Source organism: Phaenicophaeus curvirostris, chromosome 1 (genome assembly GCF_032191515.1).
Source record: "Phaenicophaeus curvirostris isolate KB17595 chromosome 1, BPBGC_Pcur_1.0, whole genome shotgun sequence".
Taxonomy (NCBI): Eukaryota; Metazoa; Chordata; class Aves; order Cuculiformes; family Cuculidae; genus Phaenicophaeus; species Phaenicophaeus curvirostris.
In genome coordinates this window covers 10,813,003-10,885,091 of record NC_091392.1, presented here as the reverse complement: position 1 = coordinate 10,885,091, position 72,089 = coordinate 10,813,003, and the positions used below count along the sequence as shown (strand labels likewise).

Sequence of the window (72,089 nt, the reverse complement as noted above, 5' to 3'; positions counted from 1 at the left end):
ATATTGTATTCATTTTGAATGTAAGACAAAACATTAGGAAAGGCCTGGAGGGTAGTCTAGCACACAAGTAATGAGTAACACTCTAATCCCCCTTTACTATTGGAAGAAAATATGTTTTGGTTTCTTTCTTCTTAGTCAAATAAACAAACAAATATATTTCCCCTGGCTTCCATTACAGCAAGTTGGCAGTTACAGAAGAGTCCTTTCAGTTCTGATTTCCTCAGCTTTACTAACAAATGACCGCAGAGCACAGAACTCCCTTGGTGCGGTTTTTATAGACTCCGTGTCTTAAAAGGAGTATTTCTGAATGAAGCCACTATATGTTCACACTTGGAGGGGTTGGTTTGTTGATATTGCCCCTTTTAACGAATGTGTGAGATTTGGAAAATAATAGGAAGGATGTGGCCTGAAAGAGAACATTTTTTTTAAAAGAGCTTCTTTTCCCTTGATATCCACTGACTATATTCATATACAGACATAAACCGGCTCAGGCCACTATTTCAATCTGCCCATAACAGGCAGAAGAAACCAGACCAAACTAAACCAGCTTCATGTGCAAAGGGCTGATCTTAGGGAAGTTACTGGCACATTGCTTAATGATTTCAGTTGAGCTTGCTGAAATTTCTCTCTTGAAGTTGAATTTCTTCTCATAGGTCAAACTTCCAAAGAGAGAAACCTGACAATAACAGGGGTCATGAGCTGTGGTTAGAAGCTCTGTAGTTTCTAAGCTCCTCAGTGGCCATTCCTATGGGCTAGGACCTGAAATTATTGGCCGATTTTCTGATCTCTGTATTCCTGAGGGTAGCCCCTAGCCTTTACATTTGCATTTTGCCTCTACTGAACTTCTCTATTTGAAGCCAGGTATCAATTCACAACTCCTGTGCAGGCAGTGGTCAGTCTTGATAAGTAATAAATAACCTACTGCATGAGCAAAAGCCTTCTCTACTTTTTTTTTCTCTTTTCCACAGTGAGTTTTCTTTTTCTGCTCTCTCACACACCACAGAGCTCTGACTTTATAGGCATGGACTCTGGAGTGAGTAAAGGAAATATCGTAGAAATGCCACTCAACTTGGTTTGTTTGCTACATTTTGTTTTTCAGCATATGTATGCCCAAGTAGCCCTTTGCTCTGTATTTTGCAGAAAGAAAATGTCCTGCAGTGGAGTGCTCAGTACTGTCTCTGAACCTGTGCTGAGTGACATAGACAGCAGTTTGGGATCGGGTAGGGAGGAAGAGAGACAAAGTGACTTCATCACTTCTGCTCTTACAGAAAAGATAATGAAAGCACTTTCCAAATAGAGAAAGTGAAGTGTCTTCAGACAGCTAAGGAGGCCAAGAAAACTGCCAAGAGAGGAATGAAGAGAATAACATTCCAAAAAGCTGTCCTTAGCAGACTATAAATCTTATCCAGTAGACTGTTCAAACACATCACTTGCACCAGCCCTACTCTTCCCTGTTTATTTTCTTCCTGTCAGCATTAAAATAGAATAATAGAGTACCAAACGAACCAACACAACAAACAAGAAAATAAGCAAGAAAACCCAGTAGAGAAGAAAAAGAACTGGAGTCCTTGTCTGTCAGCAGTGTTGAGGAATCCCTTGAAACACACTGTGCTGCAGTCTGTGCAAACACCACTGCCTCACCACATCCGATGCAAGAATGGAATTCACAAATTCTTCTGAACTGTCTGAAATAACCATTCAGAGGAATATGGGAATGACAAAACTACAATTACATATTTAAAAAGGAAATGCATCCAAAACCTTGGTGTCTTCCTTTAAGTTTTGGCTGCCCAGGCTCACATCAGCTTCACAGACTACTTAAACTGCTTTAAAAGTAAGGAGCATTTTATACCCCTGAAGAATTTGTCAGAGAAATGGGAAGAAAAATCCAACCTCCTTAATGTGGAAGGGGAAAGACGGGAAACTCTGCTGCCAATTTGGCACGATCAGTACCCAAATAGGCAGGGAAATACCTCTCTGGAAGAAGCCACACAGAATGGGAGCCTGGGGAGGTAAGCAAGCACACTGGAGGGAAAACAAATGGATTTCAGCTGGAAACCAGCCTGGTCTCTGTCAAAAATACCAATAAAACTGACATGTTCCTGCAAACTGAATTGGTAAGATCTGCATGTCATGATGGGAAAAAGTACCAATAAGAAAATTTAGTAGTTTTAACACAAAGACCTGCTAAAGAAAACTGAAAAGTGCTTTTTTTTTTACCAAGCATGTGTATAAACCAGGCAAGAAGGTAGGACTAAGCAAAAAACTTGAGTAGAAAGTTAAAGGAATTAATTCTCAGGGATTAGTGCTAAGGAATTACGTGACCTAAAAAAATTGTTAACACTAGGTGACATCATAAAGGATTAAAGACCACACTTATAAATACAGCCCAGCCTGTCTGCTAAGATACAGTAAGAAGTCAGCCTAGAAAACCCATCCAAAACGTTACAAGACTCCTAACCAAAGGAGCAAAGAAAATAGCACAATAAGAGCTTCAGTATACAAACTAGGTTTCTACAGGAAAAATACTAGGTTTTAATCACAGAATCAGAATGGTTTGGGTTGGACGGGACCTTAAAGATCAATAATTGCTTAAAAAGCAATTACTTAAAGCCCCATCCAGCTTGGACGTGAACACCGCCAGGGATGGGGCATCCACACCTTCCTCCCTGGGCAACCTGTTCCAATGCCTCACCACGCTTAGAGTAAAAAAATGTCTTCCTTATGTCTGTTCTAAATCAACCCTCTTACAACTTAAAGTCATCACTCTTTGACCTATTACTACATTACCTTATAAAAAGTACTTTCCAGCTTTCTTGTAGGCCCTCCTTTAGACACTGGAAGGCAACTATAAGGTCTCCCTGGAGCCTTTTCTTTTCCAGGCTGAACAAACCAAAATCTCTGAGCCTATCTTCATAGGACAGGTGCTTCAGCCTTCTGATCACCTTCATGCACCTCCACTGGACTCTGTCTAACAGGTGCATGTCCTTCTTATGTTTGGGGCCCCAGAGCTGGACACGGTACTCCAGTTTGGGTCTCATGAGAGCAGAGCCATCTCATCAGGTCCCATGTTTTTCATAGAATCGCAAGGTTGGAAAAGACCTTTGAGATCATCAAGCCAAATCATATCTGTCCACTACTAATCATGGAATCATAGAATCATAGATTATTTTGGGTTGGAAGGGACCTTAAAGACCATCTAGTTCCAATGCTTCTGCCATAAACAGGGACACATCCCACTAGATCAGGCTGCCCAAGGCCCCACCCAACCCGGACTTGAACACCTCCAGGGATGGGGCAGCCACAACTTCCCTGGGCAATCTATTCCAGTGCCTCACCACTCTCATCGTGAAGTAATTCCTCCTTACGTCTAGTCTAAATCTGCCCCTCTCCTGTTTATGCCCATTGCACCGAGTCTCATTATTACAAGCCTTTGTAAACAGTCCCTCCCCAGCTTTCTTGTAGGTCTCTTTTATGTACTGGAAGGACACTATAAGATCTCCTCCAAGCCTTCTCTTCTCCAGGCTGAACAAGCCCAATTCTCTTAGCCTGTCCTCATATGGAAGGTGCTCCAGCCCTCTGATCACTTTTGTAGCCTCCTCTGGACCTGTTCCAACAGCTTCCTATCCTTCTTATGTTGAGGATTCCAGAACTGGACACAGTACTCCAGATGAGGTCTCACAAGAGAGGAATAGAGTGGCTGAATCCCCTCCCTCAACCTGCTGGCCACACTTCTTTTTGATGCAGCTAAGGATACGGTTGGCCTTCTGGGCTGTGAGTGCACATTGATGGCTCATATCGAGCTTCTCATCAACCAGCACCCTCAAATCTTTCCCTGCAGGGCTGCTCTCAATCATGTCATCCCCCATCCCATATTGAAATCTGGGATTGCCTGAACCCAGGTGTAGGACCTTGCACTTGGCCTTGCACCTTGGAACCTCCTGAGGTTTTCACAGGCCCACTTCTCCAGCCTGTCTGGGTCCCTCTGGATTTCATCCCATCCTTCTCGTGTGGCAACTGCACCACTCAGCTTGGTGTCATCTGCAAACTTCCTGAGGGTGCACTCAATCTCATTGTCTATATCGTTGATGAAGATATTAAACAGCGCTGGTCCTAGTGTGTATCCCTGAGGGACACTGCTTGTTATGGATTTCCATCTGGACTTTGAGCCATTGACCACTACTCTCTGAATATGACCATCCAATCAATTTATCTACCAAACAGTCCACCCGTCAAATCTGTACCTCTCCAATTTAGAGAGAAGGATATTGTGGGGAATCCACGTATCTCTAAATACTTCCTCTACTCATCTTCTAAATACCTCCAGGGATGGTGACTCAACCACATCCCTGGGCAGCCAGCTTGATAACCCTTCTGGTGAAGAAATTTTTCCTAATGTCCAATCTGAATCTCACCTGACACAGCTTGAGGCCATTCCCTCTTGTCCTATCACCTATCACTTGGGCGAAGAGATCAACATTCACAACCTCCTTTCAAGTAGTTGTAGACAGTCTCCCCTCTGCCTCCTCTTCTTTAGCCCAAACAACCCCAGCTCCCTCCGCTGCTCCTTATAAAACTTGTTCTCCAGCCCCTTCACCAGCTTCTATGCTCTTTTATCGACACACTTCAGGACCTCAAAGTCCTTCCTGTAGTGAGGGACCCAAAACTGAACACAGTATTTGAGATGTGGCTTCACCAGTGCTGAGTACAGAGGCAGAATCACTTCCCTGGTCCTGATAGCCACACTGTTTCTGATACAGGCCAAGATGCTATTGGCTTTCTTGGCCACCTGGGCACACTGCTGGCTCATGTTCAGTCAGCTGTCAACCAACACCCCTGGGGCCTTCTCTGCCAGGCAGCTTTCCTGCAATTCTTCCCCAAGCCTGTAGTGCTGCATGGGGTTATTTTGTCCCAAGTACAGGACTCTCTTATTGGCCTTGTTAAACCTCATCCCACTGGCCTCAGCCCATTGATCCAGCCTGTTCAGATTCCTTTGTAGAGCCTCTCAACCCCCAAGCAGATCAACACTTTGCCTCAACTTAGTGTCATCTGCAAACTTAGTAAGGGTATACTCAATCCCTTCATTCAGGTCACTGATAAAGATATTTAACAGACCTTGACCCAGCACTGAGCCCTGGGGGCACCATTCATGATCACCCTCCAACTCGATTTAACTCCATTTACAACAATTCTTTGGGCCCTGCCATCCATCCAGTTTTTTACCCAGCAGAAAGTGAGCCTGTCTAGACCGTTAGTAGTCAATTTCTCAAGCAGAATACTCTGAGAAACAGTGTTAAAGGTACTGCTAAAGTCCAAGTACTTAACATCCACAACCTTTCCCTTATCCGTTAAGTGGATCACCTTGTCATAAAAGGAGATCAGGTTAGTTTGGCAGAACTTGCCTTTCATAAACCCATTCTGGCAGGCCTTGATCTCCAAGTTGTCTTGTGTGTGCTGTGTGATAGCACTCAAGATGACCTATTCCATGACTTTCCCCAGCACTGCATTCAGATTGACAGGCCTGTAGTTCCCTGGATAATCCCTCTGGCCCTTCTTGTAAATGGGTGTAACATCTGCCAGCCTCCAGTCAAGTGCAACTTCCCCAGTCAACCAGAACAGCTAGTAGATCATGGGAAGGGGTTTAGCAGGCACCTCTGCCATCTCCCTCAATACTGTCGGGTGGATCTCATCCAGCCCCATAGACTTGTGAATGTCTAATTGGCCAAGCAGGTCTCTAATAATTTCCTCTTGGATTGTGGGTACTTTATTTTTGCTCTTCCTCTTTGTTTTCTGGCTCATGAGTACCCAGTGAACATCTTACGTTACCATTAAAGACCGAGACAAAGAAGGCATTAAGTATCTCAGCCTCATCCTTGGTTACCATTGTCCCCTCTGCGTGCAGTAAGGGATGGAGATTTTCCTTGGCCCTCCTTTTGTTGTTTATGCATTTGTAAAATGATTTTTTCATTGTCTTTCACAGTTGAACTTTAACCCTTCTGATTTTCTCTCTACATGATCTCACTTCATCCCTGTAGTCCTTCAAGATGCCTGTTGCTTCATCCAAATCTCACATACTTTCCTCTTTTTTTCTGAGATCCACGCAGATCTTTCTGCTCAGACATCTGGTTTTATCCCCCACCAGCTAATTTTCTGGCACATGGAGATGGCCTGTTCTTCTGCCACCAGGATTTCCTTTTTAAAGAGCATCAAGCCCTCTTGGGCACCTTTGCCCTTAAGGACTATCTTTATCTACCAGCCTTCTGAAGAGTCCAAGGTCTGCCCTCTACAAGTCCAAGGTGACTGTTCTGCTGACCCCCCTCCCTCTCCTACAACTGAAAATTCTATCATCTCATGATTGCTGTGCCCCAGGTGTCCTCCAACCTTCACATCTCCCACAAAGCGTTCTCTGTTCACAAACACCAGGTCCACCTGGGCACCTTCCCTAGTCTGCTCACTCACCAGTTGCCTCAGGAAGTTGTGTTCCATACACTCCAGGAATCTCCTAGACTATTCCCTCTCTGATGTATTATACTTCCAGCAGACATCTAGTAAGTTGAAGTCTCCCACAATGACAAGGGCTTGTGATTATGAGACTTTTCTCAGTTGCTTGCAGAATAACTTGTGAGTCTCTTCTTCCTTGCTGGGTGGTCTACAGCGGACTCCCACCATGATATCTGCCTTATTAGGTGCTCCGTTAATTTTTACTCAGAGACATTCAACCCTGTCACCACCATCATTAAGCTCAAGGCTAACAAAACACTTTCTAACAGAGGGCTACCCCGCCGCTTGTCCTTCCTCACCTATCCAACCTGAAGAGTATATAGCCAGCCATAACAGCACTCCAGTTATGTTAATCATCCCACCATGTTTCCACGACAGCAATTAAATCATAGCCTTCTTGCCTCTATTACTTCTAGGCCCTCTTGTTTTTTGCCCATGATGCATGCATTAGTGTAGATTCACTTCAGCTGGGCTATCGATCCTGCTACACTTTTAAGGAGAATAGTCTTAATTCCTAAGTGACTAATTTGTGCACTTTCATGTTTTTCAGATGATCTCAAATTTGATCTTCTTGCAGTGGACAATTCATTCTCCCAGTCCTTGGCTTTACCTTCTGTCACTTTGGCTCTGTGGCTAGAGCACTTGCCAGTGAATATTTAGGAAAAAAAGTCATTGAGTACCTCAGCCTTTTCCATATCCCATTTTCTTCTGGAAATGGCCCACATTTTCCCTAGTCTTCCTTTTATCAATGAAGTGCCTATAGAAGCTTTTCTTTTTGCCCTATGATGTCCCTGCACAAATTTAATTCTATCTGGACCTCAGCTTTCCTAGCCTGATCCTTGGCTGCTTGGACAATTTCTCTGAATTCTTCCCAGGATTCCTGTCCTTGCTTTCACCCTATGTAGGCTTCCTTTCTGAATTTAAGTTTGTACAGGAGTTCCTTGTTCATCCGTGTGGGCCTCCTGTTTTTTTTCCTTGACTGCCTCTGTCTTGGGATGCATAGCTCCTGAGCTTGGAGGAAATGTTTATTGAATATTAACCAGCTTTCTCTGGACCCTCTTCCCTACCAAGCACATGCCCAAAAAGACCAAAGTTACTCTCCTGAAGTCTAGAGTAGTGAGCTTTTGTGCATCCTCCTCACTGCTCTAACACTTCCATCCTTTCATGGGTATTGGAGCCAAAGTTACATTTGAGCTTAACATTCTTCATCAGCTCCTCCTTGTTAGTGAAAATAAGGTCCAGCATAGTGCCTGTCCTTTTAAGACAACTTTAACATTATAACCAGTCTCTGGTGATAACTAACAGAATTGAAGTGGAACGAAATAAAAAAAAAATCCAGAAGGGTCCCCAAAGGCCCATGCATCACTTTAATTAGCAGTGCAAATGCTTAGTATTATTTCTCTAGAGGGTTTGATCACTTTAAAAGCCAAGGCTAAGCTTTTTAATTCCTAACTTTCGGAGTCTTCACATGTAGATTATAGTTATACTGATGGGCCCAAGCCAGTACACTGCTGGCTGAACACTAATCAGGTCTAATCTTCTTCCAGGACTATATAAACACCAATGTCAGAATTTCTGCATTGTCTCAGACAGAATAGATACATGTGTATAAAGTCACACACAAAGACACACATACAAAGACATATGTGAACACAGTCTCATTGCAGAACTAATAGAATTTATTTGGATTCAGCTAGCCCAGAACACGGGCAAAGAGGCTGAATCACCTAAGACTTTTTCTCAAAATTCAGACTTATACTACAGAAGTTTACCATCACAAATGTGTAACTTCAAGATGTGAAAAATCCCTACTCCTGGCTGCAACAGCTAAGCTTTCTCTTGTTGTTTTTGGTTATTAGGCAAAGTGAGATAAGTGGTCTTGATAGAAAGACCTTTATTCTCATGTTGTCCTATTCCTATATGAAGGCTCAGCACTGGAGGACAGGGCAAGTGCCATGTCATAACATTTTTCCTGAAGTATCTGTGTAGATTGAGAATTTCTGAATTAATCAGATAGATACCATTGTGAAGGCATCTGCATGTATTTGTGCAGGTGTGGTGTGCATTCGTTTGTGTATCCGTATGTAATTTGTGTGATTTTGTGCTCACTCATATCTAACCACTCTCTATGCATGCATGGTTCAGTATAGAGAGAGGGCTACAGAGGCAACCAAATCTCACTGATGTGGGATGTGTAGGAGCCATCTAGGCCACCTGCATATTCCTTTCCCTGTGTTAATTTACTTTGTGGCGCACTAGGAACATCAGTGGAGATAGTTGAAGGCTGGAATATGAATATTTTAGGACTCCAAGGAGTTTTTACCTACTACAGGTATTCTTAGAGATATATTCTGAATATGTTCAGTGGGAAAAATTAAAGCTATGCGTGGACTTTGCCAACAGAAATATAGACTTAAACTACAGGATCAGACAGTAACTGGGTTTCAACTGCTACATGAGGAAGCATAGCAATGCAACACGGGCTTTCAAGTGAATGCTTCATACAAATCTTCTACAACTTACGCTGCTGTGAACAACAATTTTTATGAGCCTTCATGTAATTAAAACAAAAAATATTGAAAGAAAAAGAGAGAAGAATCTATGTGATGGCAGTTTTTCTAACTACTATGTGAAGTTAAAGTTCTGTTAAACGCAGGGCTGAACAGCAGATGGCATATTTACGCCCAAGATATGAGACTATCGTTGACATGGTTTGCAATAGCAATGTTGATGTAAATGCATATTTGCTCAGTCTGTGTATCATGCTGACACAAATCCTCAAGAAAAGAAAACCATCTGGATAATTTTGGTTAGTATAATCTGAACTGAATTAAATACTACACACACATTGCTCAAGGTAGAACTCTCAAGTGGAGAGAAGCACTATACCTTTTTTTGTGTTTTATATTGTCTTCATCTATTCCTATATCTCTAATGCTGTATTTACTACCCATGCTATGAATTGCACTCTCTTGTATATGTTTTCTGCCAGTAGAATATATCATATGATGCAATTGAGAACAATGCTTTTTAAACAGACACAACTTAAGATATCTCAAGAAAAACGTCAAATCCCTTGGGCTCTGAAGTGGTAGAGGCTTTTGCTCAAGTGAAGAGATTTTTCCCTAAGGAATTCTTTATTGTATATAAAACCTACATTCATACTAAAGGCGTCCATCACGTTTTAAAACTTTTATAATTTTTTAAATGAAATGTATTTTAATACTAAGCAAATAAATCAATCCTTATATACAATTAGACTCTAACTGAGCAAATCTGATAGTCTGCAGTGGAACTCTGATGTCCAGATTTGAAGTAAAACATGCTTTTTCTCCTCTGCAACTCAGTACCAGTATGGAAGATGCCCTGAATTCTTGACTAAGTGTGATATAGTAAACTTGCTAGGCCCTGTGGACAGCAAAATACCAAACTCATCATGAGTTTTCAAAGGAGAGCTGGTTTTTAGCAAAAGACTGAGATGGCAAGACAGAGTGATCAGCAATGGACAATTGCATCTTGTAAAACGAATGGATGGGATGCTGGTCTAACACTCATATCAGCTAAGTGGTATTTAGGGTAAAACAGAGGGTTCACAGATTGATGTTGCTTTAGTAAAGAGCAGACCATCCCTTCCCCCCAAAAAGTGTGCACTGAGCTCCCTGCCTCAAAGGCATGGAAAACCATTAAGTCCTTGCTTCTGATGATACAAACAGCCTTGCCAAGGGCCACTCTACACATACTAATTCACTTAGTCCCGCCTTGCCAAGAGGCAACAAAAAACTATGAATGTAGCACTGTAAAACCATTTCTTTAGGGCAGAGAAAAATGACACCTTACCTGACAGATGGGTTGATGGGCCTGGATCTCTCTTCCTCCACCAAGAACGGATACCTTGCTGGTGAGAGTTGCACGTGTCTTACTCTGTCAGATGTTCCTCTCAGGAAAATATACACTAAATTGAGTTTTATAGTTACTTGTTATATGTATGTGTATATATATGTATGTATATATATATATGATATGTGCTAATTGTTCAGGGGCTATAATTGTTTAAATGCTAATGCAGCAAGTGAATTTATAAATGGCAAACCAAATTTGTTTTAATCAGTCACTTGAATTAAAATGCTTCCTCCAGGATTGTGAAATTGTCTCTTTGACAGGCATTGCTGCATGTCACTGCCTGTTGCCCTGATTGAAAAGGAAGCAGCAAGCATAACCCTATGCGTATAAGCCTCTAAGAAGGCTCTCATTGGTAAACTATTTCTGATTTATGGCAAAACACATATAAGCACACACACACACAATACTTTAGTCATAATCTGTCAACGAAGCCTGGAACTAGAGACTGGATCCAGTTGAACCTTGTCTCCTCTCTGAGGGGATGCTTAGAAAGCAAGGGGGTCTATCTTGAACTTCATGACTTGACAGGAGAGTTTCCTCAGCCACCTGTCAGAATCTTACCTGTTTAATATGACACTAATTCAGGGTCTGAAAAACTCCCATGATGAGGTCCAGAGGTTTCAGGAGGATTTAAGGCCTATCCATCATCCCTAAAAGGAGTTTTCACAGTGACTTCAGTGCAGCTAGGATCAGGTTCTCAGACACAGAAGAATGACTTGCACTACATCTTCTGTGTCCATATGGAGAAGTCATTGCTCCTTCCCTAGTGTTTTGAACTGAAATGAAACAGCTTTAGGAAAGCTAAGGTTATTAAGCTATACAACTGTAGCTTTTCACACCATATATCCTATGTTATGAAAACTGAAACAACATGAGAAAAAAAATATCTGTTCATTTTAGGGCTCATTTTGGTATTAAACTATTTATGATTTGCCTTTTTTCTCCCAGCTGGTTCCTTTCCTATTTATTGCACTTGTTTTTTTATTGGAACATAGCTTTTGAAGGCAGAGTAGATGATACACAACTGAACTCTACTAAATGTCCTTCTCTGTTTACATGATGGCTGTTTAATAACAAAGAGCAGAAAGGAAGTGCTGAGCATCGATGTGGGTTTTTGCCATTTATCATCTGCAGATTATAGGGTTCTTGCAACTACAAAAGATAAAATCATAACAGAATTTAATATGAAGGCAATATCCCTTTATAGATCTTTGTGGTGCAAATTGCTGCACAAGCAGTTAATTCTCATGGGTCCTAGGAGGTAGACCGGTCGCCTGAATATCCTTAACACTTTGAATGTAAAATTATAGTAAGGTATGGTTTTGATGTATGGATTATTTCTAGATTTTCATAACTTTGGAAGCATTCCTGTATGGTTGAAGTTACTGGCAAGTCTCCCATTGATTTCAGGAGTTTCTAATAAAATCAAAGAATTTTATTAATCAATTAGGAAATCCCTTTTTTTGGATTACAAACAAAAAGAAAGTCATGTTTATCACAGAAAATTCAGAATCAGACTTCAAACACTTTGAACATGAGTTTATTTAAAGAATGATGCACTCTTGTCATTGTTGGAGTTGTTACCAAATAGATTTATAAATCATCAAAACTTCAGCAAAACCAGAAATACTTAGAACTTTGACACTTCAGCTGGATCATGAAAACAATGCAATGAACTTACTGACCCTTATGTAAATTTACCGATCCAGAATGTCATGATGCTACAGGGGTTTGATACTTGGCTGGACAGAGGCACTAATCTGGTGCGGCTAGTAAGGTTGTTGATTGTTTCCTTTTCTGCCAGCTGTTGCTGTTGGCTGTGCTTTGATATTAAGTGCAGCAGCGACTAGGTTTGTGCAAATTATTGGTCTCCTTTATGTTATGTTATCTACCACCAGTAGTATTAAATAACACAGTGAGAGGAGCCCTTCCTGAAGTGTGACGTATTTTAAAAGGAGTACTTAAAACTCCAAGTCTCTCATACTGCAATTGTAAGGAACGACAAATACTCACATTTAGGTTAAGCACATCCTTTCCCCTGCAAATATACTGTCTCCCTAATATGCTTAGGCCATTCTCCATATAGAATTCCAGTAGAAAGCTCCTGGGGAGACTCATCAGGTTCACAACACGGATTTGGCTGTATCTTTCATTTTATGTGTAATTTTGTTGTTGGACACGTGAAGATCTTTGAATTACCAATCCCCCTTACTCTGTACACTAAAATCCTTCACTGCAATTCGAATTGCAATGAGGGATTTTTCTAAGTCTTTGTCTAGCAATGAGGTTCCAAAACTTCTTATTTGAGTAAGAAACATAATGCTAACTAAGCTGTTGTTTCTTATAAAATACTTTATTAACAATAATAAGAGTAAACAAGGTTACAAAAATACCAACTTTATTAACTAATGAAGATGCTGTTAATTACATAAGATTCCTAATACAGGTTATAACCACAGTGTTCCCTTTCCCTAGGCATTCAGTCAGTTGTATTTAATGGGAGCATTATTTTTCCTATTTAAATATGAAAAAATACTCTTATCATACACTGAAGTCCACGGGTTGCTCCCTGAAGTAAGATCCCATGCAAGGAAACACCCTATAAAAATGCCCAAGAGTATGTTTTAAAAGGAACACTAAAATTTTAGGGTGAAAAGCCATGTTAGTTCCTGCCAGCAGTCCCAATATTTATAAAACAATAATATACCAGCATACGTGAGGGAGGAAGAAAATAGTTGACAAGAAAACAAGGCTGAAGAACCAATCTAATAAATTTTATAACAGGTTCCATGGGGGTCAACTGCTTTACAATCAGCCTTCCAGAAATACGGCTATAAAGGCGCACTTACTGTTGCAGCTGCTGTGGGGTTAAAAATCTGTCTGCTTTTCAGTGTACAAGGATGCAGTTCACAGCGTGGCCACAGCGAAAAGCACTGAGCAACTTTCAGTCCCTTCTCTTTTGACAATCACATTCAGTGATTTTAAGGGACATTTTGCCTGAGTAGATTTTGACCCTCAGAGACATATTTGGACTTTTTTCTGAAAAGCTCTGCTTCAAGTGAGTAGCTCTGTCAAGTACATTGGCGCTACCTGCAGCAACGGTTTGCAGAATGCCTCAGTGAATTTTAATTTTAAGCTACAGAAGAAGATTTCAGCAGCAGTAGCAAAAATCTAGACCAGTACAAACCCAATGAAAGCTATCGTTTCTCTGAGGGTCACAAGGTTTATGACAGAAAAAAAGAGATGGGGAAAATCCCTTTTTTAAAGGGAAAAATGTTTTCATTAATGAAAGGAAGAATCATCAGCCAGTTCCAATGTCCAAAGAAAATCAGTAATTAAGTCCAACTAACTTCAGTAACACAAATCAGCTCTCATGTTCTACTTCTCAAGTTGCATATCCAGTTGTCACGTTTTTCAGAAACCAAGGGTTAGTTACAACAAGAATGAAGATGAAATTCAATTGACTTTAACAATATCCTTACTTAAAATTTTAAGTTCTGTACCCTATAATTCTAATATGAACAAAATCACACCTACAAATTAAAGTCCAGCTACCACTGAAGTTAGTAAGAGGCTTTCTAGCAATTTAGATGGCCACTAGTTCAGTTTCCTTTGTTATCACAGAGAGAAAAATGTTAGAACAGATTAAAAATATATACACAGTGCCCTTTCTTAAGAGAATCCTGTAGATATAACAGTTGCCTGGTACGGTACCATTGGTACCAACAAGAAATATTCACAGGAATAAATGAAGTACAAATACATTACTACATATCATCATTCTTCCCTTGCTCTTCAGAGTCTCACATGCCCTCCATACTGTGATAGGGAGAGCAAGAGCACCTGATAAGCAAGTGCATACAAGCATGTTAAGTTCTGGAGCTTCAACTCTGCAGAATCTGTGTTACTGAGGTGCTGCCCAGAACAAACAGGTAAAAATCCTTACATGTTGTCTAACAAAAAACAGTATTTTTATCATCTATATATATATGTGTGTATATATATATAAAAATTACAGCCTTCTGCACAGCAGAAGCTTATAACTAAAATATTTTAGGATTCTTTTTTTTTTAGATAGACATAACAAAATGCCTGCAAATATAATACAATGAGCACATAACAATTCTTAGAATACAAAGAGTGAACATGGAGTTATATATTTTATCCACATTCTATTTGTGACTGAAATCAAAACTCACTTGGAGTTTTTTAAAAGTTAATCCTTTCAAGAAGATATAGTCACTATACACTTAGTAAGAATACACTCTTTACATACATGGCAACAATAAACTGTAAATACAACAGGCTAACTTCTGCCCTCTTTTGATCTGGTAAGTAAGAGAGCCCCATAGGAGCATAAAGCCTTCAGAGGCAGCCAGAATACATGATGACAAACTATCTGTGTAGCATCCACAACCTCAGATATGCTGTACAGAGAAGTCGTGTCTTGTCCAAAGAGACTATTTACATCAGGAGGAATTTCAGAAGCTCTGCTTGCTGAAACACTTCTTCCTATGTGCCAGAAGAACCTGTTGGATACTTGACACAAATCTCAGCAAGCCAAGCCATTCAAGCATGGGCTGAAATTCATCCCAGTTCACCAGGAGATGTAAGCATATTTGAGTCCCACTGGAGTCAAAGTGCACTGCTGAAGAAAACAGTTTGGTAAGTCAACATGAGAGCTGCCTCCAAAGACAGGTCCCCTGATGTGGTTACCTTTTGCCAGGGCAGAATTCAACCCTGTGTCTTCCGAATGAAATGTCCTTGTCTCCATCCTGATGCCAGCTAGGTGGCTATGCAGTTAGATATGACACACATACCCTATGATTTGTTGCTGGAAACATTTACAGTTACATAATCACAAATAAAGTAACAGTGCAGTTACTTATGCAATTACATGTACAGTAGTAAAACTAGCAATTGGATATATGCTGTGTCAATTTTCCAGAAATTACAGGGTAATTGGTGCTACCACTAAGAACGTATTTGTATAATACTTACATACAAATAAACGCCTAAAGGAGAACAAGTGCTTTTTGTAGGTGCTGATTATTTGATCCTTTTCCCCATCAACATAAAAGAAAATGATGGTTCTAGATAGAGGCAGGAAATATAAGGTACTAATCTATTGGTGATGTTTTCCAAGATCTCAAGCTCTGCAATAATTTTATTACCCTGAAAGGAATTGTACAAAGGATATAATTTTGTCCATATCTATGTAAGGTTTTATTAAGATCTTCAGTCTCTGAATGACTATTAATGTACAATTTACTTTCCCCAGTATTAAGTCTCGCTGTCAGGTGACGTAGTCATTAATCATTTTTGCTGCTGTAAATAAAGAGTTACTTTCATTAAAGAGCTAGAATAAACTGAATTTTTAACATTTGTTTCTTGAGAAAGATTTAGACATGTTAAATTGAAATTTCTTTTAATGATCGAAGTCTGCCAGTAGCTAATCAGGATAAATTGTTCAAACTTTATGAAATACTCTCTTCAACATTGTAAATTCACAGTTATTTCTGGCACTAACTTTAAACAAATAATCGAATATTTGCCAGTCAATCCACGTCTATGTCTTTTCCCTTATTCAAAAGTGGTTTTGAGATGTCTTTTAGGGGGCAACGTACACACTGAAGGAACCAAGTGGAGAACTAGAGTCTGTAAGCACTCTGTAAAAGGAAGTTATGTTGACTTCTATGAGAACTCTGTTTATGACAAGCTTGTCAAAGTCCATTGAGAATTACAAGATTCACTTCAAAAGAGTTTTTTTTAATGAAATATTGAAATCTTTGACCTCTTATACAGGTGGAAGAGAAATACGTTCATATATGCTGTCCTTGACAGATGCATGTATCTCTCAGGTCTTTTGTCATAACTGAAGAGAAATATATGGCTCATAGAAAGAATAAGATGTGTTAAATAAAACTATAATTTGTTTCTCCTCCTAAGATAATCCGAAAAGCAGCATAAAAGAGGTAATATGATCTATTTCTACAAAAACATTTAACATCTAGTAATAATATCTTTGCAAAACTGTTTACACGTTCAAGTATCTTCAGGAGATATGTCACCTTACTTGCATATACTGTAAGTCACTCTAACATTTATGAAACAACACTGATAGACAAAAAACACCAAAACCTCCCATAAATATTAAAAGAAGCTCAACAAACTTGACTATCAAGTACTTAAAAAAATGTTGATCTTTACATTACACGTTAGTTCCATGCTGTCCAAAATCTTTCTCTGAATGGAAGTTGTTGAGTTTTTCAGGGTTTTCTGTAGGTCATCATAATCTTATGTATCCATCTGGAGTAATATGAAACCCGAACAAAAATCCCAGGACGATTTTTAATAGCACATCCGCGGCCAGGAACAATGACACCAACTACTATCTTCAGCTTGTTTTGTTCACAAACCAATGGACCACCATAATCTCGCTAGGGGAAAATAAACACAAAGAATAACACTTCTCAAAATGCATCAAGACACAGCTCTCACCTTATCTTGTACTGATGGGATTCTTTTGGGGATGACGTAGCTCAATGAACAGTTAACTGACAAAAATCTTTTTATGATAAGAGTCTTTTTATCAAAGACCACTGGCAAAGCCAAGTTAATATCTTTCTGTCAGTCAATCATCTTGCAAGGCCCTAGGTACACATAGAATCTATGTGTACCAATAGGCAGAGGGGAGGAAGGGAATTCCAAACATAATAAAAGGTAATATTTTGAAGACATAAGTTAGATACACCACTTGTTAAAATGCTCTTTTTCACTATTCTGAGTGAATAAGACCTCTATGAATCAATACAATTGTTCAGTGAAAATTTGGAGTATGGCCAACTCAGATCACGGTCTTAATTAGCACTAAAATGTAACCAGTTAAAATTAGATTGAAACAATAAATTAGATACATTCACATAGATTTTGGACTTGAATATAGATACTGTAGTTTTCACCCAGGCAAAACATATACTAAATCTAGCAAACTAGCTGCAAAACTAGACAGTAGAAGTTCATAGCACACAGTGAAACTTTATTTCAAAAAATAAAAGTTGACAATTAGCATTGCATTTTTTCTAGATCACCAGAGAAAAAGCAATGTTTGACCTTTATTTGGTTTGGGATTTTTTTTCTGGGTGATTGCAGAGTAGTTCACACATGAACGATGAACTATGTCGATACCATCAGAGCAGTTCAAAAATATTTTCAGGACTGGAGTTTCACCTGTCAATCTGGTTTTGTTTCTCTGTCTGTTCTCTGCTAAGAAAAGTAGCTTCAAAGGGGAACTCAGGGAGCAGGAAGCTGTGTGGTGATTAAGACTGATTGCTAATATTAATTCAGTCCATTTCTTCTTGTAGAGGAAAACAAAGTGCAGGATCCTCAGTGGAATTCCATGCAGATGTTTCATTTGTAAACCCTGACATGTCAAAGAGCTTGTTTATGATTAAATGTTTGATTTTGAAGAAAATACTTTGCAATAACAAAATTATTCTTGTGGAATAATAATAATAAATAGAAGAGGCCTCAGCCTGATAAAGACCCCCTTTCCCCATGGTTTTGTAGTACCCTTGGGTAGGGAAAATTTCACTACTTGGTTAACATCTGTATTAGGCAATCATCTATTCTAGTCCAGATATTAAACGGATAATAATGTTCATGACTGCCCTCCTTCTATGCATCATCTCATCAGGCAGATTTCCCACACAAAAAAAGACATCTTCCCCTAATAAATGATTTACAACTTTTCTGTGAGGTCTTTTCTTAATTATCAAAACTAGTCTGAAGCAAAACAACTGTATCAAACCATACTTTAGCTTATGTAGTTCTCCTGTCCTCAACAGTATGTTGCTCAGGCTTGATTAGGAAGAGCAAGGGTTCCAGCCTCCTGACTAATTCTGAATCTTAGTACAGTGCTGGATCTTTCTCCTTCTTTCATGATTCTATCAATGCTTTTGAGCAGCAACTTTTTGTGCATTTTGTATACAAGTAAGTAGTTACCTGTGCTCCACTCTGGTTTCTACTCAGTCAAATTATACTGCTGTGTCTAGCACACAGTCTACTTTAGCCCTTACTATACAAAAATTTGTCTCAGTCTAGCAAAGTGTTTAGTCATATGAATATATTTTACATTAAAGTAAATCCTTTACTGGTGTGACAGTATGGTGAACTTGAAGTAAAGGAGCTTCTTCCTGCAATCTGGCAGAAAGTAGATCACTACAAACATAAACTGTTTTCCAATGCAAAAGCTTAAAATAATGTTTTATGTACAAATTTAATGGAGAAAGAATAATTATAAAAATCTCTAGTAGATTATTTCTGGGACAGAAATATTCAGGCTGATGGCTCCTCAGAGTGTATTACAAAGTGTGATATTTACCTCACAAGGCCCAGCACCAATGGTTTCAGCCACAGCACAGATTTCTGACTCATTCACAGTGATCTTCCCTTTGAGATACTGGTTGCATTTCTCATTTCCCAAAATAAACAGGTTTGCTACCCGGAGAAGGCCATCATAGTTAATTACTAGGATTAAAAAGAGAATTAAAACTTTATTCCATTTTTTGGGGAAAAAAACGATATATGAAGATGCAGTCTGGATAATCTTACTCACATAACTTCCATTATTGTATTTTCTTATCAGTACTCATATTTTTGTCCATCCTTATTGTTTTCATGCACTTGTCATTTGGATTTCTTATATTTTCTACAAATGAGGTTTGCAAGAAATTTGTTTGGTGTGCATGTCTGTTCAGTTCTATGAGAATATATGGAGTGTTTTGTATCAGAAGAAAGGGCTAGGTAACACAGTTTACTCTACAGTTACCATCAGAAATCAGAAAAAGTGAGGCTGAGAATGTTGTAGCCCCCACCAGTGGGGTCAGGATTTTGCTCCCTGCCTTAAAAACAAGTTAACAGGTAACAGAACCTTGAAAAATACTGTAGCAGAGCAGAGGTTTCCCCATTCTGTGCTGGCTCAACTACACTGACTGACTTTGTGCCTGCAAGGGCAGAGCCACAGCTTTGTGCAATCTCCATTCATCAGTATGAAGATCAGGAAGCAGGAGCCCTGTGGGGCTTGCTTTTGTCTATATGTCGAAAGACAAGTCAGCACAACCTGCAAAGATAAATAAAGGGTCTGGACCTGCTCATTCTCCACACAGCCACAAAAACAAAGCACCAAGCTTGCCCTTCACTGCACTGTTATTCTACTTGCTTGAACAGAAAAGGGGATGTAGCCCTTCCTCCTTCCCTGACTAAAAGGCTGTAAGGATTATACTAAGTAATACATAAAATATAGCACAAAGTCCTTGGATGACAGATGCTATGTATCTACTGTATTACATAACTCTGCAACATTGAAAATTCCTTATCAGTTCTCTTAAGCTAAGCTTTCCTACGATGCTGCCCCATGCGCCATCCTGACTTCTCTGCCCCCTAGACAGCCTTTTTCCCCAGAGGATGGCTGATACCCATGCTGAGAACTTCAAAAGCAGTCGTTTGGGAGAGGGCTGGTACAGATTACTTGCCACCCACAAAGAAATGTGCAGTAATGGTCACAAGGAAGAGAGCCTCAAAATTACAGTCTAGCTTCTACTCTGCTTCCAGGACAGAGTGAGTATATTGCTGCTGCTTACTCAGGGTTTGTGGCAAAATGACATTTGAGCACAGTAATTATTGGAGTAATTATTGTCAACTGGCAGCTATTAACTTTATAATAAACACGTAATTAGCCAGATATAGTATTTAGCAGACTAAATAAATGTCTGTTCTCCCACATATTCGTATTTACTTCACACAAAAACTGTGTTTAATAAATATTAGTAAGGTTGCAAAGTCAAGTATTCAAAAGTTAGGAAATGCCAAGCTAAGGGCTGCTTGTGTAGCCTTAGCTCGCTGTCTTTGTGCGTGTTAATTATGTCTTTGATTACATGCTTCTATATTAGTTTTTCCAAGGGCAGCCTTCTTTAGGATACAGAAAGAGACTGCTGAAGTAGATGAATTGGAATTTTTCAGACAAGGGATTGAACTCTGAGAAACAATTCTGCCAGTTTTGTTTACCATGTAGAACAGTATTTTTCTCTAATTCATTCTTTGAAATGTTTGAATTATTTTTGCTGGCACTGAAACAACAGCAAAAATGGATGGAGTGGTAGAAAATACTTTATATTAAATGATCTCACATAATACATTCAAATTTTTACAAAATAAAACCAATGAAACTATATCTTATGACAAAAAGTGTTGGACAACAGTGGCATCAGGCAATAGCATCAGCCTCACCTATAATGACAAGAGGAAATAAGCTGTCAACGTATTCATTTAGTTTTTAAAAATAGTTTCTTACATCCAGTGTATCCCCATCCATAAACACTGCAACTGGTCTTCTCTGGAATGGTACATCCGGAAATAGGCAATCGGATTATTTCTACAAAATTTGTCAATATGGCAGGTCTGAAAACAGAAAACAAATAATAGATATAATGGATTTTACTTAACCTTATACAATGCATTTTAAAAATGACCCTTCCTTTCTTTTCCATCTTTGAAGAATAAGATGGATTCTTCTACCTATTTTTTTGTGCTACAGCTGTTAACTGTCAGAAGATTTCTAGAAATGCTGCCACCATTTGATGCTATTTAGCTTAGGTTTTAATCTTAAAAGTAAGAAATGATGTTGTTTCATTTAAATATATAGTTCCACTAATATAGAAAAAGTTTGAAAGCCCATATATACACACAAGAATCTCTCTTGGAATCTGGTGCTTGTTCTATAAGTTAAGGCCATATACTAGTCAATGGGGGTTGTTTCTTTTTTAAAAACAAAAACAAACCCTCCCAACAAATCTAAACTTGATTATCAGAAAAAAATAATATAGGCACAATTGTTTTCTAAGACAGATGAACCTGTATTTCTGCATGTATCAACTAACATTTCTTACAACAGGAAGTTCGCTCCATGCAGACATCATCTGCGGTATCAGAGATAGTAGAGAACTGAATTTGCAGATCTTATGCAGGAAGAATCTTATTCATCAGTTGAAAATCCTGGAATTGTAATAATAGCTACTAACCTGCTAAGTTTCAATAAGACCAAATCTGACCCTGTGGGGCCATATACCAACTGGGAGATATTCCGAACTTGTCTATGCCTTTCCTCCCCCTTTCCTTTAATATTATGGATTCCAAGCCAGGCTTTGTAGTCTTTCAAATCTTTATACCTAAAACAGGGAAAGGTGGTTAGGATTTTCCTGAGTGTATAACAAGATACCTCAAAAAACTCTGCTTGATATGATTATGCAAGAAGATCTTAACTAATGCTCCACACTAGAAATGAGTTTATGTTGCCAACTGCTATTCCAAAATCAACATACTCAGATGTAAGTGTTTGGTCTGAAGCCAATACATAATATTATCTTTAACTATGACTGAAATCTAATTTTTGTTTCCTGGTAGTATTCAAACATTTAAATCTTTGGTCAGTATGAACCTTTGAACTTTTTGAGATTTACCCAAGTCTTCTGTTTTATTTTGTCCACTTGAGCAGAAACATGAGACAGTTGTTTAACCATTACATTTGGAAAACATATTTATACTTCTATGTAAAATAGCCAGAGCTCTTTTAGGTTAATAACTTTAAAAACAGAAAATACTGAGGTCATACAGGGCTTTTACATCAGAAAAGCAGTGCTAAAGCCAAACAGGAGGGACAAAATACTGCATTTAATTTGAAGAAATCTTGTGCTCGTAAGTTCTCTAAAATAGATATATTTAAATATTGGAAGGCTACAGACTACTGTACCGAGAAGGGAAACACTGCCTTGCTGTTAGAACCCACTCTTCCTTTATCAAAGTACCTCCACAGATATGCTTATTCCTGTGGGGAAAAAAAGGAGAAAAAGAAGAAGAGAAAAAAAAGTAATAGTGTTAGTTTCTACATAATGAAAACTGTAAAGAGTACTGTTGCTCCCCACATAATTTTGCTGGTGAAAGTTGTCTGACTGACAGCCTGTGAAGACACAGATCTGTCCCTTTGCTCTACAGTTTCAACACTTACAGTAATATGACTTTGCAGTGATTTACTCCAGCATATATAAACAAGGAGGAAAGAGAAATTCAGTTACTTTATTTGTTCAGTGGTTTCAAAGCTGAATTTATAGTTGGTTTTTTTTTTTTTTTTTAAAAAAAAAAAAAGGCAAGCTAATTCTTTGTAATAGGAACTAGAATGGAACATTCAAGCAAGTCCCCAACTGCCACCAGATGTAAACAACATTTGGTGATTATTCATGTAGGTATTATTCAAAGCATTGACCTCAAGGTGGATAGTTCCTATTTGATTGCTAGTCCTATGAGATTTCTGTCCCCACATACTTCAGTTGGAAACAATCTGCAATGTATGACATCCTACATGTGATTATGGAAAACCTGCAGCATAATATATCAAGTAAAATTAAAGCAATTAAGCATGACAGTTCTTTCAAAAATAAAGATGGCTGTGGAATGCAGATTAATTAGCTTCCTTCTTCATGCCCCTAAAATCACATTTATTTTCTGCAGCTCTTTGGGAAGTGAATCAGAATTGTCAGCAATTTGGTAAAAGCCTGAACTCTCACAATTTGTAAATTCAAATCTCACAAATGTTCAAAGCTTTGCAAAGAACTGCTGGAAGAAACCCAGACTCTATATGGAGTTCAAAGACAGCAGAATAACACAGATGCTTGCCTTCTTTTTTCTTTTTCTTTTTCTTTACTTTTTTTTTATTTTTTAATTGTATTTTGGTTGAGGAACAAAATATCTGGTCCAAAAAGGATGGATTCTTTTTAAAATATAGGTTCTGCCCTGTTTTGTTATAAAAATGTCCCAATCAGGAGTATAAAAATGTTATTGTATATTATGTTTGAATCATTAATTATCAAAAGAAATTCACAAGACTGCATCACCTGCTTTGAAAGATTGACTAGTATACACAGGAAGGTTTAACCTTATTGAGAACTGGCACAAATCTAAAGCTGATTCCACAAAATAGATGAAATTCATCCAACTATACTTAAATACACCTGATAACAGAATCTGTGTCAGATATATAAGAAAATACATAATTGATTAATTTAACATTTAGAGGTAGGCCTTAGTTGCTAAATATGAACACGAGTTTATAAGTATCACTAAGCCTTTTGCCATTCGTTCACAGCAACTCCATTTAGAGGTGTAGAGTTAGATTTTGCAGAAAGTCCTGAAGTCACGAAGATTATGTTTCAGACAACATTCTATTTGCTTCCTTGGTAACAATACAAAATAAAACTACATTCTTATGCCTACATGTAATACTTAAAAATATATGTTGTTGCAGGAGTATTCCAGGAATCCATATTTCATAAAGGAATCTGTAATCATTTAAGCACTCTTCCGCTTAATAGAATTTTGTTGCATAGCACAAAATCCAGGTACAACTACCTTAACATTGGCTATTTAAATTTTAGGCAACTGGATGCAATTCACCTTACCCATCTAAAATTTCCTTAAATATCAAGGTTGCTTTAAAAATAGTGGAAAGATAAACTTCTCCAGAGAGTCATTCAGCCCATCTATCTGGCTATTTATTCTAGAAATAAAGTGACGTTTCCCTAGAATGTCATTCTGGATCATCTGCTAGTCTTCCAGAAAGGTCTAGTTCTGATTGAAGCTTACAGGATGCAGATTACCAAGGTTGGGAAGGACCTCCAGATTTTTTCTAGCAATGAGACAGTGTAGAAATTAAACTTTGTATCACTGTTTAGTCCAATTTTTCATCTAAAACTTATTTTACAATGTGTCTTAAAAAGAGATGATGAATCACAAGCTAATATAATTATGCTGCTCTTTAGTCTGTATCAGCAGACAAAAAAGACTTTTCAAAACTTTTTTTTTTTTTTGTGTTAGAAGATACAGGACAGATACATGCAATATAACTCCTGTCATACACTAACTAGTCACACCCCCAGCTGATGAGTTATGAACCAGAGTAATGAATGCAGGAAACAGTAATTCTGTATTCTGGCAAAGTAAGGACAGTAAAATCAGCCATAAAATAATACACATTTGCAGCTGTATATGTTAGGGTCTTGTTTTACAGAATTAAAATGGTTTCTTTATAGCTCCCACTTATTTTTTTTAATGCAGATTACATTTTAATTGCAAGCAATGATATGAGCATAAAGCTAGATTTGACATGGGTATAAATCCTGAATCCAACACTGCACGACTACATGCACTGTTGTTTAAGCGAAAATATTGATATGAAAGTGTTTTGGCTTGTTTTCTAACAGTATCTAAAATAAACAGTTTCATTCTGGATGCTAAGCCAATGTTATGTAAAGGTCTGCAATAGCTAATCAAAAAGAGCAGAATGCTTTGAATGCTTTACAGGCTCATGTGTGTAAGTTAGTGATAATGAACACATAAATATTTCACTGACAGAGTGAATAGTATGGAATCACTTGATGTTCCAGCAATGCAGATTTTCTGCCTTTAAAGGATACTGTCTAGAAGTATTCTTATTATGGTCAACATTTTCTAGAGTTCCAATACAAATATACTAGTAGATGTATTTTTTTTCTAATAAAAGTGATAGTTACCTGTATGTCAAACTAACCACCCATCCTTCATTAGTTTGTGTTGGGATTCCATTTACAACTCTCAAATGCTTTGTTGAGGCACAAGGAATGACAGTATCTGAAAGCAGGTCCAGAGATCACATTTTACTAAAAACAGCGGTAGGAAACCTGTACGGTTACACATAAGGACCGCAAGAAGGTCAATATTTATTACAGATTAACTTCCCTGCGCTAATGACATATATTTCTAGATCACCAAAACTACTTCATGAAATTATCTCAGTGTATATAAATATTCATGAGCAATATATAATACATATTTCTAAATAGTTTTATTATGGAGATTTACATAGCAAACACTGAAAATCATTGCCATATCTCACCACTGGTGAGACAAGACAATGAGAACATATAGAGTATAATTCTACATTTTCCTCTTGTAAAAGCAATTTTTCCCAAGCCGTATAACCCTTTATATCTCTAACTGATCTTTCTCTTGTTTCCCATTGGAGAGAAATGGCTAGTCTTAAAGGATATGATATACGCACTGCATAGTACATCTGCCAATTTACTTACCATCCAAGCTGGTTGTAGTAGGAGTTGTATCACCTTCACCTGGACAAATAGACAAGATATCCATAATACAAAAGTAAAACACATGTAAGAATTGAATAGAGGAAAAATAAACAGCAAATAACAAAGTAATAATAATTCACAAAGTTTTAAACTTCAATGATTTCTTCAATACTCTGTGAAAGCACAATTTGGTAAGGATGATCAAGAAGGCAGAATTCCATTTAAATAGTATGAAATAAAAGTTAAGCATTTTGTAACAGGAATTTAAAGTAATTTTATTCTTGGCTGAATCAGGCAATCTACCATGTTAAATTTACATGTTTCATTTGAACAAGCAAATGCCAAAAGATCAAGTCATGACTCTTCTATAGAAATTCAGGAATCATAGAAGTAATGTAATTAAATCCAAATAAGATTTAATTTAAATTTCCAGTTTCCTTAAAAAGATTTGAAATGTCAAAAGTATTTTTATGTTGACATCAGCAAAACCTTATCCTTCTTAAAAGATGTTTCCCCAAATCTGGTTTGGTTCTTCCATCTAGTCCACGTGAAAATACATTTACAACAAAGTTGCTTAAACTTGGTTAAAAATTTTGCCTTCATTGAAGTCTCCAGAGTGACCCAGCATTACGAGCTGGAGGTATGTGTGCAGCTACTGAATATTTCAACAAGCAAAATTTAAACCATCTTGTCCAACTAGATTTCCATAATTAAGTAAATATATATATATATAAAGCAATACATTTAAACACATAGTTAAATTTCCATATGTATGCATATGTATACCTATGTACCAGTAAGCACACTTTGGAAATGCTAGGATTTTGTCTGTACTGGTTAAGCTGGTTATAAGCACTTGAATGAGCAAGTAGTAATTTAATATTAGACCATACAAGTTACAGTTGTAAAACAGATGTATTCCAGCTCTGGAGTTTGATCCCAGAAATGGTAATACTCACCATTGCCTTACAACCTGCAAATATTTGCTGTGAATATTTCCTTATGAATTCATAGATACAGATAATGAACTGAGATTGAATATTTATATTTCTTCAGCTGTTCTATATGTACATTGACACACATAACCTTTTGCACAGTTTTTTCACTCTTCACACAGAAGCCAAAATATCACCTGAGACTTTAAATATCACCTCTTAGAGATGCTGCTGCAGTTCAGACTATGAGGAAAAGCAGCAGATTGCTGCTGGGAATGAATATAACATTATCCTTAACCTCCAGAGAGCCCAGAAAAGCGTTCAAAGCCTGATTTACCATTTAAATATTCTCTCAGGATATACAGTACAGTGATTAAGAAATAAGAGTTTAAGAGAAAATTCCTGAAACTGAAGTGAATTACACATTTTTCCATATAAATCTTGTCCCACTTCAGTTTATTACTGGATTCTCTGTGACTTTTAACTTTTAGCTTTTATTTAAGCTATTTTGATTTTAACATGAAGCTTTTGAAGACTGAAGTTCCTAATTCTCATCAGGACTTAAGTCAGCCCATAAACATCCAAAAAGAGAATCTATGTAGCACATATACACATCAGCATACATATAGTGAGTTATCTTAACTTTACAAATACAGAACACACAATGAGACTATGAAACTTGTAGCACAGAAGATAACTGTCCCTGGGTTTCTTGAGGCCACAGCCAGCATTTTGACCAGTAGAAAATTCTTTGTCTCCATCCAGCCCTCATTTAATAGCTAGATCTGTTGGAAAATGTTTGACCATCTTTAATAGCCCTTTTATGCCCCTGCTGCATAAAAAAAGCCTTGAATTCTCTAAGCTGATCAAGGAAAAGAACCCCACATTCATATATTGCATAAGCAGCTTCTGTCTATCCATTTTCGGTCATGCAGAATTGATTCTTGATAGAATTACACAATTTCTGCTGCCACAAGCAACAACAGAAAGGTATCCCTATGCATGTGGCGCTGTGGCTTCACTGAGACTGCACAGTTGACAGTGCCTGGGGCATACCGAGTACTCACATCGAGAAATAGGGCAGTAATCCCAGGGAAAAAGAGGATCATCTGTGTAACACCAGGGACCATGAAAATCATCATCTGGATTGCGGCAATAGTTTTTCTTCAGTTTACTAACATCTGGTTCTCTGAATATTTGTATATGCCTAGGGGGAAAAAAAATTCAAAGTGCTGAAAAGCTTTATACTATAGCCCAAATTTTCAAAGGTTAAATGTTGCTTTGCTCCACATTGTAATATTAGCTAATTGAGAAGCCTACAGGTCAGGGTTTAGAGCTGGTTAAAATCAAAGGGAAGATGAGACCCAAAGATTTGCTGGATCTAGGTCCAAGTTTCCTCTGGCTGATATTTTAAGCACTGAGTCCACCGGACAGGTTTCTAAAGTGGGAGGTTCCTAAATCTCCCACTCAAGCTAAAATCCCTGGATACTCTGAGGAGGGGTCTAGATACAGTACTGATTAGAAGAGCACTTCTGTTGCCCCCAGCAAATCTATAGGTCTCTCTAGGGGCAAAGGTAGCTTCTCCCTGCAGATTAACAGCACAAGGGAGCACTGACTCTGCAAAGAAAGCAGAATCTCAGGCAAAGGAACGACAAATAGAAGGAAGTTAACAAGACTGAGCAGCAGGCAAGGATGAATGGCTCAGACAACCTGAAATGATCAGTCACCTAAGCTGCAAACCTTTTACCCAAGGCACTTTGAAAGTGAAAGTTTGGAGTGACAATCTGAAGCAAAAAAACCTGTTTACTTCTGGCTTGTCAAAAAAATGAAACCAAAACAAACAAAATCAAAACAAACAAACTTATAGTGTTCCTAAGTTACTGATGCACTGCTTTGTTCATAACTAGCCATGCATGCTGCTTTTAGCACACTCATATCTAGAGTAACTGTTGGAGTGAGACAGACTATTTCCCCAAAAATTTCCCAGATGGAAAATTTGTGGGTACAAGAGAAGAAAGGCTGGTCTGTTCAAGATTATATGAAGCTAATTGCATCAAGCATCCAGTAGGTTCAAGCTGTCCTATTCACAGCTAACTGAGGGCTTATCAGAGTTCCCAGAAGTCACGATCTGAAAACTCTTCCTCCCTTACTTGGACAGGACACCAGAAGATGCACGCTGTCTCTGATCCTGTGTGGAGAAAACTACATATAATCCAGTTGGTTATTCCAGACATTGTCACTGAAGTCTGCCTTTTGAAATGAAGCTTCCCCAAAGGGAAGCTTTCATCTGATTGACTATCAAGTTGGAAGCAGGAATCAGGGGCAGCCAGGTTCCAGAGGACAATGGCTAAGATGAATGTGGTGATCACAAGCACTAACTCAAGCATGAATATGAAAAGTAATATAGGTATAATCACCTTGATTTCAGAAACTAAAGTAAAATGAAGGGAAAACTGTTTTTGTCTGGGCCACTAATGTCTCATACATAGCGAAGATTTTTATGAATCTCTGTCTTTGTGTGGTACCTGGGTGCCATTGCTGTTGTCACTCCTGAGATTTATTAATCTACAGTTCTGAACCAGTGGAGACTGCACTGAGGATCCTGGCATGATTTTTAAAAGTCTTGGAAACTCATAACTTCTTTTATACTTACTGTTGATTCATATTTACTTTAACAAATAAATTAAAGTAACTTGCCATTTTCACTACTTGAATATGAAACCAAAATAATGATAAACAACAGAAATTACAGGCAGCTTTAAAGGTAGTTGGTGTCACTAGATCATACAAACAAGATTCAGTTTCAGGCTGCAAGGGACCATAGGTGGTTTCAAGTCTAATGCCCTGTTTGAAGCAGCATGACTTATGAGATCAGATTGATGAGATAACCATTTCTTGCTTTATTCCTGATATCCTATGATAGAACAAAATTTTCAAGGACAAAGATGGAGTAAATCTGTTCAGTAAATGAAGAAACATCCCAAAGCCTGAAATTAGTGGTTAGCCTGAACAAAGACATGTTGCATAATATATTAAAACACCGAGACAAGGATAAAAAAAAAAGGAAAGAAAAAAGAAAAAAAAAAGATACTAAAGCTTCAGGGCATAAGTGGCTATTTTAGAATCACAGAGGAAGAGAAAGAGATGCCATCTGGAGGCAGTATTTATTCAGGACTCATTGAACCATCTCTTTCTATTTCATCCGTACCTACGTAAGTCTTCAATATTCTTGTCCCATGTGGAGCAAGTTAGCCCAAATCTTGTCTTGGATAGATTCCCCATGTAACTCTTGCCATTGCCACGATAACAATCTGAATAAGAATGTTGAGACAAAAAGAAGCAGAGGGTGATGGTGCACCATTGAAAAGAAAACTCTTCCTTTCCATCAATAACCCAAGAAATTAAAGACAAGTATTATATTAGGCAAACGCTATATAACATAAATCAAACAACAGTATAAATCAAATCAGAAAGAAAATGGGAAAAATTTTTCAAATTTAGATACCTAATCTCCTGCTTGAGGCTTTCATTCTCAACACAGTAGCATTATAAATTTTATCTTATTTAAATAAACTGGGAAAATCTATTTCAGAAATTGTTTAGAGTTAATTTAGAAGGATCATACAGAATCTAAAAGTTATCAGGAGCTGGTTTATACAAAACAAATGTTAAAATTCCCCCTTAAACCACCCTCCCTCTAAAAACGAGACTCTTGGCTTATTTAAAACAACTTACCTTTGCATAGATTCTGAATACTGGCAACAGCATATAATTCTAGATTTAAGTTCTACTTTGGCAAAATCAAAAAATCAACATGACCTTAACGTAATTCAAAAACTTGCCTACTCACTCCAGCAGAAGTTATGTTTAATTCATAAGCCTTTATCACAAGACTTTTTAGGACTTTTCAAGAAGATTGTTTAAAATCATCACTACTATAAACATGTTTTGTATAAAACATTTTGTAGCATATTCATTGGTATTTTTACTTTTTTATAATTGATAATCTACAAAAACACAGAATGGAAGTTGAAGTTTAGTCCTTTTTCTGACAGAACTCTTGCAACAAAAACTTTTTCAAAATTTAAATGAAAAAATGGCTGAAATTTAAAGGTGAAGATCTACATGCAGCCTGGAGTGGGACTGCAGGTCTGAAATCTTAGCCTCAGTGTATGCTATGGCTGACATCAATTCTTAGGATGCAATAATACTCCTTAGCATAATACAAAGGCCTCATGGAAAAAACAATATTTGCCTGAACACTCAGATTGGACTTTACAGGAAGAGATAACAGCTTAAAGCTAAGAGGCTATATGGGAAGACCCACATGTTTTTTTCTGCTCAACTCCTTTTAGGTAAGGGATTATACAGAAAAATCAAAATAAAAGTAATGTTTGATGGCCTTGCATATATGCAGTCATAAAAACGTTGTGAACCAAGGAAATATTCTCAGCTCTGGAAAAAGGCCTTTCAAACTAAGAAAGAGAGTAGAGCAGATCTTTACCTAATATTAAAAGGCACGCAGATTCACCTGGTCTGAAAATCAGATCCAAGAGCAAATCTTTGCTACAGCTTTCCCTGTAGGAATCAAAATGTGAAGTGAGAAATGAATATCATTTACACCATGATGAATCCCAAGTATGCAGATAGAGCCAAAACAGAACTACACAGGTGTAACAAGATGTACTGAGATCAACACTCTCCAGTCCTCAAGCTTGCCTATCTGCCATTTGGATCACTACAGCATTCACTTAAAATCAGGGTATCACCCTTCCTTCTATTACCTTGATCATTTGATACATCACACTTAGGAATCTGGGAGCAATAACCGACACGGATGTTTGGGTCAGTGGTAAAACACCAGGGTGATTCAGATCCATCTGGATTTCGGCAGTAGTTCTCCCTCAAATCCCTATGAAAATAAATACATTAGCTCACAGCAGGGATAACCTAAAGCCGCTGATGTGTTCTATTGTTACTATGAATTAGCAATAATACAGGCTCCTTAAGATCTGTATGTTACTGATCAGTGTCAAGTACAAGGAGATAAGGAGCCAATAAGAACTCAGTGTCCAGAAAAATACGGTAATAGTAATAAGAATAGGGTTATGGGAATTCATTTTCAATGAACTTATGTTTGGACTGGATATAAGATTTCATTTGAAGATTAACAATACTTTCAATATAGCTTATTTTTATTCAGGATTCTCCATCAAAATTTGCATGCAATTTGACATTGAATACGCCTGCTATAAATTATAAACGCTTTTAAATACAAATATTACCAGAGTGCTTAAAATTCCCTCTATTTTGAATGGTTCTGATGAGTTTTAAGAAATAGATTCCTGTAGGCTGTCAGTGATTCATTTAAGAAACTCTGTCTTGGTATATAAAAGAACGTATGTGGAAATTCTATACAGCTGTTACCTTTAAAGTAAAAGTTAGTCACAAGGGAATTTCTTTAAATGTCTCTCACAGCTTGCATGAAATAGCCAAACCTCTTAAATGTAAGTTTTATTTTCCCATCTCCTGACAGTTGTTGCCATGTTCTATGTATCTTCATATTCCGTTATATTTTTCCATCACAGCACTTACTGATAGTAGGCTACGGAAAGAATTTACCAAATACTATAATTCTTACTCATGTGAGAGCAGTCATTCCAGTGGTTCTGTTGATTTTAAACAAGCTATTGGCCTGAATAGACACCACGACATCTTAGGCATCGGTTGAATGAACAATCCTAATGCTGTTAGCCCGTCTATGCTACTAGGAACAGTGTTAAAACTGAACAAGGGCCCAATCTTGCTCCAGCATCTCCAGCATCACACAGGTACAGCTCCAGCTGGTTTCAGTGGTGCTTTGTCTGAGAAAAGCCTGCCAGATAAGGCTCAAGAACTTAACTGATGGGTAAATTCAAGGCTGTCCTGAGATTGAGAAGCTCAGGATCAGTACTACTAAGCTCCAGCGTGAGCCCAGACTAATATTTAGCAGTCACTAAAGAGACTTATAGCAAACTGGGCTTTGGGTCCATGCTAATCAGCTACGTTTCCTCTGTGCTCAGAGAAAAAAGGACTGAAATAACACTACTAAAGTAACTGCCTGAAATAAGAAGATTATTCACATCCTGGAGTTTATGAACAGTACAGGAAGGTTAGATGACCAATGATTCTTCAGGTAAAAGCAAGCCTATTAATGCAGGTACATTTAGATATTAATATTAAAATGATGGCGGATAAAAGAAGTGTTGTCAAATATAAGTGCCAAGGATTTCCAAGGAGATTATATTTAGGTGACCTTTAGGACATATTAAGTTATTCAGTAACAAAACTGCTAACAAGTACTTGCCTCCATGAAAGAAAAACAACAGTAATGTACTGGGATTCAGATCATAGTCTGGAAAACATCCATACACTTCACAATCAATTAAACTGGCAAATATAGTCTTGAAGAAAAATTTATTAAAAAACTCTACACTTTCACACAAGTTCATCTGGAACTAATATTTTGAGACCCCATATTCGAATGGTTTTCAGCATCATCAAGTAGAGTGAATGCATCTGGTCAAAGAGCAGGGACAGGGGTCCTGTGATCTACTTTGACGGTATGAATTTCTAAACATCTGAAAATTAAGCTCTTTTCCCATTGCAGTAATACATACATGCCTCTACTCACTTGCACTTGAAGTTCTCTGGAGTGATGTTGTGCTGGTGAGGAAACTGTGAGTCCCACCGCTGGCACAAGATTCCACTCCATATGGTGTTGACCGTACCACGGTAGCCCTCACCCTGTCCCTGAACACATGTTGATGTCTCAGCTGCCACGTCAGTGCTGTTCACAACGCTCTCATCTGCAAATCCATAGAAGTGTTGTTACATTTTATTAAACCTGAATCTGGTTCAGAATGTAAGGTTTGAAGTCTACATTGCGGTTCAAACCATGGTAATTGGACTTCTTTAGAGAAATTGCCAATCTGATGCCTTCTACAGAATAACTTACATTGCTTCAGATTTAAAAAATCCATGAAATGAAAATAGGTGTTAGAGCTTATGCTAATTTATCCACTTGCAGGCAAAGAATATCAACATTTAAGAGCTTTTGTTTAATGAGACACCTGGCCTATGCTATATCATTGAAGGTCAGGGGATATTCTTGGTTACTCTTTCCAGTTCAGCAAATGTTTTATCATCTGCTTAGCTTTACAAAATTGAGTGACCACCCATGTGCATGCTGTTAAACATTGTAATGCATGTTTGCAGGATTAAAACCCAACTGACTTTCTCCAAAGAATTCCCAGAATATCATCACAGGAAAAAGATGCAGATAAAAAAAAAAAAAGATAAATCCTCCTATAAAGTAATGCTCCAAATGCTCCTTGAAGTTTCTCTTTTTATGCCTCATATATTTAGAGGCAGAAAAAAAAATAAAGCCCAGCTTTTGGCTATCAAAGATCAGTACTGTCTACAGAGAGACAAATGTTTTAATGACTAACAAATTCATCAGACTCAAGATCTTTTACAGATGTTGATATACTCTGCGTTCACCCTGGTGTGGGCTGTCTTGAACTGAATTCAGAAAAACAGTGGTTTTTGAAGTGACTCATTCACATAACTTGAAAGTCTCTTTTTATTTCTTATGCAATTTTCATAATTGCAAATTAATGGCACAGATATTGCATCAGATATATACAAAGTAGTACAAAACTAAATACACTACAGTAAGTGCAACACTACTACAATGTTCCAAAAATCTCCCAACATGATATTTTTGTAAGTAACTGCCGATCTGTTGATAACTGCTACTGTTCAGAAGACTAATTTTATTAATTACCTTAAAAGTACTGGGTGGCAGCTACAAGTATGATGAGAAAGTTTTAAACTTAGTTTTCTTCAAGTGGTCCAGTGATTAGAATAATATTTGTGTGTTACTTGTAATATAGCTCATTCCTGGTAACTTCAGCCAGTTCTATGAACTTGCAAAGAATATGGATCTTAAGGAAACCAAATGTCATAGCAGATGGGTTTGGCTGATTTGCTGTCTAATCTACTATGTTAAAGATCACTTCCCTGTCAGATGATAACATCAAGTTGTGCAGTTGAATTATACATTTATCTATGCTGGAGAAAATTTCCCTTTTTCTCTTCATATGGTTGATGTTTTTACATTGGTGTTTCATGGTCAAATTAATTCCCCTTCTGTCCTTCCCAAGTCACTTTGTTTGGAAATGTTGTCCCATTTCAATGGGACTGTGAGTTTCAAACTCATTCCAAAGTCAAAAGGACACTGCACAGCAAATATCAGAAGAAGGTTTCTGTGGGCTTACAAACACAACATTTCTGGTGGACTTATCAGGCTTGCAGCTAGTAACTATATTTTTAACCATTATTATTCAAAAAGACAAATTTGTGCATGCAATAGAAGTAGATAGCTGCAGTTTCCATCATCACTGATGTATATGAAAACAAATTGAAATTATATTCTAAGATAACTCGTAAGCTGAATAGACTGGACGTTGCTGTGCAGCATTCAAATATATATTAGTCTTTTAGGATATACAAAACTTCTATTAAAAATGAAAGAGATGCTATGTACAACTTGGAAGAAAAGAAGTTACCCATGATGATGAATTTCAGCATACATATGACATCTCAACTGAGTAATACTTCCTAAGTAAATCAATACATTACAACTATATAACTCTAGCAAAAAGACTTCTTCGATAAAAGTAACAACGTATAAAAATTCAACCTAATAGAAGATTTTACAAAGACCTTATTTATACACAAGGAATTACTACTTCAACTGTAATGAACTGTATAGTACATCTACTCTGTACTCAGTCATACTAGGGGAAAAGTAATTAAAAAGTAATTAGCTTGTTTATTATGTATTTTTTTATGTTTTGTGGGTTTTTCTTTAAATCATGACTGAAATGAACTAATGCATCAATTTAAGCAAGGCCATAGAGTAAATTTTCATATCATTCTTCCTTATATACCTACCACAAAGCTCATCACTAAACCTTACACTATGTGTCTAGGTCAGGGATCTTTAGACAGTGATCCGTAGATCAGATTTTACAAATTTGACTTTCTCGAAATTTTCTGTTTAAAGGAACCAGACAAAACTAACTTTCACATTGCCATGAACGTTTCCACAGCAGAGCCTTTACTGGAAAGACTTACAGTATAAAGGCTAAGAGAGAAATGATTTCAAAATCTGTAATGTGTTATAGATTAGCTGCTGCTGCTTCTTTGTGGCAGCCCTGAATAAGAAATCTAGTGAAGGAAAGAGTTGATGAAATATTTTTTGTTTGAGTTAATGAAGCAATTTTATCATTCAAAAAGGTCCACAGAAATCTCTCCAAATTATGAGCACTTGTGCCCTCAGAAACAATCTCTTCTGTTCTGGCTCTTGAGTCAGACAGAGACCTCAAAAATTATCAGAAAAAGCTCAAGAAATCCTTTCAGCGGGTGATTTCCACAATCTGGCACTATGGGAATAGTTTCCCTGTTCACATGAATGAAAGGTGGCCTGGATAGGCAGTGGAACATGGAAAAGTGTGAGGAGCAGTTGTTGCCTAAACAGGCATTACAGAGGTGATCTACGTACTATAGTGCCCAGGCTGTCTAAGCCTACGCTTTAAATAGTCATCTCCTTTCAGTGCTGGTCTTGTTCCTGAGGCTAATTATTCTTGTCACCCACACAGCCAATTATCTTGAAGTTTAATAACTCTGAAGATGAACATCAGATGTGCACAGCACTGGTGAAAGGGTCCTGAGACCACGCTAACCACTTGTCTTACAAGATAGAAACAAGATCAAGCTAAAAATTAGCAAAGTTGAATTCCTATTCTTATGCAAACAATTTCTTTAAAATACAGTTTAAGACCTGCAACTCCAAAGGCTTGTTCCAATGAGAAAGACTTTATGAATTAAGTGTTAGAGGACAAATTTAAATTCAATAAGCAATCCTTACTATGCAGGCAGGTATTTTCGTATTAGGAGTAAGTTGGTTTTTTGTTCAGATTTTAGAGTTCCAAACTGAGATAAAAAGTACCGTTAAAGGAAGATTACAGAAAATATCATCTTATAAAAGACAACTACTTATGACTTCTTAATTAAATCTTACTTCTTAATCCTCTATGAAACTTCATTATGAACAGAAGAATTTGGTAACTGTCTAGCTGCATTTTGCTACTTTTGAACTTTGCTGTAATTTTTTGTGTGTGTTCTGGATAAGCTGAACTAACTATGTTGTTCAGAGAGCTACTTCAGAATTTCCTCTTAGCAGTATTTTCACTCTGAAGTACCCAACTGAAGGGCAATAATGCAAATTTTTTCTTTTTTTCCATAAAAACCTCCCTATATTGGTATTTCAAAATATATAATTTTATTAAAAAGGGTCAGCTCATGCATTCATAGATGCTTAAGTAAAGAGATGACACATTGTCCAGAGCTTCATTTGTAAAGCCACAGATAGCCTTCTCAGTTCTGGTTCTCACAGTAATGCCAGAATGAGGGAATCAGCAGGGGCCTTGAGTCATTCTACAGCTGAAGAACCCAGTTAGAGTACTATTTCTGTCTTTAATCCCAATGACCTAGAAGAAAATTCTGCACAAATTTTAGGTCAATGGTAAAACTCTTATTGACTTAAAGGAAAATAGGGATCTTGCTGGAGTAGTCATGTTCTTTCGTAGTAATGCTAGCTATGTATTTCTGAAGAAAGTATAGCTAAAAAAGAAACAGAGCCCTAAATTACTTTGTTAGGAAAATTCCTTCTTTTGCCTTCATTTTTGCAATGTCTTTCCTAGTGTGTCAATCAACAAAACATAAAAATGCCCCAGCTTGAAACAAAAGATTTTTAAAAGTAGATTTTAAAAGACAAGAGGTGCCTAACCCAGAAAAGACAGCAAAGTTCTCATTAAACTTGGTCCGTGCAATTCTGCAAATGTCTATATAAGATGTGAATGATGGTTATGGAGAGAAGCTGCTCATGCTCAGTTACACTGCCTCCCAGCATCCCTACCTCAAGCAATACAATTTACAGTTCTGGGTGGTATGTTAGTGGTAGTTATTTTCTTTCCACATGCTTCCACCAGTGTACTATCTCACTGTTTATAAGCATGATAAAAAAAACCCAAAAAACATTGATTTCTAGTGTTTTGAGATTGTTTAGTAAAAGTATAGAAGAAACTGAAGAAATAAATTAGATACAAGCTCAAGAATCACAGTACTGAAGAACTCATTATCACCTAAACCCGTCCATTTTTCCTTGAGCACAGAGAGATCTTTCCGGGTTGTTCCAGTGTCTACAACTAAGCTTTAAATTAAAAAAAAAAATTAGTATAAATAGATTTTAAAGATGAAAATAATGAAGAACAGATCCAAATTTTCACCATTATGACTTCTTTGCAGGTTCATAGCTTTTAAATCTAACTTTCAAAACTATCATAAAAATTATGAAAAAGATCTGAGAAGGATCCGTTTAGAGGCAACATAGGCTGTTGCCTACACAGTGAATGTTGGACCCATGCTATGCCTCTCCGTGAAGGGAGGTAAAGGTAATACTTTATCAGCTACTAAACACCAGTCTCTTTTCACTGCCTTCTTTCTATAAGTATCTTCGTCTTATATAAATATTAAGCTGGCACTTCTATTTGCTGCATACTGTGATTCAACAAATAACTATAATCAGAACTTCACATTCAAGTGGGTAGTTGAAATCTCTGCTTTTAAAACATAAGTAATTTAATATTAACCACTATTTGCCTTCCCAAAAGTTGTAGACATGCCGCAACATTTTATTTAACACGTAGATTCTCACTTTTGCAGTTTCATCAATTGCTCTTTCTCATCAAACTCTTACTGAATTCTCTCAGGGCTTTTCATTTCCAGTCACCCCTGCCTATTGCCTATGAATACTGACAGTAAAGGCTAAATCTATGGTAAAATCAACCAGGTTGGTTGGAAATCAGGTAGGCAACAACCACTGTCCTTACCATAATAATTCCTCGTAGACCTACAGCTCTTGAGCAGCTTCCTTATTTCTGGGCCTCAGCACCAGTCTGCCCTATCACTCATCCACAGAAGTGCAGCTATCATTTTTCTTTTTTAGAAAGCTGTATTAGTTTCCCTCTCAGTCTTCCCTGTAGTCCATGTCCTCGTTCCTGTCAAAGTAACAGTAATTTACTTTTTTTATATTTGCTGTCACTGCTTCCATTTCTTCATTTCATCCCCCACTTCTTTATTGCTGTTATTGCTGTCCTTTTATCCTCTCTTCTAACTAAAAATTGTCTCAAGCCAAAACCACAGACACATATGTGAGCAACTTCAAACCAATCCTGGGGTCCCTGAAGTCTTAATCTAGATCCAATTTTTTCAGCTTGAGCCATCTCTAATCCCTAATTGCTCCTGTCATCTCTTTCTCACAGCCCTGGCTGTAAGCCATGATGTTTTATGCTGCCTTCTGTGCCTGGAAATAAAGTTACAATGCCCTCCTGTCTCTTCAGTCTTAAAAACATATTTATTTTCTGAACGCTTCCTTCCACTGACTTTTTTGACGAAAATTTTGTATATGAGCTGTTGTCAGCATTTTGGCTATAGAGTATACTAGCACTCATGACATGTAGCAAAAGCCGCAAGCAGCATGTTGCCTTGTGGTCACTCCCCTGAAGAGAGGACACCTACATTTTTGTATATGGTCCAAGGACTTGGATTTGCAAAGCATTTTTTCCAATTAGTGTTTCTTGTAATATGTATAAACAGTCCTCAACATAAGAATTAAAAATCTGTGTGAGAATCCAAACCACAAAGCTATAAAGACAGATAAGTAACGATGCTCTCTTTTTAGTGTACTGAGATTGGACACAGTCACAGCTTCAGAAAACAGAGAAGCCACTGAAATCCAGAACAGCCTAGTGTTTTGGGCTTCCTGCTAGAAGGTCAAAAAACAGTCTTTCTATGCTTCTCAAGAAAGACAGAAAACTGAAAACAGGGCTCAGATATTTTGTGTTGGTATTCCCATCACTGAGCTGGAGATATAACAGTAAGATCAGTGATATATTCCCTCTCTGGGTTATGAAGGAAAACACTGAGAATCACCTCATGTCATGTAGAGGGCAATCCTATATGCCTGTGTAAACACTCTTTGAAAATATCTGCTGGATTAAGCATTTTCAAGATCACTACTTCTGTTGTAGTTGTAGATATTCTAGTTAATCCTATTAACTTTTGCCTGGAAATGAGACAAGACTTTAGTCACAACATTAAAATAATTACATTGTGAGGGTTTTTTTGTTTGTTTTAATTTCATTCTGGTGATTACCTTATGTTCAAGACTCTAATTGTGACTTGGTTAGACAGAGGTCACATTAAAGTAGTTTGCAGGAGGTGTGCCACCCAACTATCTTACAAAGCTTAGGCCAAACTGAAGATACTGAAAACTGCATGGACTGGAAGCTTACGTGACCAGTGAAGCCAGATGTGAATCCTCAAAACACTGACACATCAGCTCAGGAAATGCCAAAGGATAAAGGTTTATAAAAGCTACATTTGTGAAACAGTCAGTTTTAACTTAGGATTTTTTTTTTCATAATAAAAACACTTCTGTCAGGGAAAAGACTAGATCTAGTATGCTACCTATGATTCATATATTGTCTAATATTTAGAGAAATCTAGGAAGCACAGTTTAGTTACAAAAAAACCCAAAAAAACAAACAAACACAAACGAAAATGACACTAGCACCAAAAAAAACAAACCAAAATCCAACCCTCAAAACAACAACAACCTCCAACTTAATGAATTAACTACGACTTTGATAGAAGACTCAGTTATGGAAGTAAGCAAGACTATGTTCACAGTGGGGAAAAGATTGAACTTTCCCCATTCTCAAAGATTATTAAAAACCACACATGCAATTACAGGAATAGTACTGTAGTTCACAGGCAAGACTTTCAACGTGTGTGTCACTTAATGAGTGCTTGACATGAAATAAGCAGTAATCCTGTTAATTTCCATCTTTCTCTGGAGAACCTTACTAAATATATTGTCCAAAGTAGAACATCAACATTTTTTTTTTTTTTCCAAATACTTTTTCTAATTTTAACTACCAGGGTTTTAAATACTGGATTTACAATGACGTATGTTAGTGCAGAATAAAATCAATTATTCTGCATCAGGAAGTACATTAAAAGTATTCTTACTCAACCTTTGGATTTGAAACTATTGACTAATGGAAAAGAAGTGACTGACACTCCAAGACATTACAATGGCCTAGGCCAAGAACAAGTAAGGAAAGAAAATTGTGAACTATTGGTGGTGGAACCAGAAAATACAGAATAATATGTTTTCATAAGAATCCCAAGTGAAGATGGAGAATCGGATGCTTCTCCGTTTAGGCAGTAACTTCTCACACATAAAGGTTCATGCCAGAGCCATTCCCTCTTCTCTCCCACCCATCCCATTATATATACATGTTAACATAATAGGAAAGAATACAGGATTACATTATGGAAACTTTTAGTAAGATCCACCACCGTATCTATTTCATCTAGATTTGAGAACCCCAAACAATGGTTTATTTTGATTTATATAACAACAACAACAATGAAATACAGAGATCCCTGAAAATTCAAATGATTAAAAATCGCTCCTTTTACGTTTATTATTATTTTTCTCTTTTTTTCTTCTGTTTTGGAATTCTTATGTAAATCCAGTTCCAGGTGAATTTTATTTTTTTTTTTTACATAACCTATTCTCTTAGTCTGTGCTCCTCCCAAGCGAGCCAAATGCAAACTACAATGACATAAACCTATTGAAGCAACACTTAGAGCTAGATGAAAACTGTATCTGGGTTTGAGGACTTATTTATAACACTTAATTTTGGTAAAATTTGAAGTAAGACAACAAAGAAAGTTGCATTTTCCAAACATGCAGATCTAAGAGAAAATGACTTTTTCATGAGCTAACACGACACTGTGAGCTTCACTGGGCAGTTTTTCCCTTTGCCCATATTTATTGGAAAGTACAAAAATACTGTTTTCTTTTTTTTGGGGTCTCTGCCTCAGGGCTAGGGTGCACAAAACTGACAGGCTTCTACAGTATTCAGTCAAAGTCAAGTCTTGTTTTCAGAAATTGCCTTTACTGGCAAGGTTTGGTAAACAAAGTATTTTGAGTAAGGGGGAATAAAGGAAACTACTTGGGTATTATGAAAGCACCTTTGACATCCTGCTTGAACATTGATTATTTCACAGGTTGTCAGTTCACTAAAGGCAATAATTTGCAGGCCAAATCTGGCAATGAGAACCATAGGTAATAAGTGAAGAGACTATCAGCTGCAGATCTCACAAGCTATGATTCTTCCTTGAAACCATGTTTTAAAAGTCAGCGAAGTGCAAAGAATGAACTAGCTGTGGTCTTATATTGCTTGAACTATATATGTTCAGATTTTGGAAAGGAACAGGAAGTAATAAATTTTGCTTGAACTCACCACACGTTTTAATTGCACAGAACTCCCAGGGGGTGTTAGGGTCAAGAGTGTAGCACCATGGTCTCAGCTTGCCATCAGGATTGCGGCAGTAATTATCATCAAAGCCCTTGTCAGGATATCTGCAAACCACAATGAGGAATGTGTCAGGGTAGTCCTTCCTGGGAACACTGCACAAGCCTGTGAAAGGTGCTTAAAGGACAGTCTTCAGAAGAGGCAAATAAGAACCAGTTCCCATCAACCCTGGGTTTGATCCTGTGAGATGGGTGCAGATACTCTTTAACACTTGTAGAAAATTAATAACATAAAATCTCTTTCCAAATATGCAGCAGAATCTGACCTCCACTGAGGGGATTCCCTGCTGTGCTAATGCACAGGATACCGGATGGGGTAACTCCGCTAATTGCTAAAGTCTTGCTCTTGTGTCTGTCAACTGATGACCAGACTCTAAAGCCACTTGTTTTTTTGAAACAACCCAATTAATTGTGGATTACATAAACATTGCCTGTCGTACTGGACTCATTAAGAAAACAGGTTCTCCAGTGCAACATCCCTGGGTTCAAACTGGAAGCTATTTTGAATAGCTGTGTTACTAATGATAGCTCCATTTTTGTAACAGAGCTCATTCTAGGTCATGCCCTCACATCAAGCAGTAGAGCAGAAAAAGAGAATAATAAGGAATTAACTTCCATCTTGCTTTATCTCATTAAGATTTCAAACTGTTGTGCCATTTAATTGTTTCCACGTTCCTAATGCCATCATTGAATGGTCAGGCAGTTATTCATGATAAGGAGGTTCTTTTTGTAAAAATGTAGCATATGAAATTCTATGAACTTAAAGAGAAGGAGATAAAAATATACCTTTTTTCCTCCAGTGAATACAAATTGACTTGGTTTTCCAGTTTTATTGAGACATGTTTGTAAAAGAAACAAAAAGTAGATTTGCCCCTGAGGGAAACTTGAAAGGTATGTAAGAGAACAATAAAGTTAACTACCTGGGAATCTGAACCTATTTACAACTGCAAGCAGATGTGTTTCACACAAGAAGAGGAAAATATGATTTATATGTGCTTTTGCTAGGATGCTTTTTCAGTCAAGTAATCATCCCAATTTTGATTCATATATTTGCGACTTCATATCCCATTCCTTGTGAAAAATCAGGTTACTTCATCTATACAAGTGACAGGGACAGCATTAAAGAAGAATTTAAACAAACAACAAAAAGCCACTAAATGCCAGCAAGGAGAAACCTCACAAAGCTGAAATCCAGGGATGTCAAGAATGTAGTAGCTTCAGATCTAGCAGCAGTACCCTGCTACAGTTAATGGGCTAAGAATATAGCAGAAAACGAGATGGAAAGTGCAGTGATGAGCTTTGAAGTCGGCACAGCATTTCCCATGTCATGTACCAACAGAGAGTCCATGGCACTACCAAAGAACAAAGGTGAGTCCGAGAACGGCAAGGTATCTCCAGTCACAGCTCCAAAAAGTCATTCAAAACAATTAGGGATGCTAAGAATCCACTTTCTAGAAGGCAACTGTTTTTCAAAGCACTGAATGCTCTGTCCTTCCTCATATTGTGTGATATGTTCCCACAGTATACTAAAAGTGTGTTATTTGCTAACTAAAACTTAAGTAGAGATGTAACAGTTCTTCCAGGATCAAGTTTTGAATGCCTTTGTGGGATGGAGCAGTTGTCCCTAAATATATCTTTCCAACTACTGTATCTATGTGCCCTTTTCTAGAGAAACAACAGCCTCCCCAATCTTGTTCTTCCCACAATGTTCAGGCATGCTTCTGCTTTCCTTCATATCCAATAACCAACAGTTCCTCAGTTCCTATAGAAAAGGCCAGCTAACAACTTTAAGACATGAATATTAAGGGTAAGATAAACAACAAGGCTTCAAACCCTTCAACACAACTGAACAATTAGACTGTGGAGGATTTTCTCAGAGCTCATCCCATTGCTCTGCATGCTCTTCCTTCAGCCAGTACACTTGGGAACAGACTTCTTGCTTGGTCCCCCAAAATAACCAAAGGTTTCCAAGATCTACATCTTTCCTTTTCTCCCCCTTGAAACTACAGTAGCTGTACCTCAGTTTTGGGGTAGGTGGGGTGGGGGTAGGGGGTGGTGGCTAGTTTTAGGCGAAGAAATAACAATTATTCTCTTTGGAAAGAGAGATGCTGATATCTAGCTCTGCTGGAACTTCACTATTCACATTACCCATAGATGGTAGAGCATAAGCCTCTCTAGAGATTGCTTTATTTTAATGGGTCATTTGTTCCAGGCCTCATCTCTTATTTTAAACTTAAATGACTGTTAAAAATAACAAATAAACCAAAGCCCACAGCATTTTTAAAAGCTAGTATCATCAAACTCTAGTTGTCACTACTTCTAGTAATGATTCCATGAAATTAATTAACATCAGCATATTTGAAATGTACTGGACCCTAGTTATTCTTCTGAAAGAACAAACAGATCAACTCAGTCTTCATCAGTTGAGTTTTAATGATAAAGTGTTTTTATTACAGTCTGGAAATTCTCAAGAAGATGTTTTCTACAGGAAATCTTTCAAGGAAGAAGATTATAATTCGTAAGACAGCAGATAGACTGAAAAGTCATTTTGCAAACCATCCAAAATTAGCGGAAAAACATGTCCTCCTGACAGTAAAATTACTATTGTTTATACCCAGAAGTTCTATAAATGTTTCACTCCCAAGAAAAAAAATTCTTCCATTGACTTATTCTAGAATGAAAAGCACGTGCATGGCAAAACTCAGAGACAGCTTATCCTCAGTCCCAGCCTGCTAATACAAAATTTTTATTGTAGCAGAACTATGGGACAGACTGCTGTTATTCATGAAACAGATCATCTGAGCCAAGAGGAAAAAGAGATTATATCACCAGAGCTCTGAAACTGCAAAGCCTTAATGTTTTGCTGAATAATCAGGTTTTCTAAAATCTACCAGTACCTGTATTTCTGAGTATAGAAATAATGCTTTATTCAGTGGAAAATTTCAACATATATAAAAAAGCATTCAGTGGAAGATCTCAGTCATTCTGAGACTGTTGATTCTTGAGTTTTTCTCTAGCAGTTTGAGTTTATTCAATCCACTTTATAAATGGAATAAATCAAAAATTCAGAGGTGTAGAACTAAAATGAAACCTTAGTCCACTTTAAGAGTAACACATTGGCCCTCCTTTATGGCCTAAACCCCCTCATAAAGTCCTTCCAAAAGGTTGTATTATAAATGACCCTTTGCAACTGGGTGAATTTTACCCTTTAGGACAAACTCTAACAGGCATGCAAATTGTCTTGCTATTTCTGACTCTTCTTTTGGCATTATGTATCTATGTCTAAATTAAAAAAAAAGTCTAAAATATGAATCCATGTGTTTAAACTACTAAACAGAATGATGAATTCCTTTCATAGGCTGAAAAAAGAAATAGAGCAAAAAAATATTTTGGTCAAATAAATGGCATACTTAGACCTGATTGCAACAGAATACCATCTACAGCTTTAAAGTTGTTCAATATTTTAAAAACGGAGCATAATCTGACTTGAAAATACAGCAAGTTTATATGCATTAACTGTGTTAAGAACTCAAAAAAAAGTATGACTTTTAATTATTATTTAGTTCATGATTAAGGTATTTTAAGCTGACTGTAGTTGCATAACAGCATATACAGAAACATCCAGAGTTAATTTTTTACTGTCAGTCAAGCTAGGGATGAAATTTTGATCAATTAATACTGCATATGTACATCAGTGCACTACACAGCCATGGGACATAGCCACAACTGCATAAAATAGCCTCTGGCCCCCATCTTGCATCTCAGTTGTGACTGCAGCCAGCCTGTGCACACCATGGGCCAGAAGCCCAAGAAACTAAAACTGGTGAATTCCAAAAATTTCAGTTCAGCTAATGCTGATTTTGCCTGCCCAACTGGTTCCAGAACATGTATAATTTTCAAAATAGAACCGCATGGATTTGCTTGAGGGCTGAGGAGGGATTACCTCTCTGGACGAAATTTGTGTTTGTGTGGTCTCTGAAGATCCCAGCGTTGACACTCCTTGCCTGTCTCAGTGTGATCCATTGGCCCTCTGTAACTCTCTCCGTTGCAGGTCATGCATTCAACTAGGAAAAAAAAAAATCATAGCCCAGCTACTATCAGTTGAAAACAATCTGGAGAGGCATGAAAACATGATATCTTTTAGTTAAGCTAGCATGGGAAATGCCCATTGGAATAGGATTGCATCTTTTTCTTAGATCTCATCCAGGTGCTTAAATTTGGTCATCACTTTTTGAGACACTTATTTTTTCAATGCAGGTAAGTGTGGCCAGCTGAGAGTCATGCATGTTCCTAGCATGCATTTTAACTTTACACATGGTTGGTAGCAGAGAGAGACATATGTCTAAGTAAGGAACATTTTCTAGAGGTGATATTTTCTAATTAAGTAACATTCTTCATCTAAATCACTATAAATAATAGTATAGTAACAGCACAAGCTTAAGTCCAGAATGATGGTTGAATCCAAATTTCATGCAGTATAGTTTGTCTCTAAATTCCCAGCACTTTCAGCTACATACGATACTGTTTCTTTTCGATACTAATTCTTTTTGGCAGCTTAAAATATTACACATTTTCAACCCTGTTTTGGGAAAGTGGGGGTTGAGGGAGTGGGCAAAAGTTACCGTAGGGATTCAAAACTACTCTTGAACAAGATGTACTTCACAATTTAGAATGAGATGACTTAAAATATTAAATAAATTCACCATAATTAACTAGCAAGAAATTTCTCAAGTGCCCTTTAATTAGAGTAATTTTAATGAAGGATCACTTAGTAAATACTAATTTATGCCATTACAGATCTCACTCTTCAGTCAAAACATCCGCTACCAAGGTCTCCATCCTGCATTGAGCTCTGAGTCTTATCTCATCTGAAGTTCACTTAAACTGATCTTTAAATGTTAACTTCTAATAGATTTTCAAGCTCCTTGTAAATCATTCTCTTCCTCAGTCCCTCTCCCTTTTCGTTCTCCATCACTGCGTAACTATTGCACATGGCACATTAGCAAGAAAATTAAAGGCAACCTATCTTGATAATTTAATTGGGTTGATTGACTGGAACTGAATTGTTGATTAGCAAGATATAAGAGCTTAGGTTGGAGGCTGACAGAATTTAAAAGTCAAAAAATGCATTGGTGCCAATGAAGCATCTTTGGAATTCTGTGACTTGAAAGCCAAATGGTATTGGATTTCTAAAGGCTACTTAATTACAATATTCATATGAAAAATAAAATACATGCTTACATTGAGCTTTCATACTGTAATTCACTATCCGTATTTTCATCAAAACAAAGAGAAAAGTTGATTTTACTATGGAATGACAACAGATGATTTTGTCACATAGTAAAACCAAAATTGTTAATGGAGTCATTATAGACTAGGCAAGTGAAAAAACAGGGTCACGTTTGTACGATCAGTAGAACTTCACTGTTCCAGCTTCTCTATGGCCTGAAAAATAAAAAAGCTGCTGAGCCTGAAAGCTTCTTCAAGTCTTCCAGAGCACTGGAATATAACAAGATCTCATCTTTTTTTAACAACTGATTCCCTTGCCTTCTAGGTTATTCTTGCTGAGAAAACACCTGTTCTTTCTCCAAAGTCCATGAGTAACTGTGATTGAAAATATTGTTTCATTGTACCTGTTCTGTGTACCTGCTGTCAGCAGAGGAAAGGTAACTTGCTGTGTGAACCAAGCTGAGTTACCTTGTGAGCACAGAGGGATGTCGCAGACCTCATGGCGCACCTCGGGACTGGTAGTGAAACACCACGGCCCGCCCTCTTCCCCTCGGGGGTTTCGACAGTAGTTTTCCCTCAGGTCTTTACCCCGATAGCTCGAAGGCAAAAAGCTAGTTTTAAAATGACAATCATTACAGTATAAGAGCATGCAAACTTTGGCGTTAATCATACTATTTTTCACAAACAATTAGAAAAATAATCACATTTCTTCTTTCTTCTCCCTCTGCCCTGCCTACACAAATGCACACACCCAAATAGCTATCCATACACAAATACACATCTTCAGTCAGTATTACTCAATCACTGCCCTAAATCTGGGACAATTTGTCTAGCCCATAGCTTGCTCTAGCAAGTTTCGCTCCCATCCTTTGGGCATCCGGAGCCAACTATCCGCTGCAGAGCCAGAGGCAGCAGCACATTCACCACTAGCATTCCCTCTGTCTCTTTCCTGAGTTCATAACTTTCCACACAATGTTGGAAGGTCCCTGGACAAAGGGGAAAAACATATTCGGTGCATAAGGGAAAAACTCACTGGATCCATAGCTATGTCAGACCTGTCATCCCTACTCACATTTTGCACTTTCAGCAGGCCCATCTGGGCTGAACATGCATCTACTACATAGAGCCCACAAGCAGAGAAACCTCATCGCATCCTCAGTCAGTCAGCAGCCAGAAGTAAGCATGAGGAGAATGTGAGTGTGACCGAGCAGTGTGACACATTGTGCTGAGAGGCTTCCACTTCCCAAAACCACAGATTGCTTTGCATTTCAGCATCAGAAATTTCCCCAGATCCCACTTTAGCTGTCTCGTTTCATATTCTGTCACAAGCTATGCTGTTGTCACCTTAGTGTCTGCTACTTATAGACCCACTAATCATTGCTATCATGCAAATGAGGTAATTTAAACAGCAACCTAGCTGACATACACTCTACTCTCCATTCCACCATATTTTCTGCTTTTGCTGTAAGGGACTATTAAATAACAATACCCCTCAGATTTTTTCCTTAAACTAGGGGTTCTCAGGCCAATGCTAAGCATTTTGTTTTTCTTTAGTGATTTAATAGAAATGTGAGCTGATGTTATAATTTTTGCCTAACACACATTTTCTGTGTGCGACTTTGCTGCTTATGCTCACTCCAATAAGTATTAACTCTCCAGGGTCAAGGGTTTGTTGTTCTTATACATCTGTAAACTCATATGCTTAACTCACCCATTTACAAATAAACCAAGAGGGATAAATATAGGTGTGTATATACACATCTTTATAGAAAAAAAAAGTAACACTAGTTATATTTCTGCACAAGCTAAGGAATCAGTAACCCCATAGTAAAATGCCCGACCCCAGAGCTGGTTCTGCTCAATGCCACTGCAAAAGCTGATGCCAGCACTCAGGCTGCACATTGCAGACAAACCCAGTGGCACTTCACAGTTTCATTGTAGTGATACTTAAATAGCACCTAAACCTCTGTAGTTAAAAAACACTTTAAATTCAGAGTTATATTGAATTCAATGATTTTTTTTTTCTTAATTGAAAATCCCGACAGAATACATAGGGAATCAGACAAAATTTGTAATTCAACTTAACAAATTGATTTTGAGCTTTCTAAGATTTTTTCCATTTTTCCTTCTTCAGTATATTTGAAATCCGGTGGATATATCAAAAGTAAAATGTATATTTTATTCTGAAAATTCCTAATACTTTATTCTGGGGAGTTGTTGTTTGCTTGTTTGATCTGTCAGGGTTTGGGTTTTTTTTTTTATTTTGTCTTAGTATGGGTCTTTCTACTTACCAAGGGCATTCAAACATATTCATATTCTAGAGGAAAAAAAAATCATCTAACTTCATTTAGAAGACTGTAGATACTTGCAGATTAGGAACCTAAACTAAGCACTTGGGACAGTCTTTATGCAGAGACACTGATTTGATTCACATACAAAAGCAAAAGAGAGATTTATGGTTCCTGCTGTCCTTGATAAATTCTATGTTAGAAATGAATACATTAAAATTATATAAAACAGAGAGAGAGAAAGAGAGAGAAACAATGAGAAAATTCTGACATGTGACATTTTAATCTTGTTATATTCCTGCTAATGAAATCTTTGAACTAGTTGAAGTGGAAAATACCTCTGTTAATCCCATTGTGGTTCTAGTCAAGGCAACATGGAAGCACTATTTAAAAGTGGGTTTTTTTATTTTAGGTGCTTAAAGAGAATAACTTTTATGTCATTACTGTTGCTTATAAAATTGTTACTTCTGTTTTTCCTCTGTAGTCTTGTACTATAAATCTCTCAATATTTTTTAGCTAAAGACAGACCTGGACAAACTTTTCTGATGTGATGCTGCAACCTTTGTATGGGTTAATGTGGTATGTCAGTGCACATTAGATCGCTTTATTTAATTTTCCCACTGGAAATTTTTTCTGCTCAGAAATTTTGGCCATTATGGACAGGGAAAAGCATTTCAAATTATGTCAGACATGCTGTCAAAACACTATAAAAATAAAACACTATAAAAATAAAAATACCTAAATGAATAGCAGTAGAAATTCAAGGTACAAGGTGGGTCAGATATACAGAAGGCCTCAACAGGTACAGAAGTAACACTTTCCTCAAGGGAGGAAAAGATGAGATGTAAGGACCCACCCAGAACCAGAAGACAGAACCACTCCTAAAACTGTACGCTGATTTAGTTCAACTGTATTAGGTAAGGAAAAAAAGGAAAAAGCCAAAAGTTGAAGCCAATAAGAGTAATGGCAAAAACAGATTCAATCACAGTAAAAGTCATAGAAACTAGAAAAAAAGCCTTTGAAGTACTGGTCTATGCTTCAACAATTTGTATTTGAACTCCTTCTGTATTGGTTTTATCCATTTGTATAAGAAAACTCTTAAGAGAAAAAAAAATCTTATAATCTGTACTAGGATGGAGATGAAAATAAGAAAACCTTGGTTTCAGCTGGGAGTCTCCAGCTTCTCCTGGAATACAAAGAATTAAAAATATAATTTGTTAAATTCAAGGACAAGTTTAAAATCTGAAGTTATTTTAGTTCTTTCTAGAAAGATCATGAAAAAAATAGTAAAGTACATTTCTTCCTTGAATATGAAAAAAGGCTTTTTTTTCCTAATGGCACTTTGCGATAATCAGATGTTGAGTAAAACTGACCTAAAAATTTAAGCCTTTCATACTAATAAGTTCCAAACACACCACTACTGTCTGCTTCTTCCCATCTTCCTCATGCCTCTGATGGTGAAATCATATTTTCTGATGTTGAAAAACAAAATTAGCATGCAGCCACCTCATTTATCCAGTGACCTTTCAAAAATTAAACTTATTGCACAAGGCAGGAGAAAAGTCATTCTCATAAAATTCATCACAGTAGAATGGCTGTCCAAATGTATTAGATAAAGTTGTGTACATTGTATATTAAAATTCAATTTAGCGATAATACATACTACCCAGATTCTTTTTCTTTCATGTGTACATTACATAGAACAAATGTTTATTCCTTTTTAAGCTATAATTATTGAATTTTTTTTCACTTCTGAAAGGTTAAATTTTATACTTCAAGGTGTTGAGCCTCAAGAGGTTATTGCTGTGGGAGGTGATTGTACTTTCCATACGGTCACAATTAGGAGTGGGTCTGACCCCACAATGAGAATCAGATAAACTACCACCTCTGTTATATGCAGCCAAGTCCAGTCAAGTCCAAGCCTGAGGCTCAGCTTTGTAACACCTCATAAGAGAAGAGAAACGATGTATCCTTTCCTTTTTATTGTTGTTCCAAGATTTCATCTTGCACACTGGACAGATTTGGTCACGACAGGACTGAGCAATGCACAGTCCAGTTCCTCACCAGCTATCTCCAGCTTAGCTATTCCTCAACAGGAAATTTATGGGTGAGAGGACACTTTGGTTTTGGCTCCTAAGGGCTTATGATCTAAATGGCTAAAGCAAATACATAAAGGTTCAAAGAAAAATGGTCAAAGAGTAGAGCAGTACTTCATAATCCATTTGCTAGTTTCCAACAATATTTGCTGCAGTTGAATCTGGTTTTACCATTACTGTTACTGGCTTCAGGCTTTGGCTTTCCTCTGTTTTTCCTTAGCCAATATGGTTAACTAAGTTTACTTTCAAGGTGTACACATGGCTTCAGATTCTCACTATAACCTGTCTTAAACTCAAAAGTTAAGTCCGATACCTGCTGCATCAGCCTTAAGTTATTGCTTATATGAACAGAAGGAAAGGATTTCAATAACCTGTTTGTTCCCTTCCATGTTTTTGTTGCCTGGTCTAAGTGCTATATAGAGTTTAATAAATTCTACAAAAATAGAGAATTGATAGTAACTATGCAAAATATAGTAACAATAATTACATACTGATCAAATAAGTGGGCTAATATCTAATAAAACTCGCTTCCTAACAATATATTTTTAAGAATTATGAGATGATTACAAAACAGTGATAAACTCCCAGACCCCAGGCTGAAGTTACACAGATGTTTTGTTTCTGCCAGTAGCTAAGAGATCAAAAGGGTATAAATAGCTAAAAGAACTCACACAGGAAAGGAAGGGATTCAGACACACAGACTGGCATTAGGAAAGATGTTTCAGGAAAAAAGCCCAAGAACGTAAGGATTTTCTGGGATCTGGAGAACAGCATCTCTTGGGTAAAGGCAAGAATACACTTAAAATATTTTGTTGTCTAAGGTCGGTATTCTCATAAATGTTTTATCTCTTAATAAGTCAAACCATACTTTATGGAAGCTGTCTTAGCACTATTCCCATTGTCTCTGCTCCTGAACTCTTACCTGTGCTCGTGGGGGATCATTGAATTCCAAGCCTGACACTGGATACCACTTTTGGTAACAGATATTGTTCCTTTGTAGTCTGCTCCTTTTCCAATGATACAATTCCTGACATAGTCTATTGAAAGAAAAGAGAATACTTAATTATTCAAAATACTGTTTAATTGTCCACATACATTCCTGTCTGTCTTTTTTTTAAATATTGAACACTAAATTCCTGAAGAAAGCTACCAAAAATAATTCCAAAGAAGTGACTGACCAGAAGTACATGTCTGAGGACTTAAATTCCTCTCTTATTAATTAGGTAAATAGAAGCAATATTAAGTCAATAAAAGTAACTCATAAAACAGAGTTTTTAAGTAGCAAGCTGAAGTAATAATTCAGACTAGTACATACAATGGTATTCAAATACGTAGATTGGAAAACTGAGCAAAAGCAAGTATATAGATGCAGTTGCACAACAGTAAAACAGAAGTGCTGCTGCATCTTACAGTTTGTAAATAAAACTTGTACCATTAATAAACCCATCAGATAGAGCCTTCAGAACGCATAAAGCCATCTTATGCCCAGAATGCTCCTACAGCCAAAAAATCGCTGACTGACCTCAGATTCTCCCCCTCTTTGTGGCTGGAAAAACAAAATCAGTAAATAAATCAGTTACCCTTCTTCTCATACAGATCAAACGCATGGTCTTGCTTCTTTCTCACACCATTTGTCAAACTGTTGAAGGACAACCAATGGCACCGTTTTGTAACTCTGTCATAAGCAAAGGCCCTGCAAAGAAAATCTGGATGAGAAAAAAATACTCTGTGTGGTTTGTAACAATGACACATGGACTGCCAAGGACCATGCAATGACATCAGAATTATTTTTATTGGGAAAGTCAGAGAAACTGCCCAAATTACTATTTAAACCCACAACTGTGCTGACAAGAACAAAGAAACAAAGGAATATAATTGATGTGAATATTACATTAAATATCGCCTTGGTTGTTCACACTAATCTGAGTACCCTTGTCATTAAAGACCTTAATTTTAAAGTGAAATAAAGGTTACTGAGACAGTATTTGTGTCCTTAGTTTTGCTTTCTGAGGGAAAAAATAAAAGAAGACTAAAACATCCTTTTTGTTGTGCTTACAATATTCCCCTGAAATAGTTAAGTATCTCACACAGATGTCTTCAGGAAAACTCAAGCACAAGGTGCCTGTTTCTTGTCTAGAAAAGCAGAGTTGTTTAAAAAACAAAATTATTTTTATTTTTATGAATAATCCAAACTGTGATAGTGTACCTACAGCTTGTCCTTGATTTACTTTGTTTTCTTTTTTTTCTCTTATTTTTAACTGCTTTCAAGGATAGAGTACAATATGTGCCAACTTGAGTGGATTTTTGGAGAGAAAGACAAACAGAAACCAGAAGAGTAAAAAAAAGATAAAAATATTTGAAATGAAATGTGGTAGTAAGAGAAACAGTTATTCCAACAAAAAAACAGAAGCAGTGGAAGAAAGAAACAAACAAATAAACAAGCAAAACCCCCACTGAGAATCTTTTTACCCTTAATTTCTCATTAGAACCAAAGGACAAATCACTGTCATGATACTATTATCTCTAGCCTACCACAAAATCTACATTTGTGTCTGTCATACTGAACCTTCTGAGGTATTATATTCTGACCTGAGAAGTCATTTTAACACTACCTGATAACTTCCAAAAGACATACAGCTTTCCTACACTTAATCTGTACTTTGTCTGTGCCATATTCCTGAGCATTACATCCCCCAAATTAAAGCTCCTTGGTCTTCATTTAATTCCCCTCTCAATATCCAAGTTTTTCTATGTGAGATCTTGCTGGCTTCAGTTAAAAATATTACAAGATCCTATCCAACCTCCCCACTCTTCTCCCTTTCAAACATCCTCTTCATTATCGTTTCCATCACCAAACAGATTTTTCATCCAACTGCTCTCTCTACTCTGTTGACTCCAAATGTTTCCAACCTGCTAACCTTCATCCTTCTGCCCTTGTTCAGCCTTCTGTTCTCTCCTGGCTAGTTTTCAAATATGAGCACATCCAAGTGCCTCTAACTCCATCTTCACAAAAATATCCTTGACCTTTCCTGTTTTTCCGATTATATTCTCCTTTACTCTCCTCCCTCCTAAAGTGGGAATGCAGAATGCACTGTTTACAAACATTTCTTTTGATTTTTTTTCCTTTCAGTTGCCTTTTGGTTTCCTTCCAGCTTGGCTTCAGTCACTTCTGCACATAAAAGTTTCTAACAATCTTTTCTTGGACTCAAATCTGGAGGGTTTTAAACTTCCAAAGTCAACAAATTTAAGCAAATTCTTGAGCTTTCTTCTACTGATACTGCCGATCACAACAATTTTTGTTATTGCTATTTGTACTGAGATAGTTGGTAGATTTTCCAATCAGATATTGTAATCCTGTGGTCTATACTGGAATCCCTTTCTGTGTAAATACAGAGACACTCCAGATATTAAGTGGCTAACAAAAGAAAACACAGGCACAGCTTTGTAGGCATGAAAGTGACATGTCTGCAAAAGTAATCTGCATAGCAAACAAAATAGTAACTATATTATCTTTTTCTCATACACAAGAAATGTAGTGGGAAAAACTTCAAGGATGCCTTAAAGAAAACAGTGGGAGTTATGGCCTGGAAATTGTAGTGACATAAAAGAACAAAAACAGTTTAGCAGCAGATTAATAAATCTGGTAGGGAAGGCAGAATATTATGCCCAAGGAGTTATGAAGTCAAAAAGACAAGGTAGGTGAATCTAAGGGATATTTTGATGGGGGATTTTAGAACTAGTGTTATGCAGAACAAACAAGTCTAGATAATAACCTTGTAACTGTTGGAAATGATCAAAGTCTGTGAAGGCATGACAGACAGGGAAAAGAGGAAATGTCCATTCTGAGAAGCTCCAACAAAAATGTGTCAGAGTTAAAACCAGCAAGAATCAATGACTATCAGTTATAACACTCACAATTTACTTGCAAGTGATATAGAAGCTTATCACAAATAAGTCAAAAGTTGTCCTTATTTTTTTTCCCAGAAAATAAGGAGTGGCTGATCTTTTGTAAGTCTGTACTGCCTGCAATCTGCTACTTTGCCTCTTCCTGGAAGAAAATCAACCCAACTCTACTGATGGTGTATGCCACAAGGCACAGTCCCAGGGGCTGCTGCTCCCAGTGTTATCATCACAATTATGTTACGAAGTATTTTGATCTTATTACTTAAATAAATTGAGTTTCCATCTAGAAAATAAAACATCAGTGCTGTGACACAAGTTATGGAGAACTACTGTATGGATATGGAGCATCAGAATTAAGTAATGAAAATGTCAATAAACAAAGACAAATCTAAATATTTCATCTCAAGTATTTAAAATGCCATTTCATATTATTTCTTTTCTTATCTTAGAATGCTCCCACAGCAACCAGTAAATTAATTAGTTTTGATTTAAGTTGCAAACAAATTTCAACTTGTATTAAGCATATGCTGGTGGAAAATTAAAGACAACGGATACTAGGAATAAAAGGGAAGCATTAATAATCACTAATGCCTTTAAAAGGGAACACATGTTGAATATGTGTTTACAGTAGCATCAAAGAAGTATGCATGCTACAACAGGACTTCTCTGGGGCCAAATGGGAAACCACAAGGACATTCCCAGATAAAAAGAATCCCTCTTGCTCTCCTGCATATCAGTAGAATAGGCAAGACCTAATTACCTACACTTTTGTTGTTAAAAAAGTGTAGGGGAAAATTGGAAATTCAGAGCACGAGTAGACAGATTTGCAATTCTTTTTCATCTTCAGTGCAAAACAGTTACATGACTGATTGTAATTCTGCTTTCTATGAGTAGGATTCTTCCAAGCTCTGCTCTCAAAGTCCCTCATGGCTTCTCTGTGTTGCTTTATTGACTGATTACAGCAGAGAGAATTTGCCCCTTAATGAATCCATCAGACACTGTCCCAATAGAAAAAGAAATTCTTCGCAAATGAGGTAGTTTTAAAAATTCAGAAAGATTCTAGATTATTATTCATGTAAAATATAATCTATAAATATATTAACCTACTTATTTTTTTTCAGGACAGAAGACATGCCAGCCAGAGCAGCTACAACTAACTTGAGACTATTTTCCTACGCAGATATTGGAATACAGAATTGTTGTTTGCTTGGCAACTGTTAGACCTAGTTTTATAATACTCCTCACTGCTAATTATCAGAATCCAAGGATCTCTTGAATACAACCTGATCCACTTGGCAATGATATCAGTAGAAACTCTGCCAGCAGGAAAAGGGGTGGTTTGTATCATGTGAAAAATATTAGTGCCTGGAAATTTTTTTCTAACAGAAATAAGTAAGATCTGCTCTTTGTTTATGTATATAAATAGTCAAAGTACAAAACAGTGCAAAATAAATCATGCAGCACTGGATTTAAAGGCTTAAAGGAGGATTAAGTTACAGTTGAGGACCTTTTCTACCAAGGAAGAGATTTTGTTATCACATTCGGTCTAGCTTTCATATGCAACGATTGTAAAAAAAAAAAAATTGTTTCAAGGTCAGGGTCACATTTAGCCCACTGCTCACCAGTACAGAAGCCATCCATTCTCTCCAAGATTCTCCTGCATTTATGTCCTTTCATTTATTGCTAATGGTCTAGACTAAGAGAGGCCAGGGGGATAACTTTAAATCTAATATATGGGAAAAAATAGTAGTGATTTGTTCCAAAAAATAGTAGAGAATATGTACAAGGCAGACAAGCAATCAGCTACATGATGTGTTTCTAAGAGACAGCAGATGCTGAAGAACAGTTATGGTACACTTGTAATGACTGTGCAGCCCAGAAGGTTTGATTTCATTGTATCAGATTTGTAGTACTTGCCAGTGAACTTCAGCAGTGCATGTGTCTGTGCTCCATGTGTGTGGCTCCCACTGATGGGAGTGGGAGTAATGTGCAAAGAATGAAGAGAGAATACAGTCTGAAGTGGTGCTGAAATACTGCAGCTGTGATGTGTGACAATAACCATTTTATAAAAGACATAAAAATCTCAGAAATGTTCACCGAACACTACAGTGCAGCAAAAGTCATCCACATCTTAATGTAAGTACATTTTTTCAGCTACGTTATGGAAAAGATTACGGGCTGGACAAGGTAAGAAGATAGCACAACTCAGATAAAGCTTCAGAAGACACTGACACTCTCTGGACAGGTAGCATAAGATCGTGGAAATGAAAAAGCACATTTTTTAGCATCCTCAATACAGGCTGCCACTGATGACAATTATAGAGATACCTTTGGTCATGGGGTGTTATATAGGTTCCATTAGCAAAATCCCCAAATAAAATAATAGAGACACACAACTTACTTGCAAGTGAATGAAAGGCCTTTGTTCCTACTGCACCTCTTGGCACATTGCTCAGTGGTATTTAACAGCTTGGTTTTTACTTCCAGTGTTTTGTTTACTTTAATGAGCATCAACTCTCCTGTTTTTTTGAAATCATGAAGCGGATTTCTCCTTTTTCCTTTACCCTCTAAGAAAGAAGAAAAGAAAAAGAAGAACAAAAAACACTGTAAAGAAGAGTATTGAGTTTAATGTTGGTATTAGATATAAATAGCATGTATCAGGAATTATAGAAACAATGCATAGAGAAATTCACAAAAATAAAGTGCAAGCAGATGCATGAAAATTATTTTAGATTGCAATCTACATTCTTAGGAATGATAGGAATTATAGCAAAATTAATTTCAAATAAAGACTTGCATAATGCTAGAAAGGTTAAGAGGAAATCTTTTCAGAATCCCCAAAATATTCCTGATAATAATATTCTGTGATCTTATAAATATTTCCATTAAAAACTTAAGTGAAAAGATAAAAGTCTTTTTTGGATCAACAACATGTAATTACAATTAGAAGAAAAAGGATATAAATGTCATAGAGAAACGCAACCTGAATGTGATAAACTGTTCTTTGAACAGCAAACTTTTTTCAAGAATTGTGGAAAGCAGTGGAGCCTGATAGTGACAGGAAATAATAAACTGTCCTCCCTCTGCTCCAATGAAGACTCAATGTAAGTGTTATGTCCAGTTTAGTTGTGACTGAATTACAGTTATTTTCATTCTACAGAAAAGACAAGGGGAGGCAGAGATCACAGTATAGAAATAGTCTGCACTGTTGCAAACATTTATGCAAAAAGGAATGCACTCATCTACTTTCCAAGTCTTTGTTGAAAGGCCCAAAGGAAGGGGTATAAAATGGAACAGGGAATGTTGGCTGAAGTGCAAGAGGAAAAGTGTGTCATTTTTGCATGAAAACCTCACAATTTTTACAGTAGGCATGGTTTTTTGTTGTTTTTTCATGTTTTATTTTTTTTTCCCTTAAAAACCAGTCTGCCAGTGTAGACTTTTCCATAGTCAGTGAAGGCAGATGCGTAGCTCTGATGAGTGACAGATGAGTAACATAGGACAGCTTGCCTTTGGATCTATGTCTCCTATTTCACTCAGTGATCCCAAATGATCTTTTGGGATTAGATGGCTAACCAGATAAGGTTAGGTAAATGAATCCCTACTTAATTTACAAAATAGGCAACAGTATTATTCTTAGGGGACAGGACAAGAGGGAGTGGCCTCAAGCTCCACCAGGGGAGGTTTAGGCTGAACATTAGGAAAAAAATTTTCATGGAAAGGGTCATTGGGCACTTGAACAGGTTGCCCAGGGAGGGGGTTGAGTCACCTTCCCTGGAGGTGTTTAAGGCACAGGTGGACGAGGTGCTGAGGGGCATGGTTTAGAGATTGCTGGGAATGGTTGGACTCAATGATCCAGTGGGTCTTTTCCAACCTGGTGATTCTATGGTTCTTTCCATATAACTGTTTTCACAGCTGTTTTTAGTTTTTTCTCTACAGAATCTGAAACAATGATAGAATATGAATGTTCAGCATCAATTTATTAAATTTTGCCAGCCTTTCAAATATATGAGACCTCAGCCAAGTACTCAGTTATCTTGAATAGATAATTCCTCATGCAAGTGCAGAGTGCGGTTAGGTCAGTAAAATTTTGCTTGGTGCACTCTGTGCAGAAACTCAGTATAACTCTGTAAATTGCAATAGCTGAAGCTCTGAAGGAGATATTGCCAACTGCATTTTGTAAAGTCAAAGTGGGCCTAAAGGCGTTCCTTTTGCAGAACTGATCATTAAGTGAGATCACATTTTCACTGGATTCAGCTAAATCACACCTCTCAGTGGTGGGTTATCCCTAAGACATCTAAATACAAACCAAAGACATTTTAATTAGATGTCATCAAGCTTCACCCTTTAAAAAAAAAGAAAATCAAATAAGTAGACTATCTCTGCCACAATGTCTCTATAAAATAATCTTTACCCCATCCTACTCTCCTTCTTTTTGAATGGCTGAAGCTGAAATGTGCTATTCACCTGTACCTAATAACCCACAATTTTAATTCCAATGACAAACATTTTTCAGAAAATAAGAATTTATTTACCTCCAAATCCATGTTTTTATTCTATGAAGAAGCTTTTGAGGAAAGATCAAATGTTAATAGCTTTGGTGTTGTGTTAGGGACTAACATCAGCTGTCTTAAGCATTTTCAGATCTTGTGTTTGTGCAGTGCATGTACACCCAAAATGAATCATTGTGTTTAGGGAACATATTCTGATATCACTCTTGCCCTAAGTACCAGTACCCAGTTACTGCAAACCACTGTGTCTACACTGAAGCTACTTTATTTTTTGCTGTACCTGTGACAGAGCCAAAGTGCTGCAAAAAAATATTGCATTCACTCTTTCAGAGAACCACAGAAAAACAACTCTTCTATAAATCTTTTATGGTAAATTTCTCAATCTATTATCTTAAAACACATATTTGTTAGTTCTTTGTTATGTTAGGCAAGACTTTTATGTCAAATGGAGCTAAGAATCTGTACAGAATTATCAAATTATTTTCTTTTAGTTCCTGATGTTAATATTTCCCATCTACTGATAAGTGTCATTATCTTAATTCCTGATGATAAAAGCTTCTTAAACTCACCAGCTAGCATGCAAGAATATGATTTAAATAATGAAGAAATTCTGTTCTGCCTGAAAAACACAGTTCACAGTTCTGGTTTTTTTTTCTTCTGTTCTTAGCAGTTGTCCAAAGAGGATTATGGGTTTGATCTTGCATTTAGCAATTCATGGCAGCCTGATTTACTTTAGCTTTCAAACAACAACATTCTATGACTTGCCTATAATCCAAAAGGCAAAGGGCCAAATACATCTGTGGTGTGACTGTTAGAAGCATCAGAATAATGCAAAGCATTACTTTTACAACTCTAACAGTAAAATAAATACAAATAATTGAGCTTTTTTACCTCAAATTAGGTGCTTTTATTATTAAAATCTTAAACGAAATAGTGCCCTAGAAATATTCTACATTAAAGGCTATCATGCAATATGATGTTAACTAATGTTCCAAATTTGTGATTGCCATTCATTTTAGTTTCCTATTCTTTGATTAATCAGGACTTTTGGTTATTTTGTGGGCTGTGTCCTCCAGTGTTTCTTGTAGTTGAATGTCATATTACTAAGGAAGTCTGATATTCCACTTAAATCTGAAAATAATAGCAGCTGCTTCAAACACGAAAGAATCCAGTCAAATATGAATCAACAGTTTTTCCTTCAACAGAAACAACCACTAACTAAAAATATTTCTTTGGTCAACTTAAATTCTTTAAAAAAGGTGAGAGTGGTGCCTCTTTCTATTTCTTAACATGACAGCAACCTTGGCTGAACAGAAAAAAAGAAGAGGTCAAGCCACACCCAAGGAACTAGGAACTACCACATTTTCTCTAGTAGGATGCAACATTGAATAAGTAAGTACTCCATACTCTCATTTACAATTTCTGTAGTCACCCTGCTAGAGCACTTCCATTTTCATAAAACATTTTAAATATTTACTGAAGAAATAAGGTTCCTCACAGTGAAAGACATATACCTGTGAGCTACAAGAACCCGCGTTTGGGTTCTCGTATCACCTTTTTCATAAGAAGTTTCTGTACAGTCTTCTCGGATGTGAAGCATTAACTGAGATGGCTCAAAGTACCGAGCATTTGGGAAAAAAGGTTTCCAACAAAACCTTATCTTGGAGAAGTTACAGTCAATGCCAAATCAACAATCAGAGACAAAGAAAATTATCATTCTGCAGCATTTTGGTGACAAAACTCACCAGGAGGTTGCAGTACCTGTATTCTAGAACCTACTTAACTGCAATTTTAATTACATTTATACGGTCATATAATATAACAGCAACTACTGGGAATAATGGACACTAAAATATGCTGTATCATAGAAATTAAGACTCCTTCTTGATTAACAAGATATATGTTTGAATCAGCAAAGGTGTTTTATTTTGATGTCTCGTGCTCTCCAGATATGTTCTAACCATTGGGCTTATGGGAAAATGGCAACAAAGTAACTTCCTTTTTCTCTTCTGGCCCTGTGTCCCACACTGAAAAGGGCTCCCATAGCAGCACACCACTCAGTCCTGAAGCTACCGTATTATGTTCTATATCTCAATTAAAAAATCACATCTTGCAGCAAACAATGTCTGCTAATGTTCTATATGGGAGTCCAATTCAGTATTGATTTAGTTTCAGACCATTTAGACTCACATACCTAAGCAAGTCAGGTTTCAGACTCTAAAGACTTACCCTGATCATAAAAAGGTTTACAATAGCTGTTTAGTACTAAAAAGCTAATATAGCCAATACTATACCATTGTTGTGGTAGCAAAAATAACATACAGGACATCAACAAGCCTAAAGATCATCTTTGGCAATTATATGAGACCAAAACATTACTTGTATTGCCTACAGCAAAATTTTACAATGAAATCATCTGACTTTGTCTACTTCATCAGTAACCCCTTTCTCCTTTTTTACCAGTCCAGCTTTTTCCAATGCAGAAGTACATTTAGGCTTAGGCGTTACAGCATTACAGAGTACAACTGGAGCATACTGGCTGTCTCCCCTAGAAAAATCTCCACTTTTATGGTCTTGACAAAGACTCTACAAAGCTTTTATTAAACAGTTGAGTTATGATGCATTAGGCATGTCAGCTTCCAGGGTTTCCAAGTTTCACTGTAGTCTCCACGATAAGTAGTGCTTTCTTAAAGAAATGTATCATAAAGTCTTGTGATAATATCTAAAAGTTCATTCTTTTCATTTCTTTCTAATTTTCCAGTGCACTCTATTATACAGAACAACCACGCCAAAACTTAACTCCAAATTATCCAAATGAGAAGGGAAATATACCTAAATAAAAGGTTTATACTTAGATCAAGATTTGTAATGAAAACTTAATGGTTTTGTATGGAGTTTTCTTTTCTCATTCTGTTTGTTTACAGTTGCAGAAGTAGAGCAATTTATTAAGTAGCTTTTTACTTTGTTGTGCTAAACTTTCAACTGTCTGAAGTAATGATTTTTTTATTATTATCATAGCTACTAATGAATGTAAGTTAGATACAGGTGTTCATGCCATGTTCATCCCTTCTATAATATTCAGTTTTGAAAAACAACATGGGCAGTTGCATAACAGCACAGCTGTTCATTGTGCTTGTTAGATGTCAAGAGAGAAACTAGATCTTTCAAAAAAAGTCAAGAAAAGGAAGATACCTAAATTCCTTAGGCTGGAAGATACTGTCAGAGGACTGCAGGAATCAAGTGCTGTCCTTCCAAATAGTGCAATGGAATGCAAAATAAGATGGGGAGAAAAACTGAAAGAGAATCTGCCCACACACTGTGTAGGAAACTCAGAGAACCTGAAGATTCAAAATATATTCCAGTAAATGGTCATATAAAATGTTGCAATTATTTCAGAAATATAGAAGAGACATAGCCCCTTTCTTTAGTATCAAGTGGAATTTTAGATTTTTTAATGTTTTGCATAATGTTTTTAAAGAAATGAAGTCACTTGACCATGAGCAGCTGACAGATGGAGTAATTAGAGATTGAATTATTTCTGTTATAACTGATAACCAGGTCAGAATGTCAAAATGAGGTTAGCTATTAACTTAATTTTGCAAACAATCATCACTGCAAGCCAAAGAAAACTGGATTCCCCCAATGAGCTAGAAAAAAAGTATATGATAGCTGAATTTCATGTGGCTTGAAACTTAGGAAAAATGCAGGGAAACACAGTTCAACACAATAACTCTAGCAAACATTTTATCAGTGAACAGCATACTCAACAAAAATTGCATGGTAACACCCAAGCAAAGATATTCATAAGCATGTATCTGAATGGAGAAAAAAGAAACAAGCAAATGTTAGATCTCAATAAAATGTACAAAGCAAGAATCTGCAAAACTATGGATTACCACAGTGTGAGAAAATGTTTTTCATAAGAGATATCAAAGCCAAGTGTTTATCTCATTGACAATTTAATATGAAAATAAAACATAAAGTATGCTTAATTATACATATAAAATTGCTTCAGATAAAGCTAGTCTAAGAAGAAAAATCAAGGAGTAGAGTGTGAAATAAAGCAACAATTCTCAGCATACTGGGATTGAAGAACAGTATGTAAACATAGTGATCTGTTTAACTTGCCTATAGAGCACTGTTCAAGGGATAGTTTTAATTAAATTCAATAACGTATTTCTAAAACAATGCTTTTCAAAGGATGTTAAAAATCAAGGGTAAAGTGCAAATCAGTGCAGGCCCCAGTATGACAGCATAAATACACTGGTTTCGTTAAGAAAAAAAAAAAGGAAAAAAAAAACCCACAAATTTGACCAGATGGTGAAAATAGGTGTTACTAAATGATTTCAGACACCACGTGCTTAAGTTAAGAGTAGGGTCACAGTAATAAAAGAAAACAAGTTAAAGGTGAATGTTGATACTAAGATTGTTAACAGAGTCATCAAAGTATTGTTATCTATGAGAATAGTTAGTAAGCACTTTTTAAACAAAAACATTCAAGGCAGTTTTCTCTGGCAAAGCAAGTCCTAACAGAGTCACTTTGGAAAAATGATTATCACTCATTACTTTTAACTTACTTTTAACTTACTTTCATTTACTTTGACTTCTCCTTATGCCTGTTTCAGTATCAGAAATGTCCAGATTCCTGGTTAGAATGCAAAAAAGTGAACACCTTTTCCAAATGACTTCTCATTTGGAAAAAAGTAGAAAAAAAAAAAAGAGAAAGAAAGACCAACATAATGAGAAACTGAAACAATTCAGAAATGTGCCCAAGAAAAGAACTTTGCAGATTGAATAGGCTTAGATGCCAGATTATGTTTAATATGGTTATTTATGTAAGACAATAATCTGGTGTGAAAGTTTACCAAACATACCCATAAAAATTGCAGTACGGATGGAAAGTCACCAAAATAAAACCAGCTGTCCAAGGATGCATCTCTAGCTTGTTACAATCCAATAGTATCTCAGAAAGGTATCTGGAGGATGATGTGATTATTTTAAATTTTTATTTTCTTTGCAAAAGAGCCATTGTGGAAAAAAACCTAAAATTTTTAGAAAGTAGTTGAACTATGGGTATATAATAGTGATATTTTCTTCCTTCTTTTTACATTGGCTTTCTGTCTAGTTGTTGAGAAGATTCAGGAAATGCAAAAAGATATGTCCTTTTGGCTTTACATTGCATATCACCACTCAATCACACCCCCTCAGACAGACATACCTCTTATGAGCAGCAGCCTAGACTTTCATGTTACTTGGGACCCACCTTTATGTTTATGCTGAGTCCTGACTTTTTAACTTCTCCTATAGTCAGCATGAAAGCTCAAGATGCTAAGGATAACAGTAACAACTGATAGTATAGTCTCAAATTAGATGGTAGACACAAAAGGACAGCTCTTTTTCTTCCAAGAAAAGATTATCTCCTCAGAAGGATGCCAGGACTCATTGGCAGAAACAAATTTTCTGCAGTTTGCGCTCAGACTTGCTGCATCCAACCTCTGGCTAAATTACTGAGAGGGTTTTCCCTTGTAAGATTTGTCTTCTTATGTATTTTGCACAAGAATTGAATTGCCACCATTTCACATTGCATTCCGCAATCTTCACAAGCATTTGATGGCTCCTCCAAAACTCCCAGCACATTGTGCACTTCTTTTGTGATGAGGTCTCAGCTGCCACTGAGGACATCCAGGCTTGGATTGTGGGGTACAGAGAAAAGCACAAACAGGCAGGGCAGGGATTTTGGCAAAATAAATAGTGAGGACTGCTGAGGGCAGCCAAAAAGCCCCTGTGAAGAGTGATGAAGGTGTTGCTGCATGTTGTATACATAAAACGGTGCTGTGACCAGGGCCAAGAGTTGCATGGAATGTGGGAGCTGAGGGGAGATGGAGAGAGCAGCCAGTCCTCAGCTGGGCCAGCAGCATTGAGGATGGCCATGCCTGGCCAGGCTCATCAGACAGAACATGGGTGGAGGCCCACAAGCCGTTGAAAACTCCTGCAGCTAGACTTTGCCAACACATCTGACTAATCTGGAACATGTTCCCAGCTCTGCTTTGTCGCAGAGCTGTTTTACGTGTAGGTACAAATCACATTAAGGAACAATTCTACAGTCTTCTAAGGCCACTGGCAAAAAAAGCCCGAAAATAAACCTATAGAAACAAGGTGGGATAACTGCAAGGATGTCTTCACTCCTTCCCAGTTCTTTGTAGTTGCCCTATTTCCCTTCTGCAAGGTACAAACATTGGTCGCATGCTGACAAATCTCCTACTACTCATGCTTCCCAACCCAGCATAGAGAGCAATTCTTTCTCAGCTTTTTGATCAACCCTTTCTGCCCTCCCTGCCTTGTAGCCTCTGCCTTTCAACCTCCCCCACCTCAAAACTGATGGGAACAAAGTAGAATTCCAACACTCATCTGGTACAAGTGTTCAGGGCCATGCTCTCCATATAGAGCTTTTACCCATTAAGAGGCCCAGTTAGCCTGTTTTCAAATCTCCATGGAGAAGTTTGAAATGCTTAAGTGGCAAACTAATTTTCACCATAAAGATCCAAAGAGGAGATACGATGTTCTCGAAGGGAGAATGCACATTTCCCTTCCAACCCTGGCCTCAGTTGATATATTACAATAATGACAGATGAGCTCCTCCAATAAGAGACTTTCCTTTCCTTGACTTCAGTGCACAATTTTCCAGAGTTTTACGCAACATTTTAATCTCATGTCTTTCAACTCTATATTCTCCTGCTATGTTGCTTATGAAAATGGCATTAATAGAAACAGAAAATCTGTTAAGCAGGGTAAGTGCTGTATTACGTCTGAGAGCAAAACAAGCAGCCCCTGGCACTGAGCACCAAAAGGATTCCATTAAACAGAAGGAATACAGTGTTCCAACTGGCAGAATATCATTTTGCTTTGTTGACAGTATATAGTATAATGATTATCTACAGCTGGGATAGGGAAGTATAAATCACATTAAATTTTTAAAATATACTTAGCCATGCAGACCATGGAAATACAGAATATTCATACACTGATTATGGCTATAGGATTTTATTTTCTTTTATTCTAAGCAATAGTTATTTATAGGAACTAAATGTAACTCCCACATCTTCATTAGCAAATGCTTCAGATCATCCAAATTACAGAAAGTGCTGAGAAATTTGAATAAACACACTTGTCTGACAGTTTTTTCACAGAATAATGTATCTTCAATTTAAATAAATTTGTAACATTCATTTTTTTTGCCATATAAGGATCTATTTTTGCTTTGATTAAAAAGTGATTTTTAATTTCATTAGATTAACATTATTAAGGAGATACATTTAAAGAAGAAATAACTTTCATCATTAGCTACATTTAAAACATCTTTAACAAAACTATAATAGAAAAGGTACAAATGTGCATTAGCGGAAGACTTAGGTTCTTCCAGTTTTTAAATTGTTTCCATCACAGAGCTTGTTTTTCTTCTATAAAAATAACAAATATGCAGGCAAATACTAACCTTTCTTAAAACCATCCCAGTAAAAAGAATTCAACATCCTATACAAAGTTACCACATGAGTTTAGAAAGCAGTCAACATAGTTTCAGACAGGAATGGCAAAACTTGTTCCTGTAAAAATCCATACGCTACTGTTGAAGAACACGTACCTTTAAAAGCAAGGCAAGCACAATGACACTGTGTGGTAAGAGTCCTCTTTCTTGCCCATAAGGTGAACAATAGATTTGATTAATATTAAGGCTGGTGGGGGAGGAAAGTTAAGAAAGGGAATTCTGCCAAGAAACTGTCAGCATGAAAGTTGGCCAGAAGACAAGTTCTACTCTGAAAAATTCTGAAGTTTTCGAAGTCTAATTTTCCTACACATCAAGATGAACCAACCATTCCTAAACCGGAAAGGCCATTCTCTAGAGTACAATCTTGATTGTCAGCTTACTGATACTAGCGGTACTGAGGCTGTCTCTCATTCTCTCCTGTTGGAATACCAGATAGATCTTGGAAAACTACAGACCAGCACTGAAAGCCTACAGTCAGAGATATCGAGGACTTTAACTCAAGGAAAGCATCCCAAATGTCAAGAGAGTAACCATGAAGTAGCTTCTTATGAACTTGGCTGTAGACCAGTATCTGTATCTCTGGCCCATGGAATAAATCTGGGGGAGGGAGGGTATGTTTATTTGGCATTTTTTTTTCAAACTAGCTCATCATTTGATGACATTCTGTTACAGGTGAAAGTTTCTTAACAGTAGGTACCACAAGCTATTGTGAACGTGTCCTGCTGCACATTTTTCTCATTTGATTTGGGGGAACCAAGCCAAAGTAAGTTTCTATTTAAAAGAAATTATTTTTATGAAAAGTTTTGATAGGTCAGCATTCTCTGGTTTAAAAAAAGAAATATTTCCTCAGAAAATTCCAGCTCTAGTCATCACTTTTCAGAGGGGTCACATGTCCATCAAATGGAAATGACAATGTACATTGAAAAGGAGTTCAGAAAAGTGTAGCAACATAACACTCATGTCTCTGTGTCACTTATCATGAATGCCTACAAAAACAAAACTATCACTGAGCAGACTGAGCACAGAAGCTCTAGCGAGATGTTCAGCATCCTACAGAACCACATTTACTGTAGGGGGAAAAATGACAGATTTTACTGCATGTGATGCTGCTAGTTTGGTTTTGACTCTACAGTCACAAAATATCCCTCTTTAAAATTCTATTTATTTTTTAAGTAGAAAACGTAGTTATGCCCTGGAAGCCATCAACATCACTTTTTATACACGTTGCATGATGTCCTCAGACCATGCCCTAGGACATAGTGTCTGCGTGCGCCTGTCCTCGCTCTGCCTGGTCCTGGCAGATCCTTTCCCTGAATTGTGGCTCTTTTGTCTCTCTCTGTGCAAAGGTCTGACCCTAACAATGTTGCGGGAAGGAAGGAAAGGTTTGCAGCAACCTTTGCAAACTTTTTTTCCTTAAGCGTATCCCCAGAGGGCCAATAGAAAACACAGAGTTAGCTCTTCATTTACCCAGTCCAAGGGGGACACTTCAGGAAAGAAATTCAGATAAAGAGCTTCCAGTACTTGATTACTTATTTTTTGTTCCTTCCTCCTGCCCGGATTTCACCGGGAACATCTAATGAAATTACAAGTATTTTGGTCTGCAAATAGCACGCTCGTACTGCTGAACTTCTGTCAACTTCTCTTATTTCACATTTATTCTACCACTTGGAAATGAAGGACACGCGATTCCTTACGTCGGGATAACGGCTGGGAGCACCTGCGGGCGCCGACGAGGTTCTCTCCCGCTGCTCCCGGTGCCTCCGCTCCCCCGCCCCGCCCCGAGCGCCCCCCGAGCGCCCCTTCGCCCTCGGGAGGAGGCGATGGGAACCAGCGGCCCCTCCGCAAACCATCGAGGCGCTCCGAGCCCCCTCGCGAAGCGCTGCCCGGCTTCACCCCGCGCCCCCCGCAGCCCCGGGGCGGCGCTCGGAGGGTCCCAGAGCATCCCGAGCCCCCGCCCGGCTGCGGGGGGAGCACCCAGCCTTGCCGGGCAGGTAGAGCCTGCGGGGGGCTGAGAGCCTCCCTGCCCGCCCCACCTGCGCCCGGAGCAGCCCCGAGCACCGGCGGAGAGAGGGGAAGCGACGCACCTGGGAGACGGAGGGGGAGTCACTAGCGAAGTGATAGGAAAAAAAACCAAACTAAAAACTAACCTGCCACGGGGATGGGGATGGGAAGCAGCAGCAGCTGATGGAGCAGCAAGGCTGGCAGGAGTTGCGTGGCCCGCATGGTGTCGGTGTTCTCCTCCCCCGGCGGCTGTCGGGGAGGAGAGGAGGGAGAGGGCTCCTCGGAAGGACCCTGCGCACGGCCGGTCACTAGAGGAGGCAGAGTGAGCCGAGCTGGTTTTTATTGCGATGATCTAAGTTTGTTGTGCGATTAACTGGAAAGATCTGAGTCCCAACTCCCTCTTACGGTAAGAAACTGTTTAACAACATCCCCTCTCTGCCTCCTCTCCTCCTCCCCTCCGCCCGCAGCCAGCCCAGGGAGAGGGCTCCCACTGCCTCATCCCTCCCTTCATCCCTCCCCTCGCCTCGCTCCATCCCTCAGGGGCTCAGGAGGAGCAGCCAGGCTGGCCGAGCCTCCCAGCTCTAGCCCTGGGGCTGGAGGCTGCTGCTGCAAAGTCCCTGGAGACTGCCCACAGTCCCCTTTACCCCCTCACCTGCAGCCAGAATAAACCTCTCCCTCCCTGCAGGCACTTCATAGAGTCGTAGAATAGTTAGGTTTGGAAGGGTCCTTAAAGATTACCTACTTCCCTTCACGATGTCCTGCTTTATCCACCTGCCCCTCAGCCCCATCCCCACACCTGCCCGGTGAGGGCAGCACCCTCATCCATAGCCCTCCCATCAGGGTTCCTCCACTCCATGCCCAGTGAGTAAGCAAAGCTAGTTTCCCAGTAAAGAAACACCTTTTCTGCAACCTGCCCATGGACACCAGCCTGGCCTTTCCATCACCCTCTTTGGCCGTCTGACAAATGCCACTTCCCCAAAATTGTGGAAACTTTGGTGAATCTAAAGGTCAAGTATCAGCTAGCAAGCATCACTCCGTGGAGATAAGTCTCCATCCAAAGTAAGGCTTGACCTTCCTTCTGTTGCAAGCAAAGTGGTTGTAATTCTTCTATTGCACTTCATTTTAACCTCATGGAAGCAAAGATGTTGTTTTTAGTTTAAAGTCATAAGTCCAGCCTTCGTGACATGCGAGTGTTGAAAAATAAACACTTCAGGAAAAGTTCTCCCATAATTTAAACTGTTTCTTTCTCCCATGAACCCACCTACCATCTACAGCTGGAGTGTGTGACAACACAGAAAGCTTTTTCCCTCCATTTTCCACAAATAAAACAGAGACCTGCACCTGGCTCCGTGTCGCGGGAGTGAGAAATCAGGTCTCATCTATCCCAGACTCCTTTGCCCAGACTTATTACTGTCCACGCTGCTGATAAACCTTTGAGTGAAACAGGTTTTTCTTAAAAATGCATTGTTTTCCAAGCCATAAATGTCCACTACTAACTTTTACTCATTTTTTTCCAATATTTCCAAAACATAGCTGTTAGGGTTTTTTTCTTTTGACTCAATTTATGCCCAGTCATAAAATAAAACATTTCCATTTGGGCATTACTGTCTTGGTAAGTGACAGAAAGGGGACAAAAAGGAGTTGAGAGAGAGTCTGTGAAGAAAATATTTTGAACATTTGGCATTACAGGAAAAGCACATTTATGTGAGAGAAAAGGAATAATTTCTGAAATCTGCAGGATGAAAATTATTTCTACGGTTGTTTTTTTCTCACTGTCCTTGTTTTTCTCCCAACAATAAAAGCTGATTTACAGGAGTTCCTTAGAGATGCACAACCTGAGAACAGAGAAAATGTATTCCACTGGCCATTGACCTTGTGTAAAATCCTTGTCCACTGCAAGAGATAGAACATGGTTATCTCAGTTTCTGTTTTCTGTTTTAAACCTTGTGCTTAAAGACAGACATAAATATAAACAATAAGCAACAGAAATAATCATAGCACCATGCTGAGCCCAAAATAGCCACATTCTGTTAACCAGATGTATTTGACTTGTTGTCCACGCATGTGATAAGTGACCTTTTTTGTACAATGCACAAAATCATGTGCTGTTAAAATCAAGCAGAATTTTTTGTCACTGACTTCCCTCAGGGAAGTATTTGGACTGCAGTCAGATTTCTCCCGAATTTTAGGAACATTTCTACTGCATCTCTTGGGGACTAGGGTGCTCCCTAATTGAGAAAATATTTTGCTGTGACGATTCCCATTATTAATATATAGTCCTGTGTTTTATTCATGATGCATCTGCAGTTCCAGTTGAGATCTTAAGTTGTGGACACAAGCTTCTTTGGCTGCGTATGTATGCTGGGCAGGTGCACTGCCATATTCTTGGTTCTCCATTTTTCCAATTTTGGGGATGAGCTGGAGGGCACCTCTGCTTTTACAGAAGCCCTATA

The 72,089-nt window shown here is 37.6% G+C and overlaps 1 protein-coding gene across 5 annotated transcripts; it reads right to left on the bottom strand.

Annotated features, from left to right (window-relative positions):
• Positions 1-12,735: 12,735 nt before the first annotated feature.
• HGF (hepatocyte growth factor) lies at positions 12,736-70,024 on the bottom strand. Of its 5 annotated transcripts, none has more exons than XM_069876624.1 (19): positions 69,783-70,018; positions 64,681-64,777; positions 57,986-58,151; positions 53,262-53,374; positions 52,604-52,718; positions 47,766-47,908; positions 46,012-46,132; positions 41,998-42,116; positions 33,183-33,357; positions 31,294-31,421; positions 29,718-29,820; positions 27,577-27,716; positions 25,575-25,613; positions 25,020-25,116; positions 22,208-22,282; positions 21,480-21,626; positions 20,753-20,859; positions 18,785-18,930; positions 12,736-16,841 (listed from the first exon to the last, which is right to left on the bottom strand). In XM_069876624.1, the coding sequence occupies exons 3-19, from the start codon at positions 58,093-58,095 to the stop codon at positions 16,671-16,673; spliced, it is 2,049 nt and encodes a 682-aa protein (XP_069732725.1). In that variant the 5' UTR covers positions 58,096-58,151; positions 64,681-64,777; positions 69,783-70,018; the 3' UTR covers positions 12,736-16,670. The 5 variants fall into 5 exon arrangements, with proteins under 5 accessions (XP_069732725.1, XP_069732802.1, XP_069732550.1 ...); XM_069876701.1 differs by having other exon boundaries at positions 64,681-64,737; positions 69,783-69,853; XM_069876449.1 differs by lacking the exon at positions 64,681-64,777 and having other exon boundaries at positions 69,783-70,024.
• Positions 70,025-72,089: the final 2,065 nt, after the last annotated feature.

Coding starts and splice junctions, on each gene's coding strand:
- HGF (XM_069876449.1), bottom strand. CDS start 69,858: ATGCGGGCCACGCAACTCCTGCCAGCCTTGCTGCTCCATCAGCTGCTG. Junction 25,614..27,576: donor TTACTGCCCTATTTCTCGAT/GTGAGTACTCGG, acceptor CTATTTGTCCAG/GTGAAGGTGATACAACTCCT. Junction 25,117..25,574: donor TACTACAACCAGCTTGGATG/GTAAGTAAATTG, acceptor ACCTGCTTTCAG/ATACTGTCATTCCTTGTGCC.